At 37.1% G+C, this 72,089-nt stretch overlaps 1 protein-coding gene across 1 annotated transcript; it reads right to left on the bottom strand.

Annotated features, from left to right (window-relative positions):
• Positions 1-36,975: 36,975 nt before the first annotated feature.
• Positions 36,976-65,695, bottom strand: LOC121254964. Its single transcript, XM_041155217.1, has 12 exons — positions 64,792-65,695; positions 63,702-63,818; positions 63,404-63,596; positions 63,017-63,183; positions 62,734-62,905; positions 55,713-55,774; positions 54,901-54,982; positions 42,982-43,039; positions 42,694-42,818; positions 41,674-41,757; positions 41,528-41,598; positions 36,976-37,406 (listed from the first exon to the last, which is right to left on the bottom strand). Exons 1-12 carry the CDS (start codon positions 65,283-65,285, stop codon positions 37,280-37,282), a joined length of 1,752 nt encoding a protein of 583 aa, XP_041011151.1. The 5' UTR covers positions 65,286-65,695; the 3' UTR covers positions 36,976-37,279.
• Between the last annotated feature and the right edge of the window lie 6,394 nt (positions 65,696-72,089).

Genomic DNA, 72,089 nt, shown 5'->3' with positions numbered 1-72,089 from the left:
CTCAGGCAATGGCCCCGTGAATCTATTGTTGGTTATTTGAAAATTTTGCAAGGAGTCCACCAAGCAACCTGATGCATTACTCATAAATTCATAAAGATGTCCGCTAAAATTGTTATCCAAAATAGACAATATATCTAAGGCACATAAATTCCGAAAAGATTTTGGAATGCCGCAAACAAGCTGATTTCCAAGGAGATCTAGTATTCGAAGATAACTTATGCTACGAAAACCATCTGGAATGGACCACCATAACCCGCTAGTATAACTGACGTCAAGATTAATAGAGCACTAGGTGTTTGACAGAAAACCACAAAGGAAAGAATAAATTCAAAGGAAGCTTTTAAGCTATCGTATTCATTCCATATTTCAAGTCTCAATATTACATCAGTATTTATAGAAACTGCAGACCACTTTAAGACAAATTCTATTACAAAAATATTCTATCTAGAATCATCTAGTACATGTTGGTTATCACTGCTTGGTGATGTGGCAGGTGGTCCATTCATGCATGCTTGAAGGAATATTGGCAGTCTGTTGCGAGCAACTCCTCTGGTGAAACAGATTGAATATATGCCATATCCATTTTTTTTTATGATTGTCCATATTCATATTACATACATTGTCTAGCTCATAAGCTGCTGTTACCTCTGATTGTAGCCTCAAGAGAAGGTATCAGTATCGACTAAGTTTTCTCTAGTTAACCTTCATTGTTAAAATTATTCGGGCTTCTTATAACCATAATAATAAATTATGAGAAATTCAAGAAAGTGAAACTACCAAGTTAGACAAGTACATAAATTAGAACATTACAACACGTTGAAAATATACGATATGGTTTCTATTTTTAGTCAGTTTGTAGTTTAATAAAAATGTTTTTGTCCAACTTGTTTAGTACGTTCTAAAAAACTTATTGATGAAGGAACTGCTTATGGCCATTTGGAGATGCTCCCTTGACTTATGATGTTCTTACATCGTATAAATTCATATTTATCTTGCATTTGAATAAAAGAAATTAGATGAATCATTTATAGTCTTTTAGCCTCGGTTGTTTTTGCAGACGAGATGAAATGAGTTGAGAGGTTGAAAGTTGAATAAAATATTATTAGAATATATATTTTAATATTATTATTATTATTTTGAGATCTAAAAAAATTGAATTATTTATTTTATTTTGTATGAAAATCTAGTAAAGTGGTAGTCGTAGAAACGTATATGCATGAATTATGCTTCTCCTTTAATAGCTGCTAAGATCTGTGATTCACTCCCTGCATATTTTCAACTTATTGTAAATAATAGATTTACATGTGGTTTCCTTTTATTTACTTTGTACTGACTGCATGACAACTATAATGCTCCTCTGTTAAATTATACAAGTCAATGCATCAGCCATACAAACATAGGCTGCTTTATTTCCTTACATGGTATCACAGCCACACGAGGTTGCTTCTTTCATGGCTTCTTCTTCAATCTCCTCAATCGCCCACCTGTGACAAAATTTTCTTCCTTGTATCTGTTCTCCACAAAAACAAACCTACCCAACATTTCCATTAAATTAGCCTCCATCAATTATCTTCTACAGAAAGCACAGGTTGTCCCTGTACTACGTGGTCATGGGTTGCTTGGGTACGTCAATGGTGAGCTTCCCTGTCCTCCTGCAACTATCCTAGGTGTTAATGGTGATTCAACCTTCAACCAAGAAGCGTATAAATGGTTGCGTATTGACCAACTGATGCTTGGTTGGTTAAATAGTTCTTTGTCCAATGCTCCATTATCTCAAGTAATCAATTGTGAAACCTTTCGGGATGCTTGGGAGGTTCTAGAAACTCTATATGGACGTCATACTCGTGATCGGGTTCAACAAATTAAAGGAGAGCTTCAATCTCTCGTCAAAGGTAACTCTTCAATGGAAGATTATCTTCACAAAGCCAAGTCTTTGGCACTGGCTCTTAGAGGTGCGGGCAAACTTATTGATGAAGATGATCTTATCATCTATTTGCTCAAGGGATTGGGGTTCTAAGTTTGACTCAATTGTGGCAGCTATAAACGCAAGGGAGAATTTTCCACCGCTTGAAGCTATCATCAGCAAACCAAGGGACTATGAGATGCGTATATCCCTTACACGTGACTCACCTGTTGTCACGTTTTATATCGTGTGGGTTCTACACCAAATCGCAAACGGGCAGTCCAGTAGCTGAACGTGGATGTGACCCCAATAACAAGCAGAGGTTCAAAGGCTCCTGTGGTGGAGGGGGGACGCTCTACAGGTCACACACTGCTAGACGTACACCGCAATCTTCTGTTCGTGGAGGCAGTAGGCCATATGTTCGTAATGGCCAAATGACCCGTATCACCTATTTTAGGTGTGGGGGTCCTAATCACAAAGCAAACGCCTGTTGTGCCATAGATGCAGAGGCTAAACAATATCAAGCCTTCCTTGTTGTTCAACCTAGAGATACCACAGATGAAACCTGGTTTCCCAACATAGGGCCAAATAACCACATGCCTTCCACCACCACTGATGCTCAAGGTATTATACCCTATACTAGACATGACTCCGTAATGGTTGGTAATGAATCTGGTTAGTTTAAAATCCCTCAAACTTCCCTGATTCTTCACAAAACTTTGATTTTTCCTGATCTTAAAAAGAAACTTCCTTCCGTCTCTCAATTTACTGCTGACAATAATTGTTATTTTTTGTTCTATCCATGGGAATTTCTCATCAAGGACCCGAAGACGAAACAGGTGTTGTTTAAAGGCCTTTTGAAGATGGACTATATCCATTTCGTCTCAACTTCACCATTTCTTCTCCTATCCTGTTTCCAGCAACTGGAGTCTCAGGCACTTTGTGGCATGCTCGCTTTTGAGCACAATAATTCTAAAAATGTTATTTCCACTTTACATTTTTCGAATAAAGACATCACTTTTTGTGAGAGTTGCATTCTTGGAAAATCTACTAAATTGCCTTTCACATCTCGTGCTCTTTATTGTCCATCTATTCTCCATACTCTTCATACTTATATGTGGAACCAGCTCCCATTTCTTCGTTTGATGGTTTTCATTTTTTATTTAGTTATTGTTGATGAATATTCACGTTATATTTGGAAATTTCATTTGGCACAAAAATATGATGTACTTCATATTTTTCCCAAATTTCTCACAATGTTGGAGAATCAATTTCAAACTCATGTTAAAATTATTCAAAGTGACGATGGTGGTGAGGTTGTAAATAACTCTCTCAAAAATTACTTTGCTTCCAAGGGAATTATTCACCGCTTATCCTGCCCCGGCACTCCTAAACAAAATGGTTTTGATGAACGATATCATCATCAAATTATTGAAACTGGTCTCACCTTAATGGCTCACTCTTCCATACCCTCTCATTTTTGGACTGCTGCTTTCACAACTGAGGTTTTTCTTATAAATCATCTACCCACTCTCGTGCTTCATGGTAAGTCTGTCAAGACTCCATCAAAAACCGCCCTAGGACAGTTTTAGGCATACATGGGCCAGCCAAGGCCACCAAGGGCCAATGTCGTGGGCCCCCATGGGTTCCACACCACTATCACTTGTTTATTTATTTATTTATTTATATATTTATTTATTTATTTATCAATGGACCTATTAGGATTTCTACTTTGTATTCTCTATAAATAAGACCCTTAGGCATTTAGTTTACATCTCTTGAACCTTTAGCAAATTCCCTAAGTGGATAGACTTGTTCTTGAGATCATCCTTCGGAGCTTAGCACTTGGGCTACTTGGGTGCACTTCGTGAATCCCTAGTAGAGGTTCATCACCTTGCAATTCGTGAATAGGTGTGATTCAACTTATCTTGCTCTTGCAACTTGGTACAATTCGTAAATCTAAGTTGTTGTTATCTTTGTTACTTTCTAGTTTATCAATAAAGAGGTTTATTTCATCTATGTGCAATTCGTGAATCATAGTTGAATTGGCTATCTTTTGTTCACTTTGTTCGTGAGTGTTTATCACTTGTTCATCGTGTTCTTCATTTGTCCTTGATGTTCATATATTTTCTTGCATATCAAAATTTTCTTATAAACCATAAAGAGAGTCTTCATATTCCTTTGTTGAGTCTATTCATCCTTTGTTCATACTTTTCCATCTTGTTCATCCATAGTGTTCATCCAAATTGTTCATCCATAAATTTCCTTGCATCCATTCAATCCTCTCCATACATAAATTTAGACCACCATATGTGTTTGCCCTACTTTCCATAATTGGTCATATCCCCAAATACCCTTCATCCAATCCAACTAAGCCCTAGCCAAAATTGCCTTGTCCCACATCTTTCCATAATAGTCACTTACCATATCTAGCCTCCATCATCTCCATAAACCCTAGCCATCCCTCAAGAGTCCCAATTGGCAACTTCCTTAACTTTAGGAAAGTTGACTCATCCAAAGCACATCCCTTAACTCTAGGAACTTCCCTAGAATCCCTCCATCACTTGATTCACTCCACTCTTCCAATCCTCTTCAATTCCTTAAATCCTTCATTCCTAAAATCACTCTAGTCAACTAAGACCTTCTCCACTTACCAAAACCAAAATCCTATCTTTCCTTGATAGATTCCTACTACTTAGGAATCTTCCCTCAATCATCTCTATCCTTCCAAAATCCTACCACTCCCTAAATCATCTCCTACAAGTTAGGAACTCATCTTCCATCTTCCAATTCCTCCCAAATTTGAAATACATCCATTGCCTTAGTCAAACTTCCAATTCTTAACAACCCTCATGCATCTTACCATTTAAGATTATCCGTAGCCACCTTACCTATCATTTAAATCCAATCTTCGATCTCCAATCCCTTAATTCTAGGAACTTCCCTAGAGTCACTCATCCCTTAAATCTCTCAACTCCTTCCATGCACCTAGTCAACCAAAGACTCCATCTCTTGCCATATTCAAATCCTACCTTCTTTATCTTATCTTAGTCAATCCCTTAATTCTAGGAATTTTCCTAAAATCACTCAATCCCTTCAATCACTCAACCAATCCCTAAAATCCATAAATTCCTAGAATCTCTCAAGTCAACCAAAGACTAACAACATCTTACCATATCCAAATGATATCTTGACATATTCAAATCCAATCCTCCATCTCCAAATCCCTAAACTCAAGGAACAACCCTTGACTCATTCAAATTTCATCTCATCTACCATATCTAATCCCTCAAATCTCTCATTGCCTAGAATCACTCTAGTCAACCAAGACTTTCCTACAATTGCCAAAACCAAACCTTTCCATTCTTGATCCTACATTTTAGGGATCACATTAACCATCACCATATTCGGCCAACCCTAGCCACCAAACCCTATCCTCATTCTTCCACATCATTCTCAAACCCTAACATGTCATCCAAAGACTCCAACCCTAGTCCATCTCTTTCAATCTCAAAATCATCCTTAGCCACCACACAAAACCCTAGCTACACTTCACCCCACCAACCACTGTTTTGAATCTCGTACCGTATCGGTCGGTACGGTCGATATTTTTCGTAACGGCTGTTTGGCCGATATAGGTATCATATCCGTTTCGTACCGACCTAAATACCGGCCAGTACCGGCCTCAATTTCAGCCTGTACCAGCCTATATTTTGACCTTTGTTTTTTGTTTTTTTTTTTTTCAAACTACAAGCTTATTTTTTAACTTACAATTCAGACTAGACTATTTATAATTTATATATATATTTATGTATTTATATATAATTTATTCATAGATAGACTATTATTTTGGAATATAATTTATATATATATTTATATATCGACTATCCCGAAACGGTACACTAAACAGTACCGGTATCGAAATATTTTGTTCAAGTGCCTTGACCGGTATGGCGTCCGATACAGTATTCAAAACATTGCTACCAACCCTAATCATCTTCCAAGTGTCCCTAACATCAAGGGCAATCTTCTAGCCATTCCACATTGCATCAAACACCCTTATCCATCCCATAGATTACCTGAACTCATCATCATTGCCATTTCATCACAAAACGTCATTCCTTCATCAACCTTGGAATTCATCATTCCCATCATACATTGCCATTATTGTTCAAAGTCCAAGCAAGAGGACTTAGGCAATCGGTCATCAGAAGGAAAACCAAGGCGAGGACAATCCAATGTTTAGGGACTAGACCGAGGTCCCTAACAAGTCTCCATATGAACTCTTTTTTCATACTTCACCTTCATATTATACTTTAAGTGTGTTTGATTGTCCTTGTTACCCATATCTCACCCTTTTTAGACGTTCAAAACTTGACTTCAAATCTACTCGATGTGGTTTTTTGGGATATTCTTCTCAACACAAAGGGTACTTATGTTTGAACATGGTCACTGGTCGTCTTTCCATTTCAAGGCATCTTCTTTTTTATGAAACCCATTTTCCTTTCTCTACCACACATGCAGCCTCTTCTTCTAATTCTTCTCACTTGTTTCACGTTCGACCCATCCCCACTCTTCTTCATAGAAATTCTACTCCAGTTGTTCCCATTACCTCTACACTTGTGTCTCAATCTACCACACCTACAGGTCTTGTCAAGTCCCAATTGGAGCCGCAACCAATTTCCTCTACTAATATTGCACAAATGGAATCTTCAGATTCCCAAGTTGTGTTAGTGTCTCCCAATCTCGTGGTGTAGCCTATGCCGTGCACTTTGTCTACCAATTTATGCAAGCTCCCCGTGCTTCACACCTAGTTGCAGTTAAAAGAATTTATCGATATTTAAAGGGTACAGTAAATCTAGCACTTCAGTTTGTTAAAACACCCATGTCTCCTCTTGTTGGTTTCACTTATGCGAATTGAGCAGGATCTATGGATGACAGGCGCTCAACTATAGGATTTGTGGTTTTTATGGGTCCAAATTTGTTGTCATGGGGTGCCAAGAAGCAAGCAATTGTCTCTAAATCCATTGTCAAAGCCGAATACCAAGCTTTGGCATTTGCTACTGCAGAATTAATGTGGTTTATGAATTTACTTCACAGCTTGGGCTACATTACATTGTAATAATATAAGTGCCCTGAATATTGCTAAAAATTCAATGTTCCACCACCGCAAGAAACATATTGAAATTGATGTTCATTTTGTGCGAGAACAAGTAGCCCATGGTGTCATTACTCTTGCCCACATTCTGGGACATGCTCAGGTCGTAGACATATTTACAAAAGCTCTATCCAATTCCAAGCTCACTCTAAATCGCAGCAAGCTCTGCATTAGACGAGTCCCATCTTGAGCTTGAGGGGGAATGTAGAAACGTATCTCCATGAATTATGATTCTCCTTAAATTGTTGTTGAGATCTCTCCCCCTGCGATTTACTCCCTGCATATTTTCAACTTACTGTAAATAATAGATTTACATTTGGTTTCCTTTTGTTTACTCTATACAAACTGTATGACAACTATAATGCTCCTCTGTAAAATTATATAAGTCAATGCAACAGCCATACAAACATAGGCTATTTTATTTCCTTATAATAATGATTAGATGAGATGAGTTGTGGAAACAAACGAGATAATATTTTGAACAAAAATCTCAAAATATTTGTAATTTTATATCGAGTACAAAATAATTTATTCAGAAATTGAGCGAAAGTACTTATGATACATTATTTGAGAGTACGAAGTCTTTTTGTGAAGGCCATAACATTGGAATACTTGATATTCTCGTTTTATTGGTTGTCATAATCTAGAAGAAGTGACAATGAAGTATCTTCACAAAGTTGACCTATTCATTCTACTATAACTCTCGTTTGCAAGATTAAACATTAGATTTAGTGAAAAGGCTATGGAGCTTCTTATACTTAGTTCTTTTTAGGAACCAAAAAACACTTATCAGTCATTCGAAATTGACAATATACTGTATTGTGGACAAGTTTTATCTAGAAGATTTTACTGAATTACAACAAAAACTAATTAAGATTTAAGTTGCAACATTATGAACAATATGTGGCTTATCATCTAGATCTACAAGACTTGTTCTCAAATTTTGAATTATGTCGGATATTGACAAGAACTTAAAAGTCCTAGATTTATTATTTGGTTTGTCAATTAATTCAACTAGTTTGGACTCTTCCAACTTCAAAGGCAACTACTTCACAACTTTTTTCACTATGAACAGCGTCAAGACAAAATTCAAAAGAAAATGGAGGATGACTTCTTTGAAGATTATTTGGTAGTCTACACTGAGATGAAAATTGTTAAAAGACTTAGCATGGATGTTATCATTGATAAATGTCATTAAATGAAAGAGCGATGAGGTTAATAGGGTAATTTGTTCTATTCTAATTGAACCAGATTTTCTCAACTAGCCCAAGTATTTGGCTGGTGTGAATCAGCAACAGGATTCTCAACAAGACATTGGAGGAATTAACACAATAAGTACATGCCATTCTCTTAATGTGACTTCATTGGTTCAAAACTAGGGCCAATACATTGGAAGTTGTAATAGTAGATCAAGTAAAGTTGTTAGGGATAGAACTCAGCGAATCTAGACCAGGTCACTATGATTGGCATTTTGTACATATGATGGAGAGGATCTTTTGTGGGTGGGGCTACTAGGCTAATCAACTTTTTAACTCTATCATCAAACAAACCCTCGTCACCAAGTTTTGTTGCATCATTTCATATGGAAGAGAAGACTCTTAGGTTGTACCAAGATTTAGAGGAGTTGGGTAGATTAAGGGGGTGTTTGGATGTTGATATGGTTTCATCTCATCTCAACACATCTCAACATCCAAACACCACTCAAGCATACACTTTTCAATTTTAGATTTTCAATTTTTTCATCTAATCATTATCTAATTATTACAACTTTCTCAAACTTCCAAACTAAACACAAAAAATAACTCAACTTTTTCAAATCTCAAAACAAAAATAATATTAAAAAATATATATTCTAATAATATTTTAACTTTATAATATTTTTATTCAAATTTTTCTCTCTCATTTTCTAAAACCCCATAAAACATCATAACTTAAATAATTTCACTACTATTCATGCATTTCTCATCTCATTTTCATATTCTCCAACCATCCCCTTACAAGTTTGGTGCCTTTGTCAACTCTTGCTAACTTGATTTGGATCCATGGCCAATGATAATCATATCAAAACCTTGATGAAATTAAGGCAAACTTCCACCGTTGAATTTTATAAAACTCCAAGTTTTACAAAAGTCAATTTGAAGCCATTTCCAATTGGTTGAGGAGTTTGGATGAGTCCATGAAATTGAGTTGCTTCTCAAGTGGATTAAAAGAAGACATTCGACTATCAATTCCAATGCTGCAACCGACAAACATAGTACTTACAACCAACTAAAAAAATCCCTACGATTTTGTAACCCTTAAGGGGCTGTGATATAGTACTGGGCACTAGGCATTAAATAGCTTGGCACTTTGGGACTTCTTAGTTTGATTATAGGGTTCTAAACCAAGGAACAATGAAGGACCGATACCTTATTCCCCGAACTAATACAAGATTTAGCTTTCATATGTCCACAAAAAGCCTTTTTGATGGACACCGAGGTAGACAAAGTCTTAAAGATCCTTTACAAGTTTCAGATAAAGCAATTACAAGATCAAGAGCTAGGAAGTGTAAGGAAGCAGTGCTTTAGTGCAATCCATTTGGGACGAGTCTAGGAAGAGCCGAATATTCAAGATGGGCTTGAGAGAATGAGACCCAGTGATCATCCACGTGATACAAGCTATGGAAGAGTGCAACGTAAATTAGGGCCGATTATTATATTTATGTGATTGAAGGCCTTGGATTTGTATATTTCATTTAAATGATTTATTTTATTAGTTATAAGAATTAGTCTAGAATAATCGGGCTTGAGGATGCTTGTCCCACATATATTTTATGTTGTTGAACTAGGGTTTCAAGAGTTATTGTAGCCTCATTACTGTAGTCGCATTACTATAGTTGTGGCACTATTTATCCAGGGGCATTTTGAGTAAAAGGGCCTTATTTTGGTCTAGGGTTAATTGGAAATTAGGTATTTAAATACCTTGTAGCCATCCAACACAAACTCTCCAGACAATATTGAATTTTTATTGTGAGTTGAGTTTACTTCCCTTATTCTTGATTGAACTTTTAAACTTATCAAAGGTAAATCACAACTTTTGTGACGTTCCTCCTTGTAATCTGGATTATTGGGACAGGTTTTTCAATGGGTCTAAACTTTTATATAACCTAGGTTCTTGAAACGAGTTCTCAATCGGTCTAGATTTTTCATCCATTGACTTATTTTTTGCTTTCTTGGGTGAGTTTTTAAATTGATTATGGGTTTAAGGGATTCCATTCTCACGGGTTCATATCATTTGGTATTCAGAGCAAGGTTTCCAATCAGGTTTGATTCTATCTTTTAATTCTTGCATCTTTAAATTTACTTCTAAGGCTTCATTGTTCTAGGGTTGAAAAAAAAAGTAGGCTGCCGAAATTCTTAGGGTTTTTGGTTTGGCTGAGATTTGCATCACCTAGAGTTTCAAAATTCTAGGTTTCTTGCATCTCTAAGTTTGTCAATTGCTTGGAGTGTCATTCCATTGATTCTCTTCTACTTCATTGTCAATTCTTGTATGTTTGAATTCAATTGCTTGATTTCACAATTGAATATTACTGTTTGTGATTGAATTAGAGAAAAGAAAAGAAAGGAAACGAAACAAAAAGAAAAGAAAGGAAAGGAAAAGAAAAGAAAAAAAGAAAATTTGAAAAAAAAAAGGTAACATATTCAAAGGTTGCTACATAGTTACAACAAAGAGAAAGAAGGACATTTGTTGATTGAGTTTTATCATCAAAGGGGCTGAATACAAACTCTTGAGGTAAATTCCTTGAGTCTTGTTTCATTTTATTCCTTTCTTGTTTCTTGTTCTTGTTTCTTGGATCTATATTACTGGTTGGAATAAAACAAGATTGCATTGTCTTGATTTAGTTTAATTAGTTCTTAAAGAACTTGACCGGGAAAACTCTTAAGGTAAAATGCAAGAGAGTGTGAGACTATTATTGAAAAAAAGCCAATTAAGAATGAAACACGAGTGGAGTGTCATTATTTGAGTATAAACACGTAAGGGAATATGTGAGATTTTCTACTAACATTCTTTTTGTACAACACATTACGATGTCTCATAGGAGTGACTCATTACCAAAGGGGAAGGCAAATAACTCATCCTTTGTGTTGCAAGCCATGCAACAATAGTTTGAGCAGTTGAACTTAGTGTTAGGTGAAGTGAGGGATAGGATGGATCATCAAGAAGCAGTGATTAGAAATCTGCAAGATGGGAGGGATAAGAGGCAACATGAGCCTAGTATTGAGAATGGGTTTGAGAATTGGTATGAGAATGGAGAGTATGGTGAGCATGAGGAAGACCTAATATCTGAAGTTGGATTGGGTAGACATTAGGGTCGAAAAACTGACCTATCGATTCAGTTTTGGGCCCAAACCAAAACCGACCGATAGGGTGGTTTAGAGGGGCAAACCAGTTGAAACCGGCCATGTATGGGGGAGAAACCGACCGATTCAGTTACCAGCCAGGTCACGGTCGGTTTATCAATTTGGGCCACATTTTTTGGGCCGTTTGGGCCATTTTAAAACCCAATTCAACCTCTTTTTGTGCTCAATTTGTTATTCAAGATCATCTACTTTTTAGTCTTTTTTTGCAGAATTTTTAAAATTAATGTTATATATTCAATTTCTTTTTAATTTTAATGTCATGTATATATTATTATTAACTAATAACTACTACATATATCCTACTTATATTTTATAGTCTTATTATCTTATATACTAATTACTAGATAAATAAATGAAAGACTCCACTGAATGTTTAATACACATTACAAACAAAAACAAATTTTCTTAAGCAAGTAAGCAACAAATAACAACTGTTCTTGAATAAAACCCAGAAAATCTTCATTCTTCAACATTCCAAATAGATTCTCAATGGCCAATGCAGTCTTTGACTCTTCAATCATCAATAGTTGTGATGTACGATGCTCCTAACTCTATATAGAAAAACACCGTATAATCAATATTAATAAATTAGGATAATGGAAAAAAATTAAATTAAATTATAAAAGTAAATGACTATGTTAATTGAATGAGAAAAACACATTACCAGATTCTACTACAAACCTTTCAACATTATATCCATGGAGTCTCGAATATCAATTGATGTTGACAGATGTCACAACCAATTCTGAGTACAAATAAGTGCATCAACAGTTCTCGGAGCCAAGGAACTCCGAAAGGGATCCAGTGCATGACCTTTTGTACTAAATGCTTACTCCAATGCAACCGTGGAAACAGGCATGGCTAACACGTCTCGTGCAATCCTCGCAAGTACAGGATAGTTAGGCTCATTCACTTTCCACCAATTTAACAAGTCAAAAGATTGGTTGAATGCCTCACAACCATCTGATAAATACCGGTCTATCTCTATGTTGGTAGTTGTAGATCCAGAGGTAGTTAATGCTAGCAACCATTCATAAAAAAAGTTGTGACTCATGATTGTCTTCAACATCATTTGGAAGTGTAGATGCCGGAGAAGGAACATGTTCTCTACTACTTGAGGTAGAACCGAACGTAGCATTATACTCAGCATATATGTCTGATAATAAAGTCTCACCCCTGACAACAAATCTTTAGCCCAATTCTCATCATAAATTTTTTTTCAGGTGAAAAGTAAGAAGCCCCAACTTACTATGTGGATCAAGGACAACTGCAATCAACAACAACAAATTCATCCTATCCAATGAACCCCAATAATTATCAAATTTCATTCTCATGCTTATGTCCATACTCATCAAACAAGTATTCTCACTCTCGCACTGTCTAACCAACTCCTCTTGGAGCATACAAATCTCCAAAAATTTGTGTTTGTTATGACATGTAAAGATCTAGAAAATCGACAAGTGGCATCATAAAACATCTTCAAAAATTTTACAAAAATCCGCACTGACTCACACTCATCAGCTCTAGGAGGCCCAATGTTTCCATCCTTAAAGTAAGAGAGAAAATTGTAGTCTTCACTCTCCATTTGCCTAAAAGCATTCTCAAATTTCTTAGTAGCCTCCAACATCATGTAAGTTGAATTCCATCGGGTTTGCACATCAAGGCACAACATCTTTTTTATAATCAATTTTCTCATTTTCTGCACATCTCTTAAACTTATATAATCTTGCAGAGGAGAAGCGCACATATCTAACTGCATTTCTAACCACTGTAATGGCATCATCACACTCCTTAAGACCCTCATTCACGACAGGGTTCAGAATATGAGCACAACATCTCATGTACATATATTTTCCCTCCAACATATTCTCTGTCAAAAAATACCTCAAATATGCAATTGCAGTATCATTTGAGCTAGCATTATTAACAGTAACAGTAAATATCTTATCAATGCCCAATGAAGGAGGCACGATTCAACATATTTTTCAATGGTATCCCCTCGATGATTAGGGATTAAATAAAAATTAATAATTTTCTTTCGCAATTTCTAATTACTATCAATGAAATGGGCAGTTAGGCACATATAATTTAGATTTTGTACCCATGTCCACGTATCGGTAGTTAATGAAATCCTCATTCCCCCATCTTTAAATAACTTTTTAATTTTGGCCTTTTCAGATGTAAATAGTTTCATACAATCTCTTGCAACCGTCACTCGACATGACACTTTAAATCTAGGTTCAAGCAACCAAACCATCTTCTTAAATCATTGCCCTTCAACAATTCTAAATCGTAATTCATCGAGAATTACCATCTCTGCAAGCGTCATCCTCACTATATTTATGGGTTATAAGATTTCTTAAAGAACTATCACTCTCTCCAAACCCCTCCGAGGATACCTCACCTGCCAATATTATTTGGTATTTATCCAAAAGCCCTATTTATCTAAAAGCCCACGTTTGTGAGGATTTTTGGGACATGAAAATAGGTTTTGCATGGTTGAAGTTATGTTCCTCTTCTAGTGGCAAGCGTATATCTTGCCACAATAATTACACTTGGCCTTAGGATCATCTACGGAACAACTCTTAACTTTTGTAAAATGGTCCCAAACAATTGACGGATCATTCTCCCTCCGTTTCTTAGGAAGTGGACAATTACTACTATTAGGGGCACTTCAAGCCAAGGATTTTGGTATTTAGGAGATAGAATCAAGATCAATTGGACTTGACGAAGAATCCATCTAACATGTAAAACCAAGAAAGAACAAAAAAATCAACACAATTGTCAATTATACAACAGCTAGTTTGCAACGTAGCAAACATCACAAATCTAAGATTCTAATCTACATTTTAGATCGCTCATAAATCTCACAAATTATTTTAAGAATCAAAATAAATTTAGAACAAAACTATCAATCAACACAAGTTAATAATTTGACATTTCAAATTATCAAAAATTTATCAAAATTCAAAATCTATGAACATTTATCAAAAATTCAAAATCTATCAAAATCAGAAAACCCATGAATGCACTGAGTCACTGATGGAGTCTTATGAAGTTATGAACATTTATCAAATTACATCTTCAAAAACTACCGAATCATCGATTGTACTAAATCTATCAAAATTAAAAACCCGTGAATGCACAGTCATGCACATGCACTAACTGAGTCTTATGAATATTGATGAGAATTACAAATTCTCATCAACACGGTGTTTAATAATCAATGTTCATCACCGATTCACTATTTCAGCATCCAAAACCAGAAAACACTATCCATAACCCTAGACCCAAATACCACAAGGCACAACAGCACAACCTCTTAGGCTCATATCAAAAAATAAATTTCGAAAAAATCACTAATCAGACTCATCAGTCAACAGTCATCACTAAATTTAAAACAAAATCTTAGAATTTTCATCCCTCAAATTTCAAAATCATACCTAACAACCAGGTGGAGGCTTGGAGCTGTGGAGGTTGCGCCGTTTGCCAGAGTAACGTGGAGCGTTGGAGGCTGCGCCGCTGCCATTGGAGAGCTGCGGAAGGCTGAAGCTGGTGAGTGGCTGGACAGCAAAATGCAAACTGCTAGTGAGTGGCTGGACGGCGCTGAGTGAGGGCTCTAAATCGAATGAGAAGAGAAGAAGAGGGAGGGGGATAATAAGCCCTAGTAGAAACGACGTCGTTTGGCTTATGCCAAACAGCACCGTTCCCTTTATTTTTTTTTCTAAACTTAAGTTGCAGAACGACGTCATTTCACTTATTTAAGTGAAGCAGCATTGTTTAATGATGATATATATATAAAAAGAAGTAAAAGGTAAACGACGTCGTCTGGTTTATCAGTTTTTGGCTGGGTCAAACCGGGACCGAACCTGCCGACGCCGGTTTTGATAATATACGCCCGACGGTCGATCGGTTCCTTGCTGATTTTGGCCTGTTCTGAGCTCTGGCAGCAAGTCTGAGTTTGTCCCTGTCAGTTGGCAGGTTTTTTGTACAGCCCTAGTTGACATAAAGGAGTTAGGCATGAAAGAGGACTTAGGAGAAACCCTGGGGTCGAGATGGAGTAGATAAGAACCTTGGGATCATCAAAATGAAAATATCATTATTTCAAGGTAGAACTGACCCTAAAGTTTATTTAGAGTGTGAGAAAAGAATAGAGTTAATATTTGATTGTCATAATTACTCTAAGGAGAAGAAGGTGAAGTTGGCGATAATTGAGTTCACTGATTATGCGATTCTTTGGTGGGATCAATTAGTGACCAATAGGAGGACGAATCTTGAGAGGCCTGTAGAAACATGGAGAGAGTTAGAAGCTATCATGAGGCGGAGATTTGTACCTAGCCACTTCTATAGACACCTCTACCAAAAATTACAAATTCTTACACAAGGATCTAGGAGTGTAGAGGATTACCATAAGGAGATGGAGGTGGCTATGATTCGGGTTAATGTAGTGGAGGATCGGGAGGCCACAAGTTTTTTAGTGGGTTGAATAAGGAGATAGCCAATGTAGTTGAGTTGCAACATTATGTGGAGGTAGAGGACATGGTGCACATGGCTATGAAGGTGGAGAGGCAGTTAAAGAGAAAGGGTACAGCAAGGTATACTTCAGTTTCTAGCACTCTTTGGAAATCAAAGTGGAACAAAAATGATCAAATTGTAACAAAGGGGAAGACCGAACCACCTAAGAGGAAAGATGAGGGAACTAGCAATAAACCTAAGGTAGAATCCCAACATTTAGGAAATAGAGATATTAAATATTTTAAGTGTTTGGAAACAGGGCACATCACATCTCAATGTCCAAATATGCGGGTGATGATTATGCATAACAATGGAGAGGTGACGACTGAGAGTGAGGGTGATAGAGAGGAGATGCCTGGGTTGGTTGATACTAGTGATGATGATTGAGTGGAGTACCCCATGACAGGTGAATCTCTTGTTGCCAGACATGCTCTCAATACACAAATCAAAGTGGATGATACGGAGCAGCAGAGAGAGAACATTTTCCATACTAGATGCTACACCAACAACAAGATATGTAGTATGATCATTGATGGGGGAGTTGTATTAATGTTGCTAGGACGATTTTAATTAAGAATTTGAATTTGCCTACCTTAAAACACTCTAATCCATATAAATTGCAATGGTTGAATGATTGTGGAGAGGTTAGGATAAATAGGCAAGTGTTAGTTTCTTTTTCAACAGGAAAATACATGGATGAAGCGCTTTGTGATGTAGTACCTATGCATGCTGGCCATATTTTGTTGAGAAGGCCGTGGTAGTATGATAGGAAAGTGATTCATGACGGGTTCAAGAATAGGTGTACTTTGGTAAAATACAATAAGACCATTACTCTTGTACCATTGACTCTAGAACAAGTGTATGAAGATCAGGTGAAATTGAAAAGAGAGAATGAGTTAAAAAACACTTGTGAGGCCGAGAGTTCAAAAAAAAGATGAAAAAGAAAGTGAAAGAAAAAAAAGAGAGTGAAAAGAAAAAAGAGAATGAAAGATAAAAAGAGAGTGAAAAGAAAAAAGAGAGTGTAAAGAAAAGAGAGAGTGAAGAAAATGAGAGAAAAATAAAGAGAAAATTGAGTTTTTATGCTAAGGCAAATTTTACTACTAACGAACTTGACAAACCATTGCCTAGTGTTATTGTCTCTTTGTTGCAGGGATAGGAGGTCATGATTCCTAGTGGTGTGTTTAGTAGATTGCCACATATTAGAGAGATAGAGCATTTCATTGATTTTATGTTGGGTGCTACAATTCCTACCCGACCTTTCTTTGACGAACATGAGTCCTTGAAGTACATGAAGGGACAAGGTAAGTTGAATAGAAAGCATGCCAACTGGAAGGAATTCATTGATACCTTTCCTCCTGTATTCAAATAAACAGAAGGTAAGAAAAATTTTGTGGTTAATGCTTTAACAAGAAGGTATATCCTTGTCTTCATTTTAGATGAAAAGTTATTGAGATTTGAATATGATAAGGAATTACATGCTAATGATGATGACTTTGCTAGTGTCTATGGAGCGTGTGAGAAGGCATCGTTTGATAAGCGTTATAGACTAGATTGGTATTTGTATAGAGAGAATAAACTTTGTGAGTCTACTAGTCTTATGCGTGAGATGCTAGTGCATGGATGTGGTTTGTTGGATCATTATGGTGTAAAAGGATTTTAAACGTGTTGCGTGACCATGGGTGGGAGCCATTCATTGAGTTTGTATATAATTAGAGTAGTCATTTTAGTGCAAGGAAGACTTTAAATGTATTTCATGAACGTTTGTGTGAGTATCATTTGCCATTCATTGACTTGTTGTATAAACGTTTGCAGGGGTATCATTTGCTCTTATTAGAGTTTGCATATAATAGGACCATGCATACTACTATTCTTATTCTTCTTTTGAAATTGTTTATGGTTTTAATCCACTTACTCATTTAGCTTTGATGCTTTTGCTTGTTGATATCAGGAGTAACTTGGATGAACTTTTCCAAATTCTTGAAAAAATTAATGAAAATTCATATCAAGTGGATCTTCTAGGTAAGTATCATATTTATGCTACTTTCAATATTTTTGATCTTTTTTCCTTTGATGCAAGTGGAGATTCGAGATTGAATCCTTTTTAGGAGAGGGGGAATGATGGGCACCAAGATGGACCTAGCTTTAGAGATCCTTTACAAGTTCCAAATGGGCCAATTACAAGGTCAAGAACCAAGAAGATCAAGGAGGCAATGCAAAGATTGGTGCAATCCACTTGGGACAAGTCTAGCAAGAGCCCAACATTCAAGATGGGCTTGAATGATGAAGATCCAATTTTGATTCATTGGATACAAGCTATGGAAAGAGGACAATAACATGACTTAAAGGCTTTGGGCACTTGAAAGCTTTTAACTTGTTTAATTCATTTAAAGGACTTACTTTATTAGTTTAGAATAATTGGGTTTATTATGAGAAGGACTTAAGGGGCTCCTATTCAAGGGCATGTTGGAAAAGTTATTATTTTGTTGAACTAGTGTTTCAAGAAGTTACTGTAGCCGAGTACTAGCCGTACTGTAAGCGCGGCACTATCACTTAGGGGCATTTTTGAAAGATGGGGATTTATTTTAGTTAAGTTTTTAATTAGGTTTTGTTTTAAATACTCTTTGTAGCCTCATTTTATGAGTTTATGAAATTTGATGAATTTATTCATTATAAGTTGAGTTTATCTCCTCTTGATCTTGAATAAACTTTTAAACTTATCAAAGGCAAGTCACAACCTTTGTAACGTTCTTTCTTATAATTTTGGTTCTTGAGACAGGTTCTTCAACAGGTCTAGATTTTCATATAATCTAGGTTCTTGAAACGAGTTTCTCAACGAGTCTAAATTTTTCATTGGCTTGATTTTGGCTTTCTTGGGTGAGTTTTCAAATTGATTGTGGGTTCAAGAGATTCCATTCCCACGGGTTCATATCACCCAATATCTAACGGATCGTAGGTGTTAGTCCGAACACAGTGGGGGGCAGCCCCAAAGGCCACATAGGAGTGAGAGCCCCAAAAGGCAAAGAACGGATCAAGAAGCCATTCACAAGGCCCCTCGTCGAGCCCCAGCTCATGAGAATAGCCCCTAGGTGAGATCATAGTAGTGGGGTTTGTTGGGGCGGCCCCACCTCATCCAACATAAAGGCATACACCCATAGGGCCTGATATGAAGAAGTATTTTCTGCCAAAAGACCCTTGGCTAAGCAGATGAGGCGTATAAAGACAACAATCATCTCGTTTGATGAGGAAGATAGCAAATGGGTATTTTACCCCCAAGACAATGCGCTTGTAGTAACCATGTTCGTCGCCAACTCACAACCAAATGATCCTGATAGACAAAGGCGGCTCGGTAGACATCCTCTTCTGGGATGCATTCACGAAGATGGGGATCAATCCAAGCCACCTACACTCTGCACTAATGATGCTCAAAGGACTCTCGAGGGATGTGGTCCAACCTGTGGGCACCATAACTCTATCAGTCCTGGCCAGTATAGCTCCTAAAACCATCGCAACAATGGCCAACTTCTTGGTAGTGAAAGCCCCATCGTCTTATAATGTCATCCTAGGGCGCTCGACCTTGAACAATCTGATGGCTATAACGTCAATCTATCATCTGAAGATGAAGTTCCCAACAGTGGCAGCTGTAGGAGAAGTCCGGAGCAAGTAGTTACTAGCACGAGAATGCTATGTGCAAGAACTAAAAACTTGAGGGGGAGATGTTTGAATGACCAAGGGCTCGACTTGAACCGAACCGGTTCATCTATATATTTTAAAAAGTTTTTATCTGATTTTTTATGTTATATATAATTATATATAAAAAAATTTTGTATTATATGCTAAATTACTAATTAATATAACATTAAATTTTAAAATCCTATATAAATAACTATAGATTATTACTATTGTCCAACTACTAATACTATATCACTATATATTATAATATACTATAATATATCACTATATTATATATTATAATATATCACTATAGTCTATAATACAATTATAATATATTATCATATACTACATATATTATCACTATATTATTATATACTATATACATAATTTCAGTTCTTCTACGTACAGTCGGGGGGTGTCACCGCAAGGGAGTCGCTAGCCACTTAAAAACAAAATGAAAACAGATGAAAATAGAAAGGCATCTGAAAATAGAAAAATAAAAACAGATGAAAATAGACAAAAACAAGTATCAGAGCTCTTCGTCTTCAAAGGGAGGGGTCTCTCGATGTGGGTAGATGAACTTCAAGGGAGCATTTTGGTGAACTTTGGTCGTCTTCTTCTTCGTGTCAGACTCTCGTCTTCGTCTTTATCTTTGTGGGTCTCTTGTCTTCGACTTTGTGGGTAGATAAGCTGCTAAGAATAGAGCTCTTCATAGATTTATGGGTAAGATCTTCGTGTGGGTAGTCTTCGTGGGTAGCTTCATCAGACATTGGTAAGATTTTTGTTGTTCTTTTCGAAAAAAACTAAATGTAGTTACTAGATCTTCGTGTGTTACCCACCGCGAGTTTAAGATAGTGAACCATATTAGTTTCATCTTTCCTTTACTTGTAAGGAAAATATACAAAAAGATCAAAAAAATAAAAATAAATGCTGGACATCTTGTAAATCACATTTTCTTCTTTGATTGGATATGAATTTCAACTAACCTTTAGGATGTAGTTTAAGACAGTATATCTTGGCATTTTGGCAAAGGTCACCATATTCGCATGGTGAATGTAATTTACAAGCCACCACGACCACGACCACATGCTAATTGCTGATCTCAATCTGTCTCTGCTCTGCTCTGTTTGGGTTGGTACCAACTTCTATATTTCTGAGTGCACCCACTTTGAAAACAAAATATTTTGTTTGTGATCTTTTTTGTGTGTACACTCGGGGCTCCAAGAATAATAAGGGGAACATTCACCTTTGTCTTTACCCGGTTTGACCACCGGCGATAGCACAATCCTACCACAAGGGTTAAACATGATCTCTGCTTTGTGAGATGCTCTGTTTTGATGTGATAATGATGCTCAGTTTCGTTATGCCAAAATACTTTATGCCTATTAAAGTTTCTTATAAGCTGGAGAAACTAGCTGAGCTATATGTGCATGAGATAGTGAGGTTACATGGGATACAGGTATCCATTGTGTCGAATAGAGATCCTCATTTCACTTCAAAGTTTTGGCGAAGCCTACAAGAGGTCGTGGGTACTAAGTTAAATTTCAATACTATTTTTCACCCTCAGATAGACGGACAATAAAAAATGACTATTCAAATTTTAGAAGACATGCTAAGGGCATGTGTGATCGACTGTAATGGGTCTTGGATACAACATCTACCTTTAGTCGAGTTTGCTTATAATAATAGTTATCAGGCTAGTATTAGAATGGCACCCTACCAGAAAATGTAGGGCAGAAGGTGCAAATCTCCATTGTATTGGGATGAAATGGGTGAAAGGAAACTTTTAGGGCATAGATTATTCAGAAGACCACAAAGAAGATAGATATCATCCGGGCTAGAATGAAAGCAGCTCAGAGTCGACAAAAGAGTTATGCAGATAATTGTCGCTACCAATTAGAGTTAGAGTTTGAGATTGGAGATAAGGTATTTTTTAGGATAGCACCGATGAAAGGAGTTATGAGATTTGGAAAGAAGGGCAAGCTGAGCCCTAGATTTATCGAGCCCTTTGAGATTCTTGATAGGATTGGACCATTGGCTTATAGGGTAGCAATTCCACTAGCACTTGCGGGGGTGCACAATGTATTTCATGTTTCTATGTTGAGGAAGTACGTCCCTGACCCCACCCACATTATTGACTATGAGCCCCTTCAGATTTAGGAAGATATGACTTATGTGGAAGAACCAGTACAAATTTTAGAAAGGAAGGAACAGGTGTTACGGACTTGAACTATCCCTCTGGTTAAGGTATTGTGGAATAATCAAGCTACTAATGAAACTTCTTGGGAATTGGAGGAAAAGATGCTAGAAAAGCACTCAAGACTATTCGATGGGAGTTTTGATAACTTATAACAAATTTTGAGGACAGAATTTTTATAAGGGGGAGGATGTAAGGCCCAGGCTTGCTGCCTTGGACTAGGCCCAGACCAATTCCCACCAAAGAGCAATGAGGCGTCGTAGTCAGGCAAGGCCTTTCCTTTGATTTTTTTTTCTTCTGTTTTCCTCCACCGACGGTTTCTCCCTCTCTCCCTCTCATCAGTTTCTGAAATCCCAAAAATTTCTCCTACCTGTTAACCCCTTTTTCGCATCTTATGTCCCCACTCCCCTTACAATCACTCAAGTATCCATATTTTCCCTTAGCCTCACTTTCTCTCCCTTGCTCATTACGATTTTTCTGTCCAAAGAGGTTGTTGCTGAAGGTGTGTGGGTTGTGGATTTTGGGTGGTTCTGAGACTCCTCATACCAATAATATCCATTCTCTTCTCTCTCTCACCCTCTCTTTTATTCTCTAGGTGTTAATCTTACATTTGTGTTGTGTTGGTTTGGATTGGACTAACCCTAGGTTTCACCATTAAAGCGGATTGCGTCGTGCACTCCCATCCTCAAGAGGCCATACGGGTTTATTTTCTCACATTGGTAGGTTCCTCTGAATTTCAAATTCCTCTCTCTTTCACTCTATTTCTTCCATATAGTCACTCTCTATTTTTCTCTGATTTCACCATTCACACGCTTACCCTTGAACGTGGTTTTTCTCATCAAAATTATTTTTAAAAAATTCATTTTTCTAGTGTTGATTTTGAGTAAGTTAAAGACGTGACACTAAACCACCGGGGTCAATTTACGCCTTTAAACGTTTAGGTAACTTCCTCCCTTCTACTTGTCTATTTTGGGTGTTTCCATCGCATGATATCCTAAGATTCAAAGACTCTAGTGTTAGAGTTATTGCTAAATTATAGGGCATAATTTACGACTAGACAACATTGCTTCGCTCTCTTCTTACACCGATCACCACACGACGCTAGGTATAAGATATTGATATAAACAGTCTTAGTCACCTGTTTACGTGTGTAAGATGAATGAAATATGATTTTTTGGGTTTTTCTTTGGAAATAAATAGTGGTGAATCTTGTTGGATGTTGATTAAAATTCAAAAGTTTTGGACATTTTGTGGAGTTGTGAATAGAGAAAAGTTTGATGTGTATTATTTTTTTGGTTAGTTGTTGGTGGTTGCTTTGAGTTATGGGTTGCTGAAGAGAGGTTGATATATTGATTATTTGAGTTTGACGTTGGTTTTGGTGGATGTATATGTCAATATTGAAATTAGTATATGGTATTCTGGGCTGAAGTGTGGGCTATCTGGATTATTATGTGGTCGTTTGAGTTGCGTTAATTTGCTGAAATATGGTTTGGAATTATTGGTTTTAATTATTTAGATCGAAGTTGTGTTGTTGGTCATTAACACTTAGTGTATATTATTTTTATGAATAGGTGACGAGACTAATAGAGGTCGAATTCAAGGCATAGATAATACGCTGCATGAGTCAGGTAAGCTAGGTTCATATGCTAGGCTTTACATGAATTGTTTAGACTGAGGTTGACTTCCTAAAAATTATGCATGTTTTGTTATGAAAAGAGAACTTGGAAAAAACAACATCGGTCGTTTATTTGCATTACTCTTGAAATCTATTTGAAAGAGGAAAAATGTTTTCTAACATACATTGTGTAGACATGAGCTTTATTTTGTCATGCTATCTCTGAAATGTGAAAAAGAGCGATATTGAAAATTTGAAAATTCATGCATTGCTTAGAAAGATGCCCTGACTTTTGTTTTCAGTATGTGAGAATGATCTGAATATGTTTTGATACTCTGTTATGTTTTGATATGGCATCTGAAAACCTTTGGCATGATGTATTGATTTTATATCTGACTCTATCTCTGCTCTGCTCTACTCTGCTTCGTTTGATTGGGTGTCAACTTCTCCGTCTCTGAGTGCACTCACTTTGAAAACAAAGTGGTTTTTATGTGATCTTTCCTATGTGCACACTCGGGACTCCGAGAATAATAAGGAGAAGATTCAACTCTGTCTCTACCCGATTTGGCCACCGAGGATAGCACAACCCTAGCACGGGGGTTAAACATGGTCTCTGCTTTGTGAGATGCTCTGTTTTGATGTGATGATGATGCTCAGTTTCGTTATGCCAAAGTACTCTAGGTTCTAGGTATATTAAAACCATCGCTCTGTTACATTTAAAAACATGTTTTGTCCTACATGATAACTCTAGAAAATATTTTATTTTACATATTGTACTCTGTAAAATGCTCATGTTGCACGCTATTAAATGCCATCTGCTTACTAAGTTGTTGATAACTCACTCCTTATCTTCATAATATTTTTCAGATGATGTAGAGGGTCCAACTGAGGACTAGGAATAGGAAATGTGAGCATGGTTAAGCTCAGGAGAGGGTGTTGAGCACCTTAGGGTACTACTATTAAAAGAATGAATTCTGATATCTTTTAGATATATTTATGTATTTGGTTTAGTAGGATTAAAAATTTATCAATTTATTATGTTGAGATTATTGGAAAATTGTGGGCCCCTTGGTTTATGTTATTATTGCAGTGACGACTTTGTGGAGTTTATAATTTGTCTATTTGGAAAATATGAGAGTGTTCACTGTTTATGAAATCTTTGGAGATTTTAGATGTGTTGGGAAACATATTTATAAGGGACAGATAGTAATTTTCTAACCCATCTGGGTACGGGGCATTACAGTGAAAGAGTTGGTAAATAGGATACACCCAATTGTAAAGAAACCGAAGCACCATGTACCTCCTCTAGAGTTGATGAAGAAATTAAAGAGGATAGACCAAATTCACAGGAAGCCGACGATGTGCAAATAGATGGTGGTGATATGATTGAGGAGGCAAAATTGAGGATGGAGTTTAATTCTTTTGAAGAATTAATGAGTTATTATAAGCAATATACTAAGAAATGCGGGTTTGGGGTGATGACACAAATGACATCGTCGATTTGCACATTGTCAGTTTCCTGTGAGAGGGGAAAGGATGAGAGTGTGAAATATGTCACCCTTGGTTGTGCCCGTGGTGGGAAGACCCTGTTGACAACAGTTCATAATACCCATAATTACGACCTCAGTCCACAAAAATCCCGCTTCTTTCAATGTAATAGAGAAGTGAGTGAGTCTGTAAAAAGAGTCCTAGATACAAAGGATTTAGCTAGCCTCCGAATGAATAAGAGTTTCGGATCTCTTGTAGTTGGCGTAGGTGGATTCGAGAACCTCCCATTTTTGGAAAATGATTGTCGCAATTACATCGCCAAGGCATGACATCTACGACTTGGGAAAGGTGGTGCTGAAGCGTTTTGAGAGTATTTTTATAGGATGCAATACAAGAATAACAGATTTCTTTTCTTGATGTATTTAGATGGTGATGGGAGGTTAAAGAATGTCTTCTGGGCAGATTCACGTAGTAGAGCAGCCAATAAATATTTTGGTGATTTGGTAACATTCGACACCACATACCTAACGAATAGATATGGGATGCCCTTTGCACCCTTTGTTGGTATAAACCACCATGGGCAATCAATTCCTTTGGGAGCAAAGTTAATTTCAAGTGAGGATACAGAGACCTTTACATGGTAATTCCAGACCTAGTTGTAGTGTATGGATGGTATAACTCTAAAAACTATTATCACTTATCAAGATAGAGCATAGAAAATGCAATTGCTATTGTCTTTCCAAAAAGCCGACATAGATTTTGCTTGTGGCATATACTAAAAAAAGTCATCAAGAAGTTTGGCTCCCATGGTGCCTACAAAAGTGGGCTGAGAAATCAACTAATGAAATGTGTTTATGACGCTTAAACTATTGAAGAGTTTGAGAAATATTGGGAATGGTTAATTAACACGCACAACTTGCATGAGAATGTCTAGTTGCAAACTTTATACATTGAGCGTAGACATTGGGTACCGGTATTCCTAAAATAGTACTTTTGGGCTAGAATGAGTACAACCTAACGAAGCGAGAGCATGAATGCTTTTTTTTTGTGTGGTCATGTTCATGTGAGGACAAACTTAAAGGATTTTGTCAACCAGTTTGACAACGCACTGAGAAAGAAAATTGAGAATGAAAATAGTGCGGACTTCCACTCGTTTTCTAGTCGATTCTTTTGAGTAATATATCTGGAAATACCAATACTCATTGGTTCCTTATTAGCACCATTTCGAGTACATTTGGCACATTCCAAAATAACTGTTACTCAAACATCTTTACCCTTGGCCATGAACCTCCTTTGGATTTTTTATTTAACCAATTCCCTACATATCTAGATCTCCAATTTAAAAGAGATTTCAACAGTAGTACATGAATGCAAAATTTAGGGATGTTCAGCAACAAGTCATGAGTGTGCTCGATATGGATCCAGCTCTACTTAGAAGGGATGGTGTAATGAAAACCTATCTGGTAGAAAATGAAGTTCATGTTGAAGAGTTCACTAAGATGGTTACACATTCTCTAGAATTTAATGAGGAAGACTACGATGCAAAATGTTCATGTGGGTTATTTCATATGAGGGGGATACTGTGTATGCATATTTTGGTCATATTCAAATGTAACGGAATAAAATATTTGCCAAATAGGTAAATTTTTTATCGATGGGGGAAAGACACTAAAAGAATATATACGTTAATTCACAATAGCTATGACGCAAGGGATCAGCAGCCAGATGCCAACAGATATTCAAGTCTATTGAATATATGTTATTAAATGATAACTCATGCAACGGATTCCAATGAGCACAGTGAGGATGCAGTTAAGAAGTTATATGCAATATTTGACTTATATCGTGAGAACGAACAACCCCCATCTATGACACTAACGGGTTCCAATGTTGGTTGTGCGACATTGGACACCACTATAGTTGGTAGTTCAAAGAAAGTACTCAGTCCACTTGTTGTGAGATGGAAATGAAGACTCTCATCTCTGAGGAGAGCATCCAGGATGGAGAAAGACAAGTTGAAGGTTAAAGCGAAGAAGAAGAAAGCACTAGTAAAGGGGAAACGTAAATAGGCGCATATTTTTAATATTAATAATAATAATAAAGTACATGTTTATGTCGATTTATTTTATTAATACAAATATTACATATGGGTTTTGATACTTGTTACTTGATTATTAGCGAGATGGTGGAGATACACCAATCATGTACACGTGCATGAATTTATTTGACCCATCACAGATAGATATGTCCAATATTTCTAGACTTTTTATATTTTAATAGTAATATTGACATCACATTAATTTTTACATATTATTCGTTTCAGATGCAACTTGGGTTGGATGGATCCAAACCAGTGCAACTTGGGTTTGATGGATCACAACTAGTGCAACTTGAGTTGGATGGATCACAACCGGTGCAACTTGAGTTGGATGGATCACAACCGGTGCAATGAGATGGTTTAATTTTAAACATTCAGGATGGATTTGTGTATTGAATGTTGTGTATTGAATTTTAATTTTAGGATGGATTTGTGGATTGAATTTTAGTTTTAGGATGGATTTGTGTGTTGAATTTTAAACATTTAGGATGGATTTGTGTGTTGAATCATAAACATTCAAGATGGCTTTTCATGTTGAACTTGAATTTGAGGATTGAATGTATTTGATGTAATTCCTATTGGATTTGTGTATTGAATATATTGAATTTTAATTTTAGGATGCAATTTGTTGTGTATTGAATGTATTAGCAGGCAGATTTGTGTATTGGCTATGGTTACTGGTCATTGGATTTGTGTACTGGCTTTTGGTCATTGCATTATTTAAGATGGTATGGGCACTAGCAGGTGTGGGTTGTAAAGATGGTATGGGGACTGTAAGGCTTTTGGTCATTGCAATATTATTGAAAGAATGCAATACCTAGAAGAATAATTTCAATATCTTGTCCAAAAACTTAAATTATTCTTGTCCAAAAGCAGGAATTTTAGGAACTGATTTCATGTTGAATAATGTTAGATAAAAAAATGATATCAAATTACAACATATAGTCCGAAATAAAAAAATTATATCAAATTACACCATATAGTCCGAAATTACAACATGATTTCATGTTGAGATATCGACAACATATAGAACTACAAGAAATAAAATCAAATTCAAAATATATCAAGTTAAGACGTCCAACATATATCAAAAAACTAATCTAAATAACTTCTAACACTTAAACAACACATTCATTCTAAGTTGTAACATCAAACAACTACCAAGTAACATGAAACAACAATTGCAAAAGCCTAATACACCAGGAGTAATATGCGTGAACGCCTTATTTCAGCTTGTTGCTCAAGAAGCACTAACTCCTTCTTCATAACCTCCTTATTTCTATTAGATAGCACCATCTCTCTCTTCTCGATCGCAGCCGCTCTCTTATGGAGCTCAATCTCCCTTTTTTTGATATCTTCGGGTATCTTCTTGATCTCTTTCTTCTTCCTTAACAGTTCATTTTTTCTTTCTCAAAGATCCAGCTCTATGTATTGGTTACTATCCACCCAATTGAAATACTTGCAGTATAGTAATCCCTGTTTCATTTTATACATATATAAAAAATGTTAGATGGTTTACAATATTAATCATTGTATTAAACATTTTACATTACAAATAATGTAGTTACCTCTGTATTGTACTTAGAACATTCTAAGAATGGTCGTCCTGGATTTCTTGCAATATTTGAGTATCTCATTATGGCTTCAACCTCACTGAAGCAAAATGGATGACTCAAAGTATGTTTAGCAAAGGACGAAGAAGAAATTGATGATGATGAAGACATTCTAACATAAATTACAGGCACGACAAACATCCATACACATGTCAAAGAATGCAAATTAAGAAACTAACTTAGTGCAAAACCAGTAACCATATCAAAAAGATAAAATAATAGACATTTCAAATGATTAGGAATTACAGACACGAGATTACAGAATGCAACATTCAGCAATAACCATTGTGTAATATTACATCACCAACGTTCCATAATTTATAATCCATTAAGATTTACAGGCACGACACAAAGAGAATGCAAATTCTAACTTAGTGCAAAGCCAGTAACAATATCAGAAAGAAAAAATAATATACATTTCAAATGATTAGGAACTACAGACACGAGATTACATAATGCAACATTTAGCAATAACCATTAAGTAATATTACATCACCAACATTCAGTAATTTGTAATCCATTAGGATTTACAGGCACGACACAAAGAGAATGCAAATTACGAAACTAACTTAGTGCAAAGCCAGTAACCATATCAGAAAGATAAAATATTAGACATTTCAAATGATTAGGAATTACAGGCACGAGATTACAAAATGCAACATTCAACAATAACTATTCAGTAATATTACATCACCAACATTCAGTAATTTGTAATCCATTAGGATTTATAGGCACGACACAAAGAGAATGTAAATTCTAACTTAGTGCAAAGCCAGTAACCATATCAGAAAGACAAAATAATATATATTTCAAATGATATGAGATTACAGAATGCAACATTCAACAATAACCATTCAGTAATATTACATCACCAACATTCGGTAATTTGTAATCCATTAGGATTTATTGGCACGGCACAAAGAGAATGCAAATTAAGAAACCAAAAAGTTAGAAGAAATGCTTGCCTTGCCCTGGACAGGGGTAACTAATTACCAGAAATCGTGGGTCACCTTTTTGTGGAGAAATTTAGGGTTAGGATTTCGAGATGAAGATGAAAGAGAAAGGGCTATGTTAGGATTAGTGTAGCTAAATGAAGGGGAATGTGTTAGGTTAAGGTTAGGGTTTTGGGATGAAACGGAGGGGTTGGGTTAAGGTTAGGGTTTTAGGATTTCTATTCTTCTAGAGGGATTTCAATTTGGAGAAGGGGGAAAATGAAGGCTTCTTGGGTTGAAAAAGGGTGATGGAAACACTATCAAGGAAACAGATCTTGCAAGGAGAAAGGGTGAACGGCGATCAGCAAACCGTGGGAGGGAGAGGCAGAGATTCATGGGAGGACGGAGCTAGGAGGGCCACGAGAGGCATCCCTTCATGGGCAAGCAGTGCTTGGTGGTGGAACAACAATGCAATTAGAGAGGCAGAGCAACTTCGTGGGAGGGAAGATCTTGGAAGATGAAGCGAGAAGGGCTTGTTCATGGTCTTCGAAGGGAGTGAGTGTTGTTCTAGAAGAAGAGTGGTCTTCGACTTTGTGTGAAGAGTGGTCTTCGGAAGATAAAGGGATGAAAATTGAAACGTACCGTTTTCCATTTGACTGAAACAGTGCTGTCTAATTTTTTCATGTGGGCACCGACTCCCCCGGCTGCATTCAGCATTTTTCATATAATATATCGGACCGAACCAAGCCAGAGCCAATAAAATTTGAGGTACATGTTTAGAGGTGTAACTAGTGTGGTATTGATTATTCAAATTTCAAAACTGGTGTATACCGGTTCAATTCTAAAATATGTCTAAAACCGAACCGGACCAAACTGGTTACACCTCTACCAGGACGCCCATCCAAACTTCCTCCTAATGCTTCTCAACCTAGGCGTAGATTACCTTCAGCGAGCTTGCTCCCGACTGGACAAAATCAGAGAAATCTCCTTGTCCTCCAAGATGACCCCCCAAACGACACAGACAGGGAACTCATGGTCAATTGCCTTTCTAGTAGGAATTTCCATCCGTGACCTGACACAAAGAAGAACCGCCTGAACTAGTCCTTGACACAAGAAAAGTGGGCTTCCAGGCGGGTAACCCTATATCCTTCTCAAGAATGAAAGATGCCCAGATTGCAATCATGTCGCCGTACCCCATGCGTAAAAGAAACTCGCTAGCAGTCAGGTTAAGGTAATCTTCACCCATGGCTTCTAAGACCATGTGCCAGACAACGCAACATGACATCAGGATCCTCCATGCGTTGGAATGAAGCTGCCAAGGACGGGATGGCATAAAGGAACCTACAGTCTATTAGAAAACATGGAGGGCATACAATGCCACCTTTAGGGGTGTAAACAATCCGGTTTGGTCAGATTTTGGACAGATTTTGGGACTGAACCAATATACACTCATTTTGCATTTTCAAGAACAAACACCGCACCGGTTACCCTCCTAAATAAATACTTTCAGTTTTACCTGTTCGGTTCAGTTTTCTAGTTTTTAATATATATTAAATCTCTAATCTCGTATACTTGATATATATATATATATATTAATACATACAAATATTAGTAATACACTAATACTATTAGTATATAGTAATACTCTTGGTTTAGTACTATATGTTAGTGATAATATGGTATTATTACTAATACTGTAGTGGTAACATATATGCTACTAATAATGTATTAAATAATGGTTAAACACACTTTTTTACATGAGTATATATGATCAAATGTATAGAAATGTATTTATCAAAATTAATACATATTATAATACTAAATAAATATAGATTATACCAATACTAATAGTAATACCAATAGTGAATACTATATTATAGTGATATTAATATGAACATATTAAGTTAACTATACAATTATACATATATTATACTATAACTCTTATAATATATTAATATATGCCAATACTATATATTATACTATTATAGTGTTACTACTACATATAGTGATTTAGTTATAGTGATTAGTATAACTATATCACCGATAGTATTAGTATACTAATACTAATAGTATTGGTATTACTATATCATTATAGTTAATATTATCATATAGTGATATAGTATTAGTATAACTAATACTATAATACTATAGTGATTTATATAGTAATTTATATAAAGACTTAAAGTGGATTACTAATAGTATTAGTATTAGGCCATAAAATGTAATTAGTATATTATATATATTTTATATTTAAAACATATGAGCAAATTTTATGTTATAAATTATAATATAACATTATTTTATATATAACTATAATTTATATATTATATATAATAATAATTAATTAAAAATATATAAATATGCGAACCGATCTGGTCCTGTCCTATAAAACATAAAATCGAGACCGGACCGAACTGGTCCAGAACCAAATTGAACCAACGATCCAAACCAGGTCGGGCCCATTTTTCGATTCTCCAGTTTATTTTTACAGCCCTAGCCACCTATGCAAAACCCTCCGAGTCGACGAAACACCGGTGAGCCCCCAAGATCTTTAAAACGAAGTTAGTTAGGCACCCCAAAAAAGGTCCTCACCGACCTCAATTCTGCAAAAGAGACAATCGAGGACCAATGGTAACTCTCGAGAAATCGGGAACTACCCTAGACTTCGGGAGGATCCAGAACCCTTGGGACAAGGGATGAAAACAGTATGGTCCAATCTGGGGGGGCATGGACCAAAAATCTCGGTCCACCATTTTTCCAAACTGATCACCCATAGGGATCGGACCAAACCGTTAACTATCGGTCCAAGCCAGTTTTAAATGGGGGCCCAATCATACAAAAACCCCATCACCCCATCAGTATACAAAAAAGTCCAAAATATATATTTTCAGCCCATTAGTAAAATAAATAAATAAAGAATAAGAAGCCCACAATGTTTATAATTTTGAATAATACAACTATTTAACTTTATTTGCACATTTTGTACTTAAAAATAGCCTAAAAAGGTTGAAAGAATTATAAAAAATATCCATATCCATCCATTCTCCATAATAAAGTTTAAAAATTTTTAAAAAAATAGGTAAAATCAAATTGAGAAATGCAATATCATACAAACTCCAAATAAAAGAAATAAATAGAATATATATCTTTGCATATAATATTATGAATCTTGGGATATAATATTATGAAGTTATGATTTATCATGTGTCATGTGTCATATGATACATTGGTTAATTGATAGCATGTTAGTAATGATATATTTAACATTTTATATTGTCAATAGTGATAGGTTAGATAAAAATTACATAACTCACTTATACAACTACTATATAAAATAATATATGTAATATATTAAAAAATGTTTAAAAATATATATTTATACTTCGGTCGGTCTAGCTGGGGTGACAAAACCCCACCCCGGGATCGGACCGACTCCCAAAATCTCCATACAACTAGGACCGAAATTGACCATTAAACATTTTGGTTCAGACCAAAAAATTTTCACCCCTACCTAAGACCCTGGAAAACCCCTCTGGACAAAACGAACGCGAAGCCTGAGATGAGAAATGGAGGCGCCATCAAAGATAGAAAGAGGAAAGGTTAGGGATTATCAAAGGATGAAGGAAATTGGAGAAATGAAGGGCTAAGAACTCTTGAAGACAATAGCAGGGATGAGAAGATTGCGATGGAAGGGAGAAGGAGGAGTATGGGATGCGAGTTTAAATAGAGGACTAAGCCGACAGGAACAAATCCCATGCTTTCTGCTGCACGAGAGAGCGTGAGATTGAGCTTCCAAACGCAATCCCAGACGTGGGGAAGTGAACCGGTATGCACAACGAGCAACTGACCTGTTGAGCGTTATGAACTATTAAAGCATCGCAGGATAAAAAAAAAAAAAAATTTGAGAAGAGAAAATTCCCACCGCGCACGTGCGGTACGAATTTGTGGGGTAATTGAAAAGGATATTGTCGGTTCCCACTAGACTAGGCCTGGACCAAGTTTAGGAAGCCCAACAACAAGGATGTAACTAACCCACCGAGCAATAAAGGAGAAAGAGGGCCCAAAGCCCATGAGGGAAAAAAGATGGGCATGGAAGATGGGACAACGCCTACTCTAACACAACCTAGTCCGGATGACTTGCAAAGACGCCACACCATATTAAATGTGCAAATATGGAGCACAGACAGGAGAATCTGATGGGAGGTATTGTTCTTGGCAGAATGCCTAGGTAGTGGCCACACTCACCCACCTGCCATAGGGGACATGACTCGGGAGAACCACGCTGCATTAAACGTGACGACGTGGTACTTTGTACGGGAGATGAATGTCCCTAGCACAAGAAACAGGTCTCACCTTGATAAGAAGTATAAAAGCTCAACCCCATGTTATAAATCGATTCTCAAGTACTCTTACATACAAAAGTTCTCTCTAAGGATAAGAAAACTGACTTACGTATCGGAGGTGTCTCACCACCTCCCGAGCCCTTATATTTCTTGTGTTGCAAGAGTATCGAGCCCCGTGTATGTGAAACACGTTGTTAACAAGACCCATGAAGGACACTGAGTTCTTCATGATTTCCTTTGGCCTCACAAATGCACCATCCTCTTTCCAAAGGTTTATTATTGACATTTTCAAATTCCCTTTGGAGAATTATTTTGGCATATTTGATGATATTTTGATATGTAGTCGCAACGTCAGATATCATCCTACGCATTTTACAACAATACCAATTATTTGTTAAGGCTTCTAAATGCAATTTTGCTTGCCAAGGAAATTGATTAGCTAGGGCATATAATTCTGAATTTGGATATAAAAGCCAAGCCTGTCAAGATATCTTCCATATTTTTTGCCTTTTCCTAATAAAATCAAGTCTCTCATAGGGTTTTTAGGCATAACTTGTCGCTACCAAAATTTATCAAATAGAACGACAGTATGTATATAAGCATCTTTGACTACCCTATTGAGAAAAGATGCTTTTAAAGGTGAGGTACAGGCACTTGCAGCTTTCACCAAGCTTAAAAGATGCAATTGCCATGCTACAAGTCTTAACCCTACTTTATTTTTATCAATCTCTTACTATTGAATCATGCAAATTGGAATAGAGTTGGGGTAAATTACTGTTTAGGTCCCTGTGTTTTGAACTTTTTTGAAAGAGCATTTCTATGCATCAGCCTACAGCCGCAGCATACCTCACAATAATTTTTTTTTTTTTATTGCAGCACATGAGGTGTGCTGCTCATGTGCTGCGGCTATGGGCTGATGCAAATATATTTTCTTTTTGAAATCTGTACCTATAGTCTAAAAAATTTTAAATAAATCTTTCCACTAGGTTATTGACGGAAAAAGCTGAAGTTGCACCTAATCGCCAAGTCATAAAAACCAAAGGACGACACATGTCAAATGTATATACCATCGAAAAAATATTCAAAACTTGGTCAAAAATTTTATAAAGTTATTTTCTTAAAAATGATGGAATATTCAAAATTATTAGAGACATATAAAAACATATAGAGGTGTAAAAAAGAACCAGAAAACCGGTCCTAAACCGGTACGGTACCCATTTTCATATTTTAAAAACCAGCTTAAACTAAACAAGACCAGTATATATATTTATAATTTTTTATCTTATATTATATATATTATATGTTAAATTACTAATTAATAACATAAAATTATAATCTTATTATTCAAGTCTATTAGTTTTATAACATGAAATTAAAATAACATGTGATATAACATAAAATTAATCTTATAATTTTTAATATAATATTTGATATAACATATAAATTTTAATCTTATAATATAAAAGTTTAATCTCAAATATAAACATTAAGTTATTAATATAAACTTACTTTTGATATATATATATATATATATATATCAACTATAGAATACATTTTTTGCATAATAAATTATAATATATATTATTTTTTTAATTAAATTTTTACACATTTGATCATATACACTCATATAAACAGTTTAGAACTTATATAGACTATAGTTAAATTCAATACTATACTAGTATGTGTTAATTATTATAAAATAATATATTTATACTTTTTAAGGTCATGTTTCATACGTTTTTGGGCCAGACTCCCCGGTCTGGGAGGCCGGGGAGTCTCTGATGCCTAAGTTTGTAAATGTCTTTGGAAGCTTGTGAATAATGAGAGAGTCTATAAAGCTTCCTAGTACCTGGGGGTTGGATCGTGTCTGTCCTTGTGGGGCCATCGTCCTTTTCACTATTCTTTTTGTCAGGATACTTTAATGTGAAGTGGCTTCTACGACGGCATCATTAATGCGACATGTAGTTCGGGTCGTGGTACCATTAATATGGCATAGTTTCCTGAATTGCCTTATTCTGTAAGTTGTTTGAGTTGTTTGTCGATGTCCCCTTGTCAGAAGATCAAGGGTTCTCTACGCTTCCTATACTACCTGGTACAAGTTTCCACGGGCAGGAGGCTGTTAAGTGGCGTCAGGCCTGTTTATCCCATCAACCATCATTATTTATCTCCTTCCGATTTCCATAGTGAATCAATCCAATATCAGTTCTTAAAATTTCAAAAACAGTATATACTGATTTGATTTTAAAAAATGTACAAAATCGGACCTATTACACGCCTAAAAACATATAGAAATAAACAAAGAATATTTATAAGTTTTTTAAGACAAATTAAAAAATTCTTAGAATTATTTTTTAAAATTGATCATTCTAATAAGTACTAGGAAAAAAAAAAGCATAATTGAAAATTTTGAAAAAACTTTAAATCTCATAAAAATAAAAATCGTAAGCATAGTTTTGAAGAAAAAATAAACATAGTTAAAATGTTAAAAAAATAAAAAATAAAATAAAATTAGCCACCCACGGTGGGTGGCTGGCTTTTTTTTAAAAAAATATTATTAAAATTTGTAATTTTCATTATTGTTATTATTGTTTTAAATGAATTTATATCTTTAAGTTATGTATTTAAAGAGAATTAACGTTATTTTTTATTTTTATGTGCTATTTTTATTGATAAAAAAATGGTTACCCCGAGTGGGTTGCTAGCTTTTTTAAACTAATTTTATTTTTATCATTGTTATTAATATTTTAAATGAATTTTTAACTTATTTTAAAGAAAGTTAATGTTATTCTCTATTTTTTATGTGCTTTAATTTTTTTTATTTTACTGATATCTTAAAATTATATAACTCTTTCTTTAGTATTTAAATATTAGTTTGTGTTTTTGGAAGTTTTAATGTTTTTTTTTCTTAAATTTTATTGTGTTTTTATTTTCTATTCTATTTTCGAAATTTATGTTTTTAAACATCTAAGATTTATATATTTTAATTCTTAAAATATTGTTTTCTCTAGTTTTAAATATTCAACAAACATCGAAGAGAATACGGGTAACACATTCTTTACCAAAAATATACTTGGAAAAATCAATTTTCATATTCATTTTCAGCACTAATCGTCAAAAGTCCTTTCTTTTTTTCAATTTACAAGCCTTTTTTTTTTTGCAGGTGTAAGGAACTCTAGCATCCAAAGCATACAGACTACCTCTTCTCTGGCTACATAAACTAGCATCAATTACAATAACTAGAAGAACTCATATTGTATCTTTTCTTATAGGAGCCGACCAAGGTGAGATATTTTAAATTATGAACTATGGAGGTCTGAGTATATACCAAGATGCAATCTAATTTTATCAGCTGCTGTTCTGAATGGGCTGAGATGGACATCTGCCATCAATCACTTGAGTATTCAAGATCTTCCTAAGAGAACGATACTGAAGACGGACATTCTCCCCAGTTCCAAGAATCTTAAGCATGTACCTGAAAAAAATAATAGTGCAAATCTTGTGATTATACAGCACCACAATTGTGAGTACTGAAATGGCATGCAAAATTTAATTCTTCCAACACTAAGCTCAAATAGTCCCATCTTCCAATACTTGCTCAGATGCTCAAATCACAACCCAAAGGCTCCCAGAGCCCATAAAATAGAGGTAGGGAACCGCAACATCTTATATGCATTTCAAAGCATGCATGCATATAGACGTACATACATACATACATAAACACCCGGTATAGCACATGTTACTTCCATGAAAGCCTAAAAGAGCAAAATAAGTAAAGTTGCTCGGTCCCCTTCCCAACATCAAGACAGTTGCCTATGAAATTGATCCTTTAGCTTAGGCAGGCTTCTAAATACATACAAACGAAAGAAAAAGCAAATGCCTTTGACGTACTTTTTTGATAAGTAAATGCCTTTGACGTACTTCATTACCGGGGTTAAAAACAGGTAGTACAGCGACCTACCTTTGTTTTGGACAAACAAATAAATTTAGCTATATAGGATGTTTGACAATGCCCAGATCAAACCAATATACATCTCAGATAAATTTTGGTAAGAATACATGGATAGAAGAACATATATTACTATAACTTGGCCGATCAAAAAGTTCTCAGAACGGTGGTTAAATTCATTAGTTTAATAATTTTTTAAAGAAAAAAGTCCCCTAGACATTATGGAAAAAATTGAAGGCAACAGCTCCATTTATTGCACTAGTGCTTCCACGAAGTTGAAATTTACCTTAAACTGAAGGTTACCAAGTGGCTTCCCATCTTCAAAAACAGTATCAAAGCAAATTCAATTATTATCATGTTAACTGCTAAAACTCATACTACTGGAACTTTGTGAAACCCTTGTGACAAAAAATTGTTCAGATTCTACCCTTGTTGAAAACACTAGGTTCATTAATTATTCTGAACTTCATTTAATTAATTTGAAACAAATAAGTTCACCCTTGAAACAGCAGCACCAACTTTCTATAATCTTCACATTAGTTTGTCTTTTGGTGGCCCTAGATTCTGCATTGGTAACTATATCTGTATGTATGTAAATGGCTCTGCCGTACTACTTTGTTTTGGCTGTTTCAGGCCAGAAAGTAATCTCTCGAAGTTTGAAATGGTTCCTGTGGGTACTGTGAATAATGTTCAGGGCTTGGCAAATATCTTGGGACTGTAAGGTTGCTTCGCTGCCCTTGAAATACCTTGGCCTTCCGTTGGGGGCTGCCTTCAAGGCAAAATCTATTTGGGATGCGTGTTGGAAAACATTGAAAGAAGATTGGCTGGTTGGAAATGAGTATATTTGTCCAAGGTGGTAGATTTTTTAAGGGTGGTAGAGATTAACTCTCATAAAGAGCACGTTTTCTAACCTCCCTACTTATTTTCTATCCTTATATACCAGACTGAAGCCTATTTTTCTCTCCGTACACAATATCTCGTTACGTAAACTCACGTCAACAATGGTGGTTGTGGGCTCTTGACGGTGGGTTTTCTGGAGCATCTTTGGAAGGAAAATGCCTCCCATGAGAAGTTTAGCTATTGAATCGAAGGTGTTTGAGGTACAAGTAGATGGGCGTGATGTGCTTATCACTGAAAGAGGTTGGAAAGGAGTGCAAAACCTGAGATTGGGTTTGGACACTGCAAGATGGGTTTCAAGAGCACTGGAGAAATGTCTAAGTGTGGGAGCAAGGGGTATTACACTGCTCATCGGGAATGGAACAGATGGTTCATCGCGCAGCGTTGCTCCAACTCCCATGGCAATTACTTGGCTCTGGTGGGGGAGGGCGCCGAAGTTTCATCTTCATCCCTGGGGACTGGGATGGAATGGGGTGGAGTGATCGCTCGTAAATATGTAAGTGATTGGGGAAGTTGGTGCACCAAGGAGTGTAGGGGTTCGTATGGAGTGAGTTTATGGAAGTATATTAGGAAAGGTTGGGGTTGTTTTAAGGTTGGTGATGGTTCAAAACTTAGATTCTGGTTTGATGTTTGGTGTGGAGATATTGAATTGTTTAGAGCCTATCCGGTTGTCTTCAGATTGGCAATTAATCAGCAAGCTTCAGTTTCAGAGTTGAAGTAGAGGAGGTTACTGATTTTTTCAGATTGTTGTACTCAGTGGAAACTAGAAGACACAGCCGGGATCAACTTTGCTGGAGACAAACAGCCTCTAAAAAGTTTACAGCTTGATTATATTACAAGGTGTTGATCAATCAGCAACATATTTGCTTTCCTTGGAAGAGGATTTGGAAGGCTCATGTTCCATCAAGGGTGGCTTTCTTTGTATGGACAGCAGCAATAGGGAATATTCAGACAATAGATAACTTGAGAAAGCGTGGAATGATTGTTTTGGATTGGTGCTTTAAGTGCAGGAAAGAAGCAGAATCAATGAATCATTTACTCCTACATTGTGAGGTGGCTAAAGTGTTGTGGGATGGAGTGTTTGGAAGAGTTGGACTGAGTTGGGTTATGCCAAAAGCAGTGGTCGATCTACTAGCAAGCAGGACCAGCCTTCATACTTGCTCCCAAGTGGCAGCCACATGGAAGATGATTCCTTTGTGTATTATGTGGTGCATTTGGTTGGAAAGAAATGAGAGGTGTTTTAATGATAGGGAGCAATATAGATGAATTCTGGAAATTTTTTATAAGTACTTTGCTTAGCTGGTTTTCTGCTATTGTACTCAATGGAGGGGCAGTCAATGAGTTTTTGTCTTCGCTTTTTTAGTATTAGAATGTAACTAGGTGTTTCTTTTGTATATACTTCATGTGTGCATGGGATTCACCTATTACATTATGATGAATAAAATTTTTAACTTATCAAAGAAATTTTCTAATTTTCGTTACCTGCAAGTGTGGCCTCTCGTATTGAGAAACTTTCTTTGGGGAGGGTATAGGGGAGGAAACTAAGGCATAATTTGAGGGTCTTCAACAAAGCACTTTTGGGGAAATGGTTGTGGAGATATCAAAGGGAAGGGGAGAGTTTGTCGAGAGTAGTTATAGATTCTAAATATGGGAGTATCTGGAGGGCTGGTGTTCTAAGGAAGTTAGGGGGGCATATGGCGTGGGGTTGTGGAAAAATATTCGAGCTGGATGGGGAAGATTCTCCAAGTTTTTCAGTTTCACAATTGGAAGATGGTATTTATTTTTGGCATGATGTCTGGTGCGGTGAAAGGGCTCTAAAGCAGGTATTTCCCATGCTTTACCAAATTTCTATTGACAAGAAGGCTGTTGTGGCTGATCTATTGGCGTTTCCTGATGGAGCTGTCCATTGGAACGTTAGTTTTTCGAGAGCAGCTCAAGACTGGGAATCAGATATGTTTGCTGTTTTCTTTGACTCATATGCTATGTCAATTGACATTGAGGTGGAGGATAAGATGATTTGGAACCTTGGAGGAAATAAAAAGTTCTTAGTGGGCTCCTTCTATAAGGCTCTTATGGGATTGTCTAATGATCCTTGTTTTCCTTGGAAGGCTATTTGGAAATCCAAATTCCAATGTACGTCCTAATATTGCTTTCTTTATATAGACTGCATCTCTAGGCAGGTTTCTCACCTTAGATAACTCGAGGAAACGTGGTATTATCATTTTAGATTGGTGTTGTATGTGCAAGAAAGACAGGGGAAGCAGTGGATCATCTTTTGTTACATTGTGAAGTGGCCCGGAGTTTATGGAATGAGATCCTTAATCGGACCAGGGTGGCATGGGTTATGCCTGGAAGAGTGAAGGATCCTGAAGAGCTGGACAGGTATAAGGGGAAATGCCCATATTGCTACTGTGTGGAGAATGGTCCCTCATTGCATTATGTGGTGTTTGTTGATGGAGAGAAACAAGAAGTGCTTTGAAGACATTGAGCGTTCTTTGGAGAAGCTGAAGCAATTTTTTACACTGCTTTACTCTCCTGGGCTTCGGTCATTATTTGTAATGTGGATTATCTCCATGATTTGCTTGTATCTCTCACTAGTGCTTAGTTGTAATTAGGCTTGTTCAATGTATACTCCTAGTGTATTTGGGCTATGCCTTTATTACCAATAAAATTTTACTCTTATAAAAAAAAATGTATGTAAATGCAAAAAGTGCCATACAAGTGTACGAAGTTAGGTCATGCCAACTCACCAACCATTGAGACACTGGGATGTGATGATCGCTTCCTTGCCAACAAATTTTTCTGGTGTCCTCCTGTTTCCCTGCACAATTCAGCATTGGCTTAAAATTTCTATCAAGGAGAATCTGTCGTGGGCAATAGATAGCAGAAAACTCACCTTAATTATCACCTTCTCATTTACTGAAAATGGATATTGCACCCCGCGATGTAGCCCATCATCAGCAGTAACATCTCCATTTTCCTAAAGAGATACATGTGGATAATGTCCTCAAATTTATTCATTAAAAAGTAAAATCTGATAATATTGAGCAGTGGGGTTCGTCTTGAAAGACGCTGCATATTGCTAGACATTGCTTGTATGGCAACTTTCATTATATACTTCCTGTGTACTTGGTTTGCACGTTTGCACCTTTCTTGAATTTCAATAAAATCTTATAAAAATATGCCATATGAGTTTGTAAAAAATACACTTCTCAACATCATATAATTAAATCATAACATGAGCCAAAGCCATAATCATATATTTGAGATTTACAACGGAGATGTTTTACCTTTTCAACAAGCAGTTTAGCAATGATATGAAAAACATTTTGCCCTTTAGACCCCACAAAACACATTAGGTAGAAAAAATATCAGAAAAGAAGTTACTGCTGTCATTCCATGATATTGAAGGAAACCAACCGGGTCCAACTCAAACCATAAATAGATATTGAAAGTCATAGAAACTGTACTATTCATCATACAAATAATTTATCAAAGTAACATGGAACTCTATTCCCGGTACAAATCAGCATTCTGAGAAACCTCATTTCCAAATTTTCAGAGATACCACTTAAAACTTTAAATAAATCAATTTGCAATGAATCATTGTCAAAATCCTTCCTAGAAAAGATGCATATAAACAATATTTAATGTTCCAATATACTTCCAGAATAGCTTATTTGAATTGGTGAGTTATGTTTTGAACCCACAATGTCGCTTTTCAACCCCCTCATCCCTCATTCTTACGAGGGAAGTGCATTCGAACTAGTGCTGATTTGCTTAAGCATCGAAAATGTTTGTGGAGAATCACATGAACATTTAAGCTTTTTCACAACTGTTACACCTATCCATGTTGCTCCCAATACAACATTTGATCAAAAGTAACAGAAATATCAAGCACTCATTTGAAGCATACCCTGTTTGGTCTTCTCACTGAATCCGTTTGGTCACCCATTTCTTTCCGACGCTTCCGTAGAGCAGCATTATGGAATAGTCTTCGATCATCCTCATTCTTCACTGCTGCAGCTGCTGCTCTAAGAGCTGGGAAGGAAATGATTCCACCATGATTAAAAAAATGCTCAGAAGGGTAATTAGAATGTAACATGACTACCATTATAGGTCAGACAAAAAAAATAGAGTAGAGTGAGGGAGAGATCAAATAAAATATATTCATTTTGAAAAGGAAAGGGAAAGTGGAATATACCAAGATTAGGGACTAAAGACCCAGAATCAATTTCTGCACTGCAAAGGGTACATCTTGACTGCAAAGGGAACAATAAGAGTAGTTATGTCTAGTTTTTCCCCTCTGAAGTAATAAAGTAATAAATATTCATAGGAACATGATGAAGAGAACATGACTAGAATTTAGATCTCATAATGATACATCGTGAAGCAGATCTTAGTTTCGGCTTTCCTTTAATAATAAAAGACTTAACAATATATACATATATGGCTGGTAAATTTTATATGCAAATGTATGAGCAATAGTTCATTAAGGGCTAGTTTGGGTAGTGGAGTTCATTATTTTATTATTACTTTTCACCTATTTTTCACTACTATTCATTACTATTCACTACTATTCAATATTCTATCATTACTTTTTCATTACTATTCACAGAGTATCTAAGATCACCTCACTACCCAAACGCAACCAAAGCTCGAAAGGGGGAACAGAGTCACAGGAACAAGGGAAAGACCATGACAAAAGGAAAAGTAGGAACAAGGAAAGAAAAACAATACCCAAATTTTGGCATACACATGTACGTGTGTGTGTGTGTCAGTGAGTGCCTACACTAGAAACTAACTGGAAGGCACCACCCGATTGAACAAATCAGATGCTACAGAATCAGATAAACAACGAGATATTATATTGTCCAGCTAATTAATGATATTACTGATATTCATTCACTCAGACGTAATTCATGGTAAATGTAAGTGAATGGCAAGCATACCACACTGTTTCCACTATCTAGTGTGAAGAAGAATAGCAAATATATCAAATAATTAAAAGGTTGGTCGTCTTGCAGGCATGAATTCTAGTTCAGTAATGCACATCATACAAGATATGTTCGCAGCGGATACTACAGTTGAATACCACTATTGGAATGAGCTTTGTGCTATTCTTGAATTTAGGTTCAAGAGTAGGAGCCTCAAGGCATTATTGTTATTGTTTACGCTTTAAGTGACACACAGCTGGAACTAATTTGTTTCGAGATCCGATACGTCAGCCGATCAGAATAAAAAAATAACTGCCTAGTGGTGACATTCCAGGAAAAATCAGACCACAAGGTGAATCTACAGAAGTGAACTAACTAGCTTAGAGCAATTTCCTTAAGATAAAGTATGATCACAGCAGAAAAAAGGACTCTTTGCGCAAGCATTTTGATTTTTCCTCCACTAGGTCAGATTAGACCTAAAATGCTCTTAAGGCAGTATAGGGTGATAAAATGGAACACAACACACCAAAGTTAAAGGGTTCCATCAGAAAGCAAGCCATCAACAGCCTAGAGACGTATCTAGACCAAATGGATGAAACCAAGGGCAACTGATGTATTACATGAAAAGGAGCCTTGGTCATCCTAGAAAGATTTGTTGACGCTATGACCAAGAAGGAAGACCTACCAAACAAAGTTGAAGAGATGCAGGAACTCAGTAAGGACTCGGTTCTAGAAGCTTTGAAAAAAAAAATCAAGCAAAGGAATGACATCATTAATTAATCCATAACATGGCTTAGGAAGACCTGGAAACCATGGTGACAAATATTTGCATATTTCTGTTCCCTTTCAAGTTCACAAGTTTTCCCACATTCCTGCACCAATGTAGATATTACTAGATGATTTCCTTTTATCTCATAATTTGTCATATAAATAGATATATATATATATATATATATTTTAATAAGTTAAAAATTTTATTCATCATAATGTAATAGGTGAAGCCCATATATATAGGAAGTACACAAAAGAAACACCTAGTTACATTCTAATACTAAAAAAGCGAAGACAAGAACTCATTTACAGCCCCTCCCTTAAGTACAATAGCAGAAAACCAGCTAAGCAAAGTAATTATAAAAAACTTCCAGAATTCATCTACATTGCGTTCCCTATCATTAAAACACCTCTCATTTCTTTCCAACCAAATGCACCACATAATACACAAACAAATCATCTTCCATGCGGCTGCCACTTGGGAACAAGTATGAAGGCTGGTCCAGCTTGCTAGTAGGTCGACCACTGTTTTTGGCATAGCCCAACTCAGTCCAACTCTTCCAAACACTCCATCCCACAACACTTTAGCCATCTCACAATGTAGGAGTAGATGATTTACTGATTCCGCTTCTTTCCTGCACATAAAGTACCAATCCAAAACAATCATTCAACGCTTCCCCAAGTTATCTATTGTCTGAATATTCCCTATTGTTGCTGTCCATACAAAGAAAGCCACCCGTGACGGAACATGAGCCTTCCAAATCCTCTTCCAAGGAAAGCAAATATGGTGCTGATTGATCAACACCTTATTGTATGACCGAACCGTAAACTTTTTAGAGGCTGTTTGTCTCCAGCAAAGTTGATCCCTGCTCTGTCTTCTAGTTTCCACTGAGTACAACAATCTGAAAAAATCAGTAACTTCCTCTACTTCCCAATCCTGGACAGATCTGGAGAAACTTACATCCCAAAGCACCACTCCATTGGAATAACCCATCAACTTTGAAACTGAAGCTTGCTGATTAATCACCAATCTGAAGACAACCGGATAGGCTCTAAACAATTCAATATCTCCACACCAAACATCAAACTAGAATCTAAGTCATGAACCATCACCAACCATAAAGTAGGGGTGTCAAATCGTGTTAACTGGTCGTGTTCATATCGTGTCAAGACATGTATATTATACTATATGGGTCAACCCAAATACAAACCGTTAAATTTATTGTGTCAAAATCTCAAACCCTAACACAACCTATTAACATAACGGGTGACACAACACGACCTGCTTTGACCCGTTAGTGAATACTACGAAATAGTTTAACACGACACGACCCAACCCGTTTATATAAATGGGTTGAACAGACCCAAAATTACCTCGTTTGACCTAATTAAGTTTAACATAATTTTATATAAATATTAAAATCACAATATCTATAAAAAAAATATTAAACTAACTACAAGTCCAAAATTACAATCCAAACAATAAAAATATCGAAATTAAAATTCTAACAATTTTAATTTTAGGTATAAGAGTATATTTGTAACTTTAACTTTCTTAATGGGTCAACCCATTAAGTATTCGTGTCTTAACGGGTCAACCCGTTTTGACCCGAACCCGTTAAGACTAAATCTAAACCCGCTATTGTCGTGTCGTGTTCATGTTGGGTTAACGGGTCATGTCACATATTGCCACCCCTACCATAAAGTTGACTTGTTTCAAGAAGCAACCTCAACCTTTCCTAATATACTTCCATAAACTCACTCCATATGGGCCCCTACACTCATTGGTGCATCAACCTCCCCAATCACTTCCATATTTTCGAGCAATCACCCCCCCCCCTACAAGGCTTCCTCTTCCCCATGATATCTACATAACCACTTACCCAACAACACTTTATTAAAACTATACAAGCTATGAACACCCAATCCTCCATTTACAATCGGGCAACAAACTTTTTTCCAGCTCACTAAGGGAGTCTTAGACTCCTCTCCGAAACCACCCCACAAAAAAGCTCTATACAACTTTTCAATACAATTAGCCACTCCAACTGGTAAAGGGAATAAAGAAAGGAAATAAGTTGAGATATTAGAGAGGGTATTCTTTATAAAAGTGATTCTACAATGGAGGTAACGGGCCTTTGATGGTGGTTTTTATTTCTAGTCATTGGAAATGCATTCTACGAAACGTGTAGTAATTGAGTCTTAAGTTGTTTGAGGTGAGAAGGGATGGACGTTATGTGTTCTTGAGTGAGAAAGGATGGAAAGTGGTAAAAAACATGTGAGTGGGGTTGGAGACAGCCAGATGGTTTTCCAGAGCCCTGGAAGGGAGCTTGAAGGCAGCGGGCAGGGGGTTTAACTCGCGCGGCACTACTCCAATTCTAGAAGGGCTTACATGGCTTAGGTGGAGTACGGTGGTGGGGGGCGTTGGAGATTCCTCTTTATTCCAGAAGATAGGAATGGAGTGGGTTGGAGGAATTTAATGGTGGCACTGCAAGAAGTTGGCAGAAATGGTGACCCTGAAAGGTTGCCTCCGATACTTGCAATATCTCTGTCACATGGCTTGAACCGTCCGTCGTACAGGGAGGCACTCCAAGGTCGGCTAGAGAGGCCTCGAGACGCACAGAGGGTAGAGATAGCAGGTCTGCCCAGGTCAGGTGGTGCCACCTTTACAAAAGGTGCTCAGCATTGTGAAGGGGGAGGCAGCGAATCTATTGGCTCAAGTAAGGAAAAACTTATGGAGGCTCTATTTGAAATGGAGAGTCAGCTGAGGGAGTTGACGAATAAATTCATATGGCTTAAGTGAATTATGGCTTAAGCAGTGCGTTTTGGGCAAGCCCATTGGAGAGCCATCGGACCTCACTCGTCTGAAGGAGCAAGGAAAGGTGTTGGGCCCAGGAGACGGGCCCCAGACCACGGGGAGGTCTGCAGAAGGAGGCCTCGTCTGGAGAAGGAGGCCACAGGCTGTAGCTGGGCCATCGGTGAGTGGGCCCAAGGCACCAACAAGGACTCAGGTGGCCTCGCCACAGGCAGTGTAGCCACATCACCGGTGGTGCCTTCAACAAAGATGGATGATGTCTCTCAATGTAATCCCGACGGCATAACTGCCTTCAAGTCCTCGAGAACCACACAGAAAGATGCGACGGTGGTCGCCAGTGCTTCATCGAAGTCAACGCAAAGGTTATGGCGACTGGGGGTTGAAGTTCCAGTGGAGAAGGCCACGGTTCCAGTTGCCGAGACCTCTATCTCGTCTGGACAATCAGTGACTGCACAGACCTCTTCGCCGGTCACTGACGAATCTTCAGGCATGACTCAGATGGTGGTTCTGGAACTGGAAGTGGTATAGGGGGTTTTGGAGGCACGGGAGACTGATAAAGCAACATTCTTTCGGGATGAAATAGAAGAAGGAGAGTTGTTTGGGAAGGGAGGGGGCCTCGATGGGGGTAATGGGTTATCATCATAGGTGTTGAAGGAGGCTGGGCCAATGGATCACCCTACAGATATCATGATTAGCAGGGCAGAGGGGATAGGGATGAGCTAGATAGCCCTATCCCATTATGTACTCTCTCGAAAGTTAAGTGTACAGTTTACCACCGAACTGGTTGTGTTAAAAAAGCAGAGGAAGTTACTTATCAAAAAAAATAAAAAAAATAAAAAAGTAGAGGAAGTTCAAGAGTGTGTGGGGATATCGTTTGTTGGGTTTAGTTTAAGGCCCTTCTAATTGCAATAGAGGCAGGGAGTTCTACAGCCATGAAATCAGCAGTGAAACGGGATAGGGAGTTGAAAAGCCTAAAAAGTTCTATTAACTACGATAATAATGAGGGAAGTGTGGGGAGGGAGAGGTTGAAGGGGATGGGGTCATGGCTTTCTAATGAAGCCTAAAATCCTTTCTTGGAATGTAAGGGGATCAATGACGTCAATAAACGTCTCCCCATTAGATCCCTTCTCCGCAGCTAGAAAATTGACATTGTTTGCTTACAAGAGACTAAGTTGAGTGGTATTGACAGAAACATAATTCGTAGTTTGTGGGGTGGTGTTATTTAGCTTCGTCGGGGGCTTTGGGAAGTGTGTTGGTGATGTGGGATAAACGAGTGGTGGAGATGGTAGAGGATTGTATCGGGTTTTTAAATGGCTGTAATTTTTAAGAATATTGAGGATGGGTGGAGTTGGGCTTTTGCAAGCGTGTATGGTCCCAATGTAGATAGAGATAGAAGTTTTTTTTAAGGGAGGAATTGGGAGGTTGTATTCTTTATGGGACTTACTTTGGGTTTTTTGTGGAGACTTTAACGTTGTTTGGTTCCCTAGTGAGAGGGCGGGGGCATCTATGTCGACAAGTGCAATGGAAGACTTTTCAGAGCTGATATTTGATTTGAATCTTGTGGATCTTCCTTTGGTTGGAGGGGCTCATACTTGGTCCACAAGTCAAGGATGGTCTAGGTTGGATGGATTTCTAGTCTCTTCTTCTTGGGAGAGGCACTTTCCGGATTTATATCAGAAAAGGTTGCCACGAGTATGTTCCAATCATTTTCCAATTTTGCTTGATTGTGGTGGCATTCATGGAGGTAGGCATTATTTCAAATTTGAGAATATGTGGCTAGAAGTTGAAGGATTTGTGGAGAAGGTAAGGGCTTGGTGGGATGCTTATTATTTTGATGGTACACCTAGCTTCATAGTGGCAAGTAAACTTAAAGCCCTTAAGTCCAATTTAAAGAAGTGGAATGAAGAAGTATTTAGACATACGGAAGTGTAGAAAACATCCTTTAGGATGAGCTGCATGCATTGGAGGAAGGGGACATTAATGAGGATTCTTTGTTAAGAAAGAATGTGGTGGTGGCCGAAATTGAGAAAGTTTTGTTGATGGAAGAAATATCTTGGGAGGCAAAAATCAAGGGCGCTTTGGTTGGAAAGGGGAAAGGAGGAAGAGAGGGGGGGCAGCAAATGCACTAAGTCCTTTCACAAGGTGGCTAATTCTCATAGGCACAACAATGCTATTGAAGTCCTCCATTCCGGCCCTAATGTGTTACATTCTCCCGAAGAGATCCAAGATCACAGTGCAGTATTATGAGAGGACCTACTTGCTGAAAAAGAAGAATGGCGCCCCAAACTTGATGGTTTAATTTTTGACCAGCTGGATTCGGACATAGCAAGTTGGTTGGAGAGGCCATTTGATGAGGAGGAGGTGCATCTAGTGGTGAGAGGTATGTGTAAAGACAAAGTCCCGGGCCAGGATGGCTTTTCTATGGCCTTCTTTCAAGAGTGTTGGGATATAGTAAAGGAGGAAGTGATGCAAATTTTCCATGCTTTTCATTTTGATCTTAAGTTTGAGAAGTCTTTAAACGCTACTTTCATTGTTCTCATCCCAAAGATAGTTGGTGCCCATGAATTGAAAAACTTCCGGCCTATTAGTTTTGTAGGTGGGATCTATAAAATCATATCCAATGTGTTAGCTAATCATATGAGTTTGGTGATGGACAAACTCATTTCCAAACCTCAAAATGCTTTCATTCGGGGTTAGCAAATTTTGGATTCAGTTTTGATAGCTAATGAGTGTTTGGACAGCCGGTTAAGAGAAGGTATCCCGGGGATTCTTTGCAAGCTAGACATGGAAAAGGCTTATGACCATGTGTGTTGGGACTTTCTTTTTTATATGCTTAGAAGATGTGGTTTTGGGGATAGGTGGTGTGAATGGGTTAAACATTGTGTTTCGACCGCTCGGTTTTCGGTTTTATTCAATGGAAAATCTTGTGATTTTTTTCGAACTTCGAGGAGTTTGAGACAAGGGAATCCACTATCCCATTTCCTTTTTGTTTTAGTAATGGAGGCATTGAGTCGCATGGTGGAGGCTCCCATCAGGGGGGAATTCCTTGCTGGTTTTTTGGTGGGTAACAATAGTAATGGTGTCAGTTCTCACTTACTTTTCGCGGATGATATGCTCATTTTTTGTGATGCTAGTGGCCAGATTCAAGCTCTAAGGGCGGTTTTGTTGTGCTTCGAAGCTGTTTCGGGACTCAAGGTAAACTTGGGGAAGTCAAAGTTGGTTCCGGTGGGGGATGAGTAATATTGCTTCTTTAGCAAAGTTGTTGGGCTGTAAAATTGCCTCTCTTCCTATGAAATATCTCGGACTTCCCTTGAGGGCGTCATTTAAAGCAAAGAGTATTTGGGATGGTGTGGTAGAGAAGATTTGAGAAAAGATTATAAAGGTGGAAGAGGTTATATCTATCAAAAGGGGGAGATTAACACTTATCAAAAGCACCCTCTCCAATCTTCCCACTTATTATCTCTCTCTTCCCATTACCAGTGGGTGTGGCTAATCGGATCGAAAAGTTGTTTAAAGCTTTCTTTTGGGGTGGTATGGGGAGGAAATTAAATTTCACCTTGTAAGTTGGCAAAGGGTGAGCTGTCCAATTGCAAATGGTGGGTTAGGGGTGCAAAATTTGTGTGTTTTTAATAAGGCACTATTAGGAAAGTGGTTGTGGAGGTACCAAATGGAAGGCAACTCATTGTGGCAAGAGGTTATTGATCACAAGTATGGTAGTGCATGAGGGGGATGGTGTTCTAAGAATGGTAGGGGGTCTTATAGAGTAAGACTATGGAAATTTATTAGAAAGGGGTGGAACAATTTTGAAAAACATATTAAGTTTGAGGTGGGCGATGGAGCAAGAACCCGTTTTTGGTTCGATGTTTGGAGTGGGGAGAGCCCTCTTTCCACTGTTTCTCCAGTTGTATTTAACTTGGCTGGAAATCAGCAAGCTGTAGGTTCAGATTTGTTGTGTCGTGCAAATGGGACGGTAACTTGGAATGTCACTTTTACTAGAAATATTCAGGATTGGGAACTTGAAGAGCTGGCAGATTTTTATAGCTACCTGTATTCAGCAAAGTTAGGAGGCCATAGGGTGACCGTATGTTGTGGATTCACACAGGGAGAAAAGAGTTTACTGTAAAATCTTATTACAAGGCCTTGACAGTCCTGCAGCCACCTTCTTTCCGTGGAAGAGTATTTGGAAGGTTTTAGTGCCGTCTAAAATTGCGTTCTTTACTTGGACAGCTGCACTTGGGAAGATTTTGACGGTTGATAATCTAAGGAAGCGCGGTATGGTGGTCATGGAGTGGTGCTTCATGTGTAAAAGGAATGGAGAATCAATAGATCATTTGCTTTTACATTGTGAGGTGGCTGGGGAGTTATGGGCTGGGATCCTGAGTAGAGCCAAGCTGAGTTGGGTAATGCCTAAAAGTGTGGTGGAACTACTAGCGTGCTGGAACAGGAGACATAATAGCTCTCAACTGGCAGCAGTGTGGAGAATGATACATTTGTGCTTAATGTAGTGTTTATGGTCGGAAATGAATGGTAGATGCTTTGACAAGGAGCGTACAGTGGGGGAAATCTGAAACTTATTTGTTTTCTCTCTTTTACATTGGTTTTTTGCTATTGTATTGAGGGTGGGAATGTTCATGAGTTCCTATCTTCTTTTCAGCTTACTAGAATGTAATTAGGTGTCTCACTTTGTATATTTCCTGTGTACTTGGGCATTGCCTAATTTCATTATATTCAATTAAGATCCTTACTTATCAAAAAATAAAAAAAAATAAGAGTGATTCTACCCCCTTTAGATAAATACATTCTTTTCCATGCTGCCAACCTCTTCTCTACCTTATAAACCACCCTATTCCAAATGTGCTTGGCCTTGAAAGATGCCCCTAATGGAGTCCCAAGTATCTCATGGGCAGATAAGCAACTTTACACCCCAGAAATTCTGCCAAGTGATGAATATTATGGACATCTCCCACCGAGACCAGCTCCGATTTACTCAAGTTCACTTTTAGTCCGGAAATGGCTTGAAAACATAGCAGGACAGCCCTCAAAACTTGAATCTATTCCCCAACAGCATCACAAAAAATAAGGGCATCATCAGCAAAAAGCAAGTGAGATATTGTAGTGAAGCCATTAGAGTTAGATCCCATCGAAAAACCTGAGATAAAGCCTCCTTCTACCACTGCCTCCACCATACGACTCGAACAAGAACAAATAGGAAGGGAGATAAGGGATCGCCCTGCCTCAAGCCTCTTGAACTCTAAAAATACCCACAAGGCTGCCTGTTAACTAAAACAGAAAACCAGACAGTTGAAATAAAATGACTTATCCAGCCACACCACTTGTCACCAACACCACATCTTCTAAGCATGTATAAAAGAAAATTCCAGTTTACATGATCGTACACCTTTTCCATGTCCAACTTACAAAGAACCCCCAAAACCCCTTCCCGCATACGACTATCTAAACACTCATTTGCTATCAGCACTAAATCTATGATTTGTCGACCTGTTATGAGGTTTAGAAATGATCTTCTCCATCACTTTGCTCATTCGATTTGCTAACACCTTTAAAATAATCTTATAGACACCGCTTACCAAAATTGGGTAGAAATCCTTCAACTCCGAAGCACCCACTCTCTTTGGGATCAAGGCAATAAAAGTGGCATTCAACAACTTCTCAAACTTTTGAAACTCATAAAATTCATGAAATACCTTCATCACCTCCTCCCACACAATCTTCCAACAATCTTGGAAAAAGGCCATAGAAAACCCATCCAGTCCGGGAGCTTTGTCTCTCCTCATCCCACAAACCACCCGATACACCTCAAGCTCTTCAAAAGGCCTCTCAAGCCAGCTTGCTGAAAAATCATCCACAACTGCGAAATTCAAGCCATCAATTTTGGGTCTCCAAGCTTCCGTCTCACTTAGGAGAGAACTATAAAACTGCACAGCATGCTCTTGAATCTCAGCAGGTGAGGATAGCAGCTTATTTTCAATTTTTAACAGCTCAATGGCATTGTTGCATCTATGAGAATTAGCCATTTTATGAAAAAAGCTTGTACACTTATCCCCCTCTTTAAGCCATAGAACTCTCGATTTTGCCTCCATGATATTTCTTCCCTCAAAAGAACCCTCTCAAGTTCTGTTATCACTTCATTCTCCTAGACAAATTCACCTCACTGTCCCCTTCAGCCTCCAAGGATTGAAGCTCATCCCAAAGGGCTTTTTGCTGCTGCTCTACATTCCCAAAAACTTCCTTATTCCATATCTTCTTCTTTTTTTATAGGTAAAAGTAAGTTTTATTTAAATAAAAATAGAAACAAAGTAATCCAGGTACTAGTACAAACAGATCATGAAACCTAATTACATCTAGGTACTAGTCTTCTTCCATATCTTCAAATCAGCTTTCAAAGTTTTGAGTTTACTTGCCAAAACAAAACTAGGAGTCCCCTCAAAATGATACAAAAGCCACCAGCTTCTTACCTTATCAACCCTCCACTTCAAGCCACATATTCTCAAACTTAAAATACCGTTTACCCTCGTGAATACCACCACAATCAAGAAGAATGGGAAAATGGTCAGAACATACCCTTGGCAATCTTTTTTTGGCATAACTTCGAATAGTGAGCCTCCCATGATGACGATACTAAGAATCTGTCCAGTCTTGAGCCGCCTCTAGAATCGGACCATGTATATTCACCCCCCAACAGTGGCAAATCCAGCAGTTCCAAGTCAAAAATCAGCTGTGAAAAATCCTCCATAGCTGTAGTCATAGAAAATAGACCCTCCCTCTCACTAGGAAAACGAACTATATTAAAATCCCCACAAATGCACCAAGGCAAATCCCACAGTGAATAAAAACCTACATCCCACAGCAAGTTTCTATCCAGGCCCAACTCAAGGGTAATATTGGATACTGAGTGAAGGGTGGGGCCTATTCTTCCTGTTTCGACTGTTATTTGTAAGGGAATGGATGGAGGATAGGAGAGGAGCCAGAGAACGCTAAACTTTCTTGAAACCCCTTCTAACAAGTCTATCATATTAGGGAAATTTGAGTGGAGACGACACCAGGGTTAGTGATTCACTTGAACTTTCATTTTTACCCACAAAAGTTTATCATAATCATCAATAATCGAAGTAACCCTTTGCATTTCTCTCCATCCTTGTAAATGAACATGATCACTTATCCATTTCTCTCCTTTCCACTCTACAGCCAAATAAAAGAAAAGATTATGCTGCCCTCCCTCTCCTACAATTTATAACCAAATAAGGGAGGGTGATAATTATTCCCTCTTGTCTCCCTTTCCCATTATCTTCTCTCCTCTTACTCCAAACTTTTAGAGACAGCTTAAAAAGTATTCCCACCCGCTTTTACTAAACCAGCACTACAAGTTGAGTTTCAAGATTGTTTACCATGCAGTGTATGCTATACAACTAAGTAGAAATAGAAGTTCGAAAACAAAATATCCTATACAAAAAGATCATAATCATGTTTTGAACCCAAAAGATTTATGATTATAATTGCATATATATAACTCCAAAGGCCACTTCAACAAATCAAATATTAGTCATTGTTTTGGAAAAGAACAAGAGATAGTCCTACTTACTGTTTCAATTACTCTTCTCAGCGTCAAGCCACCGAATGAATGTCCACAGGAAACGACCACGGCATCTTCAAGAAATGTACCACTAAAGCATAGAAAATTAATGAAAGAAAAGCAAAGCTTTAGTAACACAAATATTTTCATGCCAATTTTCTTACTAGATTAACAAGGAAGAAAGTAAAGTCCATCTACTGTTAGAAAGTGAAATTCCATGCAAACCGATTGAAAGAAAAAAAAAAAAAAAAAAAAACATCCAGTATTAAATCTAGACTTTTAGAGGTGAATTTATAACGAAAATTACGAATTCATACCAGACGACAGTAAATGATCCGGAATAAATAATTCAGCCTACAATGTTTCCTAACATCTAAATCATATGCTGATGATTGGTAACCCAAAACTTTATTTGAGAGCTCCACCATCACACCACACAAATAAATTTATGATAAAACATAAACTGACACTTTGTAAGTATAGATATGTAAGATTTATCACAAAATCCTGCGGGAAACTCCTTGTCGAGGGCCTGTGCACCCCCAAGATTAGTTGGGATGCTGTTCTAAGACACCCGGTGCCAATCATAAAAGATTTATCACAAAATCAAAGGTTACTGAAAGTTAATTAAGGGGGAAAACACTGCATATACAATGTAGATTTTTTTTTTATAAACAAGAAGTAATTTATTAGAAACGAATGTATAGGCGAAGCCCATGTACACAAGAAGTAAACATATACAATGTAGATGCTCAAAAGTCGGCATGATTTCACTTGTTTATAGTGTGCCAGTAAAAAACCACACCCAGGGAAAGACTCACGATATGGGATCTGAAAGAACGCTTCTCAATGACAGTTCCTTATTCAAATTGTTCTGAGCTACCTGTCAATCAGAAACTCAAGTAAGATTTCTTCACAGATGATTATTGACAACAAACATACAAAAATTAGAGTCAGCGACTCAGCATAGGGCTCCCCTATATTGATTGAAAAAAGCACATTTAGACTCGGGGATGGAAACGGCCTTCTCCCTTCTGTCTTATTTGATAAACTCAAAAATGCAAAAAACTCAGAGATGCAATGGAAATGAGTAAAATAATTGAGAAAAATATGAAAGCAGAGAATCAGAAGATAAAGTTCCATTTATATGAAAATATAGCCATGATAGATGCAAACATTTAAATGTTGCTGATAGAATGGGACCACTAACCATTTTAGGCCCACCTACAATATTTTGACAAAGTCCACTTCAGTTTTTCTTTTTTGGCTTTTGATAAGAGAAGCTTTGTTAATTAGCAAAATGGCATCCAATTACACATGGAGTATACAATAAAGACCAGAACAGTATCATGATTAGTTTTTTTTTTTGACAATTAATAGAAGATATTATTTGAAAATGCAAAGCATGCAGTCTGAGTGCACAAGAAGTATACAAGCAGAATACCAAACTAGAAATAGAAAAAAGACGAGAAAATAGTGAAAACTCAGTCCATTTAAATATAACAACTTAAGCATGGACACACGCATGCACACACATCTTACCATTATCATAATTAACAAAGATTTTGTAGACGAAATCTTTGTTAAATAACAGTAGCTACCAGTAGCTCCTGTTGGGGTAAATAACAGTAGCTACCAGGATTTAGAAAGATATAGCAATTCGAATGTTGATGGTTTCAACCTGAGATTCTATTAATTGCATACTAGTAGTTTTAATCATGCTCAACAGGGCACATATGACATATCAACAAGAAAAGGTATTTCTTTTTTGCTTTCCCCTTTTTTGTTAATACTGTGGAATGAAGAACTTATATATCAGACGCTCATTGCATGAGAGAGCACAAAAAATGTGGAAGGGAAATGTTTTTTCGTAAACTAGCTGAACCCAAACAAGATGCCTTTCTGATCATAACTGCTCAAAACATCTTATATAGGTATCTACTTACTGGGCCCACATTGTATTAGTCCACTCCTTTTTTTCTTTTTGAGATCATAGCCCAGTCCTTTCTAATAGCTCAAAAAAAGGAAGGGGCCCAATGGAAAATGAAGAGCAAGACAAAGAAAGCCCTTTTATAACTGAAATGGATCAAAGCCCACCTGGAACAAGAGATAATCAAGTAAACATCCTTAGGGTTTGCAAAGGAATCAACCCCAAAGAACAAAATGTTTTCCCAACTACTAACTCTCTTCTTATTAATAATCTTAATCCCTTCTCCTCACCTCTCCTCTATATGATACTCACTAAGCTCCAGTAGGGAAAATGTTGGAGAAACTGGTGATTTTTCAGCCAACAAACCAACTATAAATGTCCCTTCAAGGCATTGGGTTAGAGGGTTCCCAATTCACACTGGTTTGCCACAAAGTTGAAAGGTTTCCTCAAAGGATATACTGCATTTGACAAAAAGGAATACAGCACTCTATCACCGTCTCTCTAATGGCTACCTCAGGTGATCCTCGCCAAAGATAACCTCTTCTTTTTACTTCTTCTTTTCACCCTTAGCATTTTCCCAGCATTTTCCTAGTTATTGGGTAAATTCTAGAAGGGGTTCTGTTTGTTCATCTTCGATCTGAGAAAATGGTCCTCTTGAAACCCTTGTTGGCAGAATAGGTCTCCAAATACTTGGTGGCTGACGGAACCTCAGTGCATTAAGCTTGAAGGAAGGCTAGCTTATCTCACAGAAAGATGTCACAATTTTCGTGGTCGCTATATGGTTTTTATGGTGGGTGCTGTATCGAAGAGGGAAAGGAGGAAATGAAAAACAATCGGTGATGAGTTAAGCAAGGTATCGATTTTTATCTAAGCTCATTGGTGGTTAGTGGGCAACAACTATCTAATCAAGATAACTCAAACCTATCGGGTCTGGGTTGACAACAAGCGGTACTCTCAAGGCCTATACAACTTGTGAACAGAAAATCCAAGTCTTTCACAAAGGTGGTTGCCAAAACAGGTAGAGATTTGAGGATACAAAACACAAGCCAGAGCTAGGAGGAGGTGTGCAATATCATAGTTGTACTGTAGGTGTGGGGAGAGTTTGCATGAAACAAAAGAATATCTATGTTGTTAAGCGAACATATATTCAAAGGAGCTTGGTAGGTAGGGTCGATCTCAAGGGGCAAAAAGGGAAAACGGATGTGGGGATATTTGAAAAAACAACTCTTGATGGCATGCAGGGGGAAAATTCGAGAAATATCTTGTATCTAGTTGGTCGGTTGCATGTAACCATGAAAATAGGGAAGCTTTTGCTATTACCAATGGAAGTGCAAAATAAAGGAAGATGTACAATATTCTACATATGTTGAGAACGTAGTTGGTAGAATTTCGAGAGTAGGTTGGGTCAAGGACCGGCCCAAGATAAAGGTTGGTTTAAAAAAATGGGAACCCAAAAAAATAAATGGCCCGGTCTTGGAACAGGCCAAAGCGAAAGGAATTTGTAACCCCCCAATAGAGGCCCAAGCCACATCTAGAACTATACTCCAAAAGAACTAGTCAATGGTACAATTCGATTGGAAACATTATAAAAAGCACAAACTTCTCCCTCCCAAGCAATGTGTGATACACTCATCACTCAATATGGGAATCACAATCTCTCTCCTTAAATTCCAAATTTCCTTGTCGGGCCATTCCATCATAGTTCGCACTACTCAAGTCTCACATTTTTTGTTGAGATTGACTTTGATACAATTGGAAACACCCCAAGGGAGGCCTAAGCCATATAGACCTATACTTCAAAATGACTAAAATTGTACAATTGGAGCTTCATTGGAATTATTATAAAAAGCAAGAACTTATCTCTCCCAAGCAATATGGGATCTCATCCACCACCTACACAACACTCATCACTCTGTATTGAGCATCACAAAATTATCAATGGGCCAGGCACTCATAAACCCAATAAAGGTGGTTTTCAAATAGCTAGCCAGGTAATATTTGAAACTCAGTAGGTTCAAATCCCACTGGGTGCAAACAATCTCTAGGGGCCATCGGACTAGGGGATTTTCTCCTTGAATTACTCGAGGTTGCGGGAAACTCATTGTTGAGGGCCTGTGCACCCCCGGGATTAGATTTGATTATCTCTCCCAAGCAATATGGGATCTCATCCACCACCTACACAACACTCATCACTCTGTATTGAGCATCACAAAATTATCAATGGGCCAGGCACTCATAAACCCAATAAAGGTGGTTTTCAAATAGCTAGCCAGGTAATATTTGAAACTCAGTAGGTTCAAATCCCACTGGGTGCAAACAATCTCTAGGGACCATCGGACTAGGGGATTTTCTCCTTGAATTACTCGAGGTTGCGGGAAACTCATTGTTGAGGGCCTGTGCACCCCCGGGATTAGATTTGATTAATTTTTTGATATTGAGAAAATTGCTATGCTTAGTGTGTGACTCGTTGGTTTTTTTGTGTTAGGATTCATAAAACATACTTTAGTATCACATCATAGACCCCCCCCCACCCAAAAAAAAACTCTATCTTCCTTATCCGTGAACCGGAAATAGTGCATAGGTACTCTTCAATGCAGCGGGAACGAGACGACATGACATACTACGATCACGTACAGAAGTGCTGCCAGTCGGGACGCTGTTCCCGAACACCCGATGCCAATAGAGAAAAAATATTTGAAACTCGGCCCAGTAGTCTTAAAAGGCAAGTTAAACGAAATGGCGGTTTAGTTTCTTGCGGGTTGAGCTTTAGTATAGGTTTTCTCATAGAGCCGCCGGATACTTTGGATGCACAACAACAATCGTGTTGTTGGGGACTTCAATGGGCCTTACAAGCTCAAAAAATGGCAATTGTTCACGTTTTCCTCAAACATTGGGATTGGATTCTATTACTTGATTGACATTTGACTAATAATCTGTCAGAGACCCACATACCTCAGACGGATTCAGGTCTTTGATTAATAGAATCAGTTGAAATACCATCGAGGAATTGTGGGGAATGCAAGGGATAGAGACAATGTCAATGGATCTCAATATGAGATCTTGTCAAAACTCTGTTCCTGGACACCTGGTGCCAATCAAAAGAAAAAAAAAATGAGCTCTATTGTGGCAATAGTCTTGTTAGTCAAGCAATAACACTAGTGAGACTTGATATGTGTAAAGGTGCAAAATAAAAGGGAGTAATGGCGATAGAAAACTCTCTTGGAGGGGGTGATATGGCGGGTAGGTGGGTTTTGATGCTAAAAGGGGAAGAAGGTGATGTTGGAACATGTTCCATCCTTTGAAAAGGGGGGAATTTTGAGAGTCAGGTTGACAATGTGGAGAGCTTGATAGGTACTTTGGAATTAAGGTGGATTCCTTACATATGAAGTATATTGGCCTCCCTCTAGGAGCCACTTTTAAGGAAAAGACAATTGGGTGAAGTTAAAGAGAAGATCAAGGGTGCTCAGTTGGCCAAATGGAAACAAATCTATTTGTCCAAAGATGTTCGTATTACAATGATTAAAAGCACTTTTTTGAACTTGTCTACGTATTTCATGTCTCTTTTTCCCCTCTCTTCTAGTGAACTAATCATACTGAGAAGCTGCAATGAGATTCCTTATGAGACAAAGGAAATATCATTTGGTGAATTGGGGTTTTGAAATATGCTCAGGGCTAAACACGCATTACTGGAGAAGTGGCTTTGGCGTTACCAGTATGAGAAAGAGGTTTTGCGGAGAGAATGCATGATTGTGAGGGTGGGATTTTAACGGGGTCCATTGTCCCATGGAATGGGACTATGGAAGAATATAAGAAAGGTTGGGCATATTTCTAACCATATTATATTTGATGAGGGGGAATGGATCCAAGAGAATATTTTGGCACGATATGTGATGTGGTGATGGCGTACTACTGCATTGCACATACCAAGGATACTTCAGCAGCAGACAATAATCTGGTGACTTATAGTATTCTTTTATGTGGAACATAAGCTTCATCACAACAGCTCAAGATTGAGAGGTGGATGCTTTTTGTCAATTGTTAATATTTTTTATTTTTTATTGGCACCAGGTAGAGTGTAAATGAGTCAAGTTCAAGCGAGTAGTGGGTGGTCAAGCCTTATTCATTTAATTTTTATTCAAACACAAGTCGAGCTCAATCTTTTAACTAAGCAGCGTGTTATGTTCATGAGCAGCCAGTAGGAACATCATTTTCTCTAAATCTCTAAAAAATATTTAAAATATTTTCATTATAAATATAGAGATAATACTATAAGAAAATAACAAAGACGAAGTTATTCAAACTTAAGCGTGTCAAGCTCAACTTATACGAATTGTATCATTTAATAATCAATTATAATTTTGGATATAGAAACGACACATTTAACAAATGAATCGAGCCGAAATCAAGTTTGATCAAGCCAATCTCGAGCGGCTTGTTGAGTAGTCTTGTTTATTTACAGCTCTGGCACCAAGTGTCCAGGAACAAAGTCTGACTAATACCAAAGGTGCACAAGCCCTTAGTAAGGAGTATCCCGCAAGTGCACTTCGGGTAATTCAAGGGGAAATTCTCCCAATCCGCTGGCTAGAAATTATATGCAGGATTCAAACTTTTAGACCTATAGGGAGCATACTACCAAGACCAAAATCCCCATTAGATTATGAAGAGTAAGTCAAGACAAGATTCTTTGTACCCCATCCTAAAGAGGGATGTTCAACATTAGTTCTTTCAATAGTATGCTTACCACTCATAATAATAATCCATTTCCTTGGAAGAATACCTAGCAGATAAATGTTGCCTTGAGAGCTGCATTATTTCCCTATACAACCTATCTAAGAAATTTTATCACCGTGGATAATGTGGATAATGTACAGAAGAGACATCGTTATCATCGATTGGTGTTGTATGCCTAAGAGTGGGAAGTTTGGTCACCATCTTTTACTTCATTGTGAGACTATAAGTGCAATGTAGAATGGCTTCTTCAGACGGATTAGAATGGCTTGGGTCATGCCAAGAAGAGTTGACTCTATTTTTGTTCCTAGAGAGGGTTGGGTGGCAGCCCACACATTATAGCAATCTAGAAGATGATTCCCATTTGCCTTATTTGGTGCATTTGGAAGGAAATGAAAAATAGAATCTTTGAGGATCACGAAAGGACCTTGGAGGAGCTCAAAACCTTTCTTTTATCCAGAACCTATTTACTTGGACTATTTTTATAGACTTTAATGGGTTAAATTTACATCATTTTCTTGCATATTTTCTTCTAGATAGATTTCTCTTATATACTTACATGTACTTGAGTTGCGCCTTTTGTGCATTGTTTTTTTTTTTATTGGAACCGGGTGTCTAGGAACATCATTCCGACTAATCCCGAGGGTGCACAGGCCCTCAACAAGGATTTTCCCGCAAGTGCACCACAGATAATTCAAGGGAAAACTCCCCCAGTCCTATGGCCCCTAGAGAGCACCTCTTGTGCATTGTAATAGAAAGATTGTTACTTATAAAAGCATAAACAATGACTAATGATGGATGAAAAGCTATTCAAACTGGATATTGGAATCAAGTATTTGACGGATTTGGCTGTCTAAAACTTTAGAATTCTCAAATACAAAGACAAAAATGAACAAGAAAAAAAAAACTGCATAGTAAAGAAACTAAAGGCATTTTGAGTTTTGTAGTTAATAAAGTTTTCCTCGAGATTACTGATTAAAAAAAAAAAAGTTTTCCTTGAGATCTTCTGCATACTTTAATGTTCATGACCTTCTTTTTTCGATTGTAAACTCTAACTAGGTGTTTCTCATGTATACTACCTGTGTACCTACGCTTTGCCTTTTTCTATTAATAATATTTCTATGATTACCTATCAAAAAAAATATATTTTATTTTAAGATGAGATGCTTGAAGATAGAACTTACATAAGTATTATCAGAACTGCACAATACATCTTCCTCGGCAGAGAGGTCATCCATAAACTGGCTTACAGATATCGGTACATAACTTTGGGGAATGACGTGACCAGCTGATGCGATTGGAGAACAATCTAATATAGCATTACCCTTCGGCATGAGCCTGAACGCAAGTGATGTCCTACAATCGCAGAGCTAAATTCAAAACAAAGTTCTTGGGAAGTAGATTGCAAATTTGAAAAGTATGTTTCACCACATTCATCACGATACACTGCTATAAAATAACTTGTACCTCCCACTACCACTAGTGCCTGACAAATAATCTGGAGCAGCTCTATATGATGCAGCAGGACGAAGGCCTGCAGTAGCATGGCTAAGGGCCTTGCCTGTGAGCAGTAAAAGATCCCCTGGAGCTGACCCACCATCTGCTAGGTACCACCTACCATTGGGATCACAAACCTGTTGAAGAAAAGAGTGTATAAATAATATGAGGTGGGCGTCAATCAGAAACACCACAAACTTTGTCTAATTGTCCATACATGTTGACCAAGTATGCGAATTATAACCAGTAGAATAAAACACTTCTTTAATAGGTAATCAAACCCAGAAACTAAAATATAACAGCAGAATAACAAGATAGCATTAGAAAACTATAACAAGTGTTAGGAGTGGGGGACACCTGAAGTCCAGGACTGTCTGAGGAAATCAATGTCACCAATCCCTTCTCGAATTCACCACTTGTTCCCGGCTTCCCACCTCCAATAGCACCCTTGCCACTTTGCAAAGAAGCATTTAAGTAGGTCACAACAAGCACCGATGAGGACGCTTCATTCGCTGGCAATGGGGTATCATCAAGCAAATGATTGAAAACACTGAACAATATATGCTGTTGTAAGTAGAAATATAGAGAAAAAATGGAAATCAGAAAACCACAAGAATAGTAATTTCAAAAAGAAAATAAATCATCCAATACTTACTCGCTTCGCAAACGAAGATGTCTTGCTATTGCACATATAGCAGCACGAGCTGCCTTTCCCATGCACCTAAAAACATCAGCCATGCAAGGGGGAGATGAGTCCCAATCTTCCAAAGCCCTGCAACACAGCAAGCACATAACTATTTAATTTCTAAAGAGTTATGGTAAGTAAAAACAATACGAACAAAAACTATATGAATTATAATTAACTCGGGGCAGAACTCCTACAACCAATACTAACATGTACGGCCTTATGGGGAAAGCTCCATAAAGCAATCACCATATGATATTCATTCAAACTGCCATACTATGCTATCGAGCCAGGCAATTGCAGGTGTACAAACTGCCAAACTGGGCACCAAGAATTGACTATTTTGGGGCTGCAACATTGTTCTTAATTGATTCACATACCAGGACACCATGCATTTCATCGCTTCTAGAAACAGTAACATCCACATCTATAGACTGATTTCCAATAATGCAGGAAAATGTTTAAGGCTGCATTTCATTAATGGTTTGAAAACTATTTTCAGAAATGAAAGAACAAGAAACGGCATCGAAAAAAAATAATCAAGAAGGAATTTTCCAAGACATCTTTGCGTAGGAAGAAAAATCCTGAAAACACCATAAGTCTGTTTGCTGCATTATCGGAATTTGGCCCTTTCAGCAATTGAAAACATCCAGAAATGAGTCCGTTTCCAGAATCTTATATTCACCATAATGCAGTTTTCAGAGAACCTATTCTTGACTCACAAACCAATGGATCCCAAATATTTTAGACAAATGTCCACACCTTTCTTTTCGGTTGGTAAGAACCCAAGTCTTACCAGAAAAAGGACATATAACATCTAAAATCTTTGAATCGTAATGTATGACATCTTCATCTTCCATATATACAAAAACACGTTATAAAGCGTGCAATACAAAGGAGCTACACCAAGACATGAGAAGTGACCCTAGCTTGGACGTGTTTCACAAGAAACATGCAATTCGACTATGAGGAAAATCCCACTTCTTTAGACATCCAAAGCTTCTCAAACTGATGCAAAGTGGAAACGACATGAAGCTGACTAGTGAAAAAAAAAAAGTACCTTCCAGCTCTGTACATGTAAACCCCACGGCTCCCCTTGCCAACAACACTCTGCAGAGCCCTACTCCTAAAGTACAACCGGCCCGCTTCCAAGCCACACCGCATGAGCGCCGCATCTCCGCTCCCCAATTCGATCACCGCTGCATTGTGTCTCATCAATGACCCGGCCAGGGTCTCCACCGCCCTTCCATAGGGCCCGCTGGGGGCGCCCTCGTACGGGACTATATCCGAGAGCCGGACCCTCGCCAGTGGGCACGCCATCAAAGCCATCGGCTCGCCCGACCGGAGCGCCGCCGCAATTGGCACCAAAGCATGATCTAGCGGCTGCTCGCGTTGGGGAGTGGGACCCGGTGCGAGAGAGAGGGGGGGCTGCTTGGGGTTCGCAGTGGCTACGGATGGGGGTGATCTAAGGGAGGATTGGGAATTTATTGGCTGCGATGCCACTGCAGAAGTCTGCTGCTGCTGCTGCTGCTGCTGCATCACCGTCGCAACCATCAATCATTCTGAAAACACTGAACTGTTTTGGTTTGTATAGATATGTGGAGCAAAACCCAAGAAAGATTTAGAAAAGAAAGGCGTTGGATTAGGGTTTTGAAGGGATCATTTTCAGGATAATTTTTGCAATGCCTCATTGCCTGACCAAAAATAATCGTTGTCGCATAGCTTCACAGTGTGTGTAAGAACAAAAGACACAAGTTTTGAGGTCCTTTAAATTGATCTTGCAGTGTTGTTTTAAGTGTGTATGTGTGTAAATATGAAAAAGCAGGATAATTTTGTTTAGGGTTTTGAGAGGTTCTGTTTTGAATTAGCTGGGCAACAACATTGGAACGTAAGAAGAGAGTGAGTAGGAGGAGCGTGCTGCTGCTGCTGCTTTTCTGTCTGCTCCTTTTCTCGACCTCTGTTTTTTTTTTTTTTTTTTTTCCTTCTTGGATTTTTGGGTTGTATATATATTTTTTCCAATATGTAATATAAATTATTAAAAATTATATATCGTCTAATAAAATTAACTTCATCATATACATTATTAAAAAAAAAAAAAAACATCATATTAACTTGTATTAGTGGCCATAAAATAAATAAAGGGTCCACTACCAAATGGGCCATCCAAGGCCGCCTGTAAGCCTGTGAAGTTGTTGAGCCCACAAAAATAAAAGCCCATGCCTCGATGGTATCTACTAGGAGGAAAATAAAGATGACCTCGAGCCATGGGCCACAACCAGCAAAACGTTGAAAACCATTTCAACCTCAAAAACACACAGTTGACAACGTTGGGAAAACAATTGTCACAACTAACACCATGGAAGATTTGTTAGAATAAAATCTAGATATGCAACACTAGGGTAAAGGACAAACAAAAAGACGAAGACCATGTGGGGACCAAGATGAGTAGAAAGTCCAAACTACAATTAGCAAGAAATAACATGCATACTTAACCTTGTCTTAAAGTGAGTGAAGAATAAGCATATACTTGGATAAGAGATTTGCAAGATAAATATGATGAGATTAATAGAGAGCATGGTCGCTAATCGACAACCTTCTTTGAAGTGCTAATCTTCCTTTTCATTGAGGAAGTGAGAATGGTCGTGAAAATACTACAAATGGACTCTTTTGATGGATCAGACCAGGACCTTATCTAATATATAGAAATGTATCAAGTTCACTTGCAGCTCTATGGTGTTCTTGATGAGATCACATGTCACGCCTTTGTTTAACGGGGTTGGCATATCATTGGTTTAAACCTTTGACAACTTGAGAAAGTAGTTTATTACCTAGATTTTAACAATCAGAAGGCAAAGGAAGCCTACATCTTATTTTTAGCATGAATCAAAGGAAGAGTGAATCCCTTAAAGACTATATGGCAATATGCTAGTGTTGACAAGAGATGAGTTACAGAAGTGGCCAGGCAGTTAGCCATAGCCTACCACATATAGATAGCAAGCTATTCGATGAGAAAATACTTGCAACCGGCAATCAAGAGGACAAGCTAATATTGGCGGCCCATTTGGGAGGAGTTTGGCTTAGAAGGATTTTCACGATAGAGCTACCTATGAGGGCAACATCATCCTTTGAAAAGTTGATGGACAAATAAGAAGAGTTTGTGAATGTTGAAGAAACAACAAGAGACATAGTTAGATAGGTAGGGCAAAGGAAGCACAATGAGGATAAGAAGATCATGAGGAATGAAAGATTGTGGAAACGGGAGATCAGATGAAGTAGACAAGGCTGATAGTGATTATTACTGCAACTCACGCCAATCAAGACACTTCTTACTGAGGTGTTCATGCAAATACATGGCAATCCAACCTTGTGGTGGCCTAGAAAATATGATGCATCTTCTAAGCTACAAGACCTTCTCCAACATTCATTGCAGGAATGTCGGCTTGCAATAGTCCAACCATGCTTTCTAGTAGCACTCTAACGCTTCTTAAAGGGGAGGCTCTACCTTAAAGCTAACAAAGAAAAAAAAACCAACAAAGACAATCCAAACATGCCTTGAACTTTATTAAACAAGGGACAATATCAATATAAGCCGCAAACGCTATCATGGAGTCTAGGAATGTAACATTCTTTGAAGAACTATTTCCTTTCAAAAACAAAGTAGAAAGTTATTTACCTACATTAAGTTTTCTTTCCATTAGTAGTCAACTCGTTATTTTATCTACTCCTAAAAGTTCATCTATATTAGAAAATGAACTTGGAGGAGGAAAACGAATAAGAAAGGAAAAAGACTTTGGACATGATTTCTATACCTATTTTGTTGAGGAATAACCTTTGCCCTTTAGGCTAGAGGTGGGCAGCGGGGCCCCGCACCCCACTGCCCCGCCCCGCATTTAGGGCCCCTAGCGGGGGCGAGGGCGGGTGGCGAGGAGGGCTCAACCCCGCCCCGCATTTCCCCTGCCCCGCCCTCGCTTACATTTATATATATATTATATACATACATATATATAAACATAAATATATATTTATATTTTACAAATTGTGTATATATAAATATATATTACAATTTATTAGACTTGTGCACAAAATATACATTGGCAAATTTAAAAACTACATAATTTAAAAACTAATACATTACAATTTATACAAAATATGCACTTGTAAATTTAAAAATTACATAGTTTTTAAATTATAGTCATATTTACAAAATTTAAATTTATAATTTGGGTCTAAAAATGTATTTTTAATTACTTTTACACTTATAAATAATTTTTAAATCAAATAAAATATAATTTTTTTTAAGTAGAAGGAGGTGGGGCGAATTGGAAATCCACCCTGCACCCCGCCCTCACATCCCGGGGACGGGGGTGAAAACCCCACCCCCTGCCCCATGCGGGGCGGGGTGCGAGGAAGGGGTGCCCCCGCCCCGCAGGGGGCGGGTAGCACCTCTACTTTAGGCTTTAAGGATTCCATGATTTCAATTGATTTTTCTTTTTGGAGAGGTGTAAATAATTAGATGAAATTCCTTAAGACTAGTGACACCTGGAACTTATGTGATCATCCTTCAAGATGCAAAGCCATTGGATGTAAATGTATTTTTAAAAAGAAATTGGAACCTGATGATACTATTAATGAATTTAAAGCTGGGTTGGTTATAGAGGGTGATACTATTGATGAATTTAACGATAGGTTGGTTATAGAGGGTTTTACACAAAGAAATGATATCGATTATTTGATAGGTATTCTCCTGTTACTAAAATAATCACAATTCATATTCTAATTGCTTTAGTTGTATCTATAAACTTGAGAACTACCAAATGGTTGTAAATACTGCATTTCTTAATGGCGATCTAGAAGAAAAGATATACATGGATCAAGTAAAGAGTTTTGTGATTCCAGGATATAAAAGAAAATTTTGTAGATTTATTAAATCTCTCTATGGTTTAAAGCAAGCCTATAAACAATGGCACCAAAAAGTCTAATAAAATAATTTTATCTTATGATTTTAAGATAAATGAATTTGACAAGTGTTTATACACTAAAATAGTTTATGATATATGTTTAGGTCTTTACGTTAATCATATTATCATCTTGATACCAATATAGATGCCTTTTTTAATGTTAAAAACTTTCTATCTAAAAAATATGATATGAAAAACATGGAAGACAGGTAATTTTGGATGTTAAATTAATGAAATCTCACAAGGCTATTAGTATAAATCAATTTCATTATATTAAAAAAAATTAAGAAGTTTGGCAGATTCAAATGCAAACCTTTTAATACTCGTTTTGATTCTTCTTTGCATTTAAGTAAGAATCTTGGAAATACTATGTCACAACTGAAATATTCTTATATTATTGGTACGTTATTGTACATTTGCTAATTTTACTAGACCTAATATTTTATATGCTGTGAGTAGACTTAGCTAGGCTTGATGATTCTCATTCAAGACATTGAACATAATTCTTAAATATTTGAGAGGAATCATGACATATAGTATTTATTATTTAAGGTATCACATTGTATTAGAAGCATACAATGATACTAGTTAGATAACTAACACAATAGACTATAAGGGAACGAGTGGATATATTTTCACTCTTGGTGGAGCAGTTGTGACTTGGAGATCTTCCAAGCAAACCATGATATCACGATTTACTATGGTGACTGAATTAATAGTCTTGGATACTATTGTCATGAGGTATATTGGCTTAAAAACTTGTCAAAAATTCCACTAGTTAAAAAGACAATGATAGTTAATTAGACATGAGTATTAGACATTCTATTATAAGATATTTGATAAAGAATGAGTACTTGACTTTAGAATATGTAAAGTCAGAAAATAACCTTGCAGATTCTATGAAGAAACAATTGGTAAAGTTGAAGGTTATACCTTAAGGGGATGGGAATGAATCTCATTAGTTAGATCACAGTAGCAGCAACCCAACATTCCTAACTGTAGATCTCAAGAAGAAGGTTCAATGGAAAGAACAAGCTACTTAGTGACTGAAGTGCACTATTAAAATATTACTATTAGTCCATCCCAAGGGTGTGAGTGCTATAAATGCAATGACAAAGAAAAAGCTAATTGCTTTGAGTGGGTCCAAAACTAAGGTGGGGTATTGAATTGCACGTATCTTTGGAGGAATCACTTATTTGAGTGTGACTGTGGGGTCACAGTCTATGGTAATTAGGTTATTCTCTAGAGCGCTCATGAATCCAAGATATGATGCACAACCTTTATACACCACCTTCATAGGAGCCTAATATATGCTGTGTGGTGTGGAGAAACCTGAATTAAAAGATTCTAGTTCAAGACATAGTTCACCGCATATCTTTCAAATGGAAACACGCTAATACTAGGTAGACATTCAAAGTGGCAAGCTACCTCTATTAATGCATAGTACTTAGCCCAAGAAATTTATTTTAATTTGTTCTTAAAATGTTGGATGGGAGATTGTTGGTTTTATACTTAGAATGATTAAAATATTTTAGTATTAAGTAAATAATAATGTAAATCATTGTCATGGTTCATTGTGTTAGTTCATTGGTCAACCTACCCAAACCAAACCACATCTTTGGTTCGAGTCCCCATCTCACCATTTCACTATTTGTTTTAAATGTGAAAAGGAAGGAAAAATTCAAAGTAGCACCATTGTGATTGCACACGTCTTGGCAAATGGAACTTTAGCCTCGTTTGTTTTCGCAGATGAGATGAGATTAAAGTTAAAAGTTGAATAAAATATTGATAGAATATCTATTTTTAATATTATTTTTATTTTTAGATTTGAAAAAGTTGAATTGTTTATTTTATTTTGTATGTAAATTTAGAAAAATTGTAATGATTAGATGAAATAAGATGAAATGAGTTGAGAGAAGTTGTGAAAACAAACAAGGCTTTGTGGTTCTATTCATATGTTAATTGTCATATCTTATACCTAGGGATAAACCCTTTTAATTAAAATCAATAAAAATAACAACTTAAATACAAAATCCTCCAATATCAATTGTCTCAAGAATTCTTCACGAAAAAAATGAACTAAACTAACAAATAACTATCTTCAATCTAACTAATTTATTTATGTCATCTGTCATTTTTCTTACTACTCTCATCCAATTCTGCGCTATTGACGTCTATTCCTAATATCAGCACGATAATCAATGACATCTAAAAAATATAGAAAATGAACTGGTAAGTCTACTGACTTAGTAAGTCGTGAACCAATACAAATGGATAGACCATCAGCCAGTAGTTTATAAACCATGCAACGATAAATAGAAAAATTGATATCAGTGTAGCTCCCTAGAATTTATCCTAATATCATAAATAATTACAATATCAATAATGGTAATCATAATACTTTTAAACATGAGGCGGGGCCAGTAATACAACAATACCAGTAATCAGTTCCTAGTTGTCACAATTTTATACCCATGACAAGGCCAACAACAATAACACTAATTCCATTAATCAGTTGTCACATCTTACGCTCGTGACAAGACCAATAACATTAACAATAATCATAGTAGAAGTAGTATCAATAATTTCATGCATTAATGGTCTTTAGAGTGCATTACAATAATAGTAACAATGCAATAATAAGAAAGTATCTTGTGATTGTATAGTAAGAATATAAATCTGTTTCGCACTTTTGTAGTAGGAACACATGACCACGTAAAAATAACTCAGGTCTACACTATTTATGACAAAAAAATCTAGTATAGTATTCAATATAGAAAATATTGCAAAAGAATGATTGATATGGTTTTCACAACAAAAACATGCAAGTTTTCTAAAATATCAACCTCATTTAATTTTAGACAAAATCCAACATATAATCAACAGTACTTATCAAACTTTTTAACATCTGTAGATTGCGTCACAACACTGTCAAGTGGAAATGAATCAACACCCAAACATATTTAAGAAAATCTAAAATTAATAGAGCTAGGGACAAACGGAAGCTAAAAAATATAAAAAGAATGTTTCTGCCTTTTCGAAAAATATGAGAGTAAAATCTAAAATAGAAGTAAAATACGTTTAATACAACTTATATATCACAAAAGTATATCATGTGCCAAGAACAATATATCATTGAAATAAGAGTTAATCTTATGGCCAGTTCGTCTATTATATTTCAAATAACAGCCCTCCAATGAGTGCGTGACAAATAGATTTTCAATTTTAGCTACCATGTACCCGCACATTAGATGATAACGAACGGAAACAAAATCATCTCCGCTCTAGCATAACCCTTCCCCTCTCCCCCCTCTCCATTTTGTCTCGCATGAAGTCAAGCTCAAAATCTCAGAAGAATTCGTACAAAAGGGCTTTGATTTGAATGGAAAAATCTCATAAG

This window comes from Juglans microcarpa x Juglans regia, chromosome 3D (assembly GCF_004785595.1).
Source record: "Juglans microcarpa x Juglans regia isolate MS1-56 chromosome 3D, Jm3101_v1.0, whole genome shotgun sequence".
NCBI classification, from domain to species: Eukaryota; Viridiplantae; Streptophyta; class Magnoliopsida; order Fagales; family Juglandaceae; genus Juglans; species Juglans microcarpa x Juglans regia.
This window is presented reverse-complemented; position numbering and strand designations above follow the sequence as displayed.

Bases quoted from the DNA above. Each gene is read 5' to 3' on its own strand.
- LOC121254964 (XM_041155217.1), bottom strand. From the start codon at position 65,285: ATGGTTGCGACGGTGATGCAGCAGCAGCAGCAGCAGCAGCAGACTTCT. The intron at 54,983-55,712 runs GTGAGTCTTTCC...TCTATGCTTTAG, and splicing joins GTTCTTTCAGATCCCATATC to TGGTACATTTCTTGAAGATG. The intron at 41,758-42,693 runs GTATGCTTCAAA...GTATCTCTTTAG, and splicing joins CAGTGAGAAGACCAAACAGG to GAAAATGGAGATGTTACTGC.